Below are 70,941 nucleotides of genomic sequence, written 5' to 3' on the forward strand. Positions count from 1 at the left end.
CTAACCCGTGCTGTACCTGCCCTGGAGTGTTTGATGGGACAGTGTAGAGGGAGCTTTACTCTGTATCTAACCCCGTGCTGTATCTGCCCTGGGAGTAGTTTGATGGGACAGTGCAGAGGGAGCTTTACTCTGTATCTAACCTATGCTCTACCTGCCCTGGGAGTGTTTGATGGGACAGTGTAGAGGGAGCTTTACTCTGTATCTAACCTGTGTTGTACCTGCCCTGGGAGTGTTTGATGGGACAGTGTGGAGCAGTGGGCAAAAGACGGCCCCCGTTCGTTCTATCCGGCCTGCTAGGCAGGACAGAAATAGAATGTGAGCCGGAGCTCGAGCTGCACCTTAGTCTGAGTCGAGTCGCGGCTGCTCATCTCAATGTGTCTTTTACTGACGAACGAGACCAGCGCTGCGTCTTTCCTCTCCCCGTACCCAGAGTACAACGGCAGGTGGGGGGTTCTCATCGCCGTCTTAGACACGGGAGTGGATCCCGGAGTACAAGGACTCCAGGTAATGGCACGTGACTGTAGTTCAGGCCTTGCGATGCCTCGAGCTCCTGTACTCAGCATACTAAAAAGAGAACACCTCTCGTGTGGGAGGCCCTGCAGACTCGTGCCGCTCGCCAAACTACCACGTGAATTTTCAGTACAACATATAATCGATCAATCAGCCATTTCATTCATTTAATAACGGAAGATTTTACTATTTTACACTACATTTTGTGTCTAATTCTGGGCACCACACTTTGGGAAGGATGTGAAGGCCTTAGAGAGAGTGCAGAAAAGATTTACAAGAATGGTTCCAGGTACGAGGGACTTCAGTTACGTGGATAGCCTGAAGAAGCTGGGGTTGTTCTCCTCAGAGCAGAGAAGGTTGAGAGGAGATTTGATAGAGGTGTTCAAAATCATGAGGGGTCTGGACAGAGTAGAGAGAGAAACTGTTCCCATTGGCGGAAGGGTCGAGAACCAGAGGACACAGATTTAAGGTGATTGGCAGAAGAACCAAAGGTGACATGAGAAAAACTATTTTACGCAGCGAGTGGTTATGATCTGGAATACACTGCCTGATAGGGTGGTGGAGGCAGATTCAATCATGGCTTTCAAAAGGGAATTGGATAAGTACCTGAAGGAGAAACGTTTGCAGGGCTACGGGGAAAGGGCGGGGGAGTGGGGTAGCTGAAGTGCTCTTGCAGGGAGCTGGCACGGGCTCGACGGGCCGAATGGCCTCCTTACATACTGTAACCATTCTATGATTCTATTTTAGTATCTGCGACTAGCTGAATTTATGTTTATTAATTATTGGGAGGGTAGAAGTGGGAGTGATGATCAACACTATTTCAAATTTACCAATTTAACACTTTGCTCTCACCAATGACTGTTAATGGAGTTATTAATTCTTGCACAATTATTCACTCAGTTTAATATTATCCTACTTAATTAGCATAGTGGAGGCATAACTAAATGGACCCGGGTATACTGACACTGCATTCACGCTTTGTTGTAATTTAAGCCAGTTTTCCCCATACCATGAACAATTTAAGATTATTGTTATGACTGGAAGTGGGTGGTAGAGATTCATGTCGTTGGCCAGTCCCAGTAATAAATAGCACTCAGGGATGAAATGTGTATTATAAATGGTGCATTACTTGTGCCCATTCTCAAGTGAAAGTCGACAAACTCTATCGGAGTCTTGACTTTTCTCGGGAGAGATAGTACATTGACAATGAACAAGCCCAATTTGATGGCTGATTTGGGGCGCAGTCTGCGGTTTAAATCATTTTCCGAGTCACCTAATTATTTCTCAGCGAGGTTTCAAAAGCAATTTTTTAACGGCTGTTATCAATGATTTTATCCTTGATTGTGCCTTATATCATGTTTATAGTTGCCAGTGGAAGCAGAGTCAATCTCTCATTTTCCACTATATGAATTTAGACCATTTGCAATAGAGACCGAGCACTTTTCAATGTGATTCGTAAACCTGTATCATGTTCGTTAGCATGTTAATAAGTGTTATTTGTATTAAGTGTGGAAACGACATAAATGCCAGATTATTCTTTATACAATAAATGCCAGAACAATTTTAATGGTAGCTATTAACACATTTCATGTGTGCGGCCCTATTCCCTCTAATTTATTTTGTGCGCGGACCCTTTAAATTTGTTGCGCGGCCGCACATGCGCAGTATCTCGTCCGGGACCTCCTGATTGGAGCGCGGCCCCTCGTGATTGGTGCGCGGCCCGTGATTGGTGCGCGGCCTGTGCGGCCCCTCGTGACTGGCGCGCGGCCTGCGTGGCCCCTCGTGACTGGCGCGCGGCCTGCGCGGCCCCTCGTGACTGGCGCGCGGCCTGCGCGGCCCCTCGTGACTGGCGCGCGGCCTGCGCGGGACCTTGTGACTGGTGCGCGGGACCTCGTGACTGGTGCGCGGTCTGCGCGGCACCTCGTGATTGGTGCACGACCGCGCACCTTAGGGGAAACATTGGTTTTCCGTCCTCAGCTGCTCACCAAAACACGTTAAGTGGTCCTCCAGCTCAAATAATTGCCCACCCCTGTTGTAAAGGTCGGTGTGAGTGTACAGTACTCGGGACAGAACAGTCTTGTGACACGTTATATTATCTAACCGTGTTGTCTCCAACGTAACACGAGGTGGCACCAAGGTGTATGATGGCAGCAGCGTTCGGGCAGCAATGTGCGAACGTGTGTACATGGGCCATGACATCATGACGAAGTTTCTTCTCCTCCTCAGCAGCCATCTTGAAATCGATGTTTTCGAGATTTGACTCCAGTTCCTGGAGCTGCTCTTCTGTGATTGGGAGCCCCAGCACCTGCAGAGAGACACCAGTGAGAACCAGAGTAAGACGTGGACTGGAGCAACCACACGCCAGGCAGCGCAACATCATTACTTAGAAACATAGGAACAGGACGAGGCCATTCAGAGAAGGTTAAGGGGGGACCTAATAAAAGGTATTCAAAATTATGAATTATGCAAGAAGGGAGTACATGCTACCCAGGCTATACCCAGTACATGCTACCCAGGCTATACCCAGTACATGCTACCCAGGCTATACCCAGTACATGCTACCCACCGGCTGCCCAGTACAATTCCCACTCCAGCACACCTTACTGAATAGCAACAGGAGGAGGCCATTCAGCCACTTGAGCCTGTTCCGCCATTCAATTAGATCATGCAGAGGGAGCTTTACTCTGTATCTAACCCGTGCTGTACCTGCCCTGGGAGTGTTTGATGGGGACAGTGCAGAGGGAGCTTTACTCTGTATCTAACCCGTGCTGTACCTGCCCTGGGAGTGTTTGATGGGACAGTGCAGAGGGAGCTTTACTCTGTATCTAACCCGTGCTGTACCTGCCCTGGGAGTGTTTGATGGGGACAGTGCAGAGGGAGCTTTACTCTGTATCTAACCCGTGCTGTACCTGCCCTGGGAGTGTTTGATGGGACAGTGCAGAGGGAGCTTTACTCTGTATCTAACCCGTGCTGTACCTGCCCTGGGAGTGTTTGATGGGACAGTGTAGAGGGAGCTTTACTCTGTATCTAACCCCGTGCTGTACTTGTCCTGAGTGTATTTGATGGGGACAGTGTAGAGGGAGCTTTACTCTGTATCTAACCCGTGCTGTACCTGTCCTGGGAGTGTTTGACGGGACAGTGTAGAGGGAGCTTTACTCTGTATCTAACCCGTGCTGTACCTGCCCTGGGAGTGTTTGATGGGACAGTGTAGAGGGAGCTTTACTCTGTACCTAACCCCGTGCTGTACCTGCCCTGGGAGTGTTTGATGGGACAGTGTAGAGGGAGCTTTACTCTGCATCTAACCCCGTGCTGTACCTGCCCTGGGAGTGTTTGATGGGACAGTGTAGAGGGAGCTTTACTCTGTATCTAACCCCGTGCTGTACTTGTCCTGAGTGTATTTGATGGGGACAGTGTAGAGGGAGCTTTACTCTGTATCTAACCCGTGCTGTACCTGTCCTGGGAGTGTTTGATGGGACAGTGTAGAGGGAGCTTTACTCTGTATCTAACCCGTGCTGTACCTGTCCTGGGAGTGTTTGATGGGACAGTGTAGAGGGAGCTTTACTCTGTATCTAACCCGTGCTGTACCTGTCCTGAGTGTATTTGATGGGGACAGTGTAGAGGGAGCTTTACTCTGTATCTAACCCGTGCTGTACCTGTCCTGGGAGTGTTTGATGAGACAGTGTAGAGGGAGCTTTACTCTGTATCTAACCCGTGCTGTTCCTGCCCTGGGAGTGTTTGATGGGACAGTGTAGAGGGAGCTTTACTCTGTATCTAACCCGTGCTGTTCCTGCCCTGGGAGTGTTTGATGGGACAGTGTAGAGGGAGCTTTACTCTGTATCTAACCCGTGCTGTACCTGCCCTGGGAGTGTTTGATGGGACAGTGTAGAGGGAGCTTTACTCTGTATCTAACCCGTGCTGTACCTGCCCTGGGAGTGTTTGATGGGACAGTGTAGAGGGAGCTTTACTCTGTATCTAACCCGTGCTGTTCCTGCCCTGGGAGTGTTTGATGGGACAGTGTAGAGGGAGCTTTACTCTGTATCTAACCCCGTGCTGTACCTGCCCTGGGAGTGTTTGATGGGGCAGTGTAGAGGGAGCTTTACTCTGTATCTAACCCGTGCTGTACCTGCCCTGGGAGTGTTTGATGGGACAGTGTACAGGGAGCTTTACTCTGTATCTAACCCGTGCTGTACCTGCCCTGGGAGTGTTTGGTGGGACAGTGTAGAGGGAGCTTTACTCTGCATGTAACCCGTGCTGTACCTGCCCTGGGAGTGTTTGATGGGGACAGTGTAGAGGGAGCTATACTCTGTATCTAACCCGTGCTGTACCTGCCCTGGGAGTGTGATATGGGACAGTGTAGAGGGAGCTTTACTCTGTATCTAATCCGTGCTGTACCTGCCCTGGGAGTGTTTGATGCTCATTCGCAGCACTCCGCCCGATATTACTAACCGCACTAAGTGGGGAGGTGAATTTGAACAAGTTTGAATTTGACCATGTGACTGCGCAAACATCTCGTCACCTCCACCAGACAGCCACTGCAGTAATGCCACTCTTTCCACCATCTTATGCAGCCCGTTTGTTTCCCCAAATCTCACCCTTATGGACGACACCCCCAACCCCCAAGCAGCAGAATCGGGGTGACTGTGGTTAGATTCCATAACTGGAGTCCACCAAAGAAATTCTGCAATATGGAGGAGCGTCAGTTCAGCGCGGAACTTCTACCTGCTCCCCAGACAGCGCTCACCCACCCCCCGGCCCCGCGCTCTGACCACCCCCCCCCCCCCCACCCGCGCTCTGAACCCCCCGGCCCCGCGCTCTGACCCCCCCCCCACCCCCCCGGCCCCGCGCTCTGACCCCCCCCCAACCCCGTGCTCTGACTACCCCCCACCCCCCGCGCTCTGACTACCCCCCGGCCCCGCGCTCTGACTCCCCGCACCCCCCGGCCCCGCGCTCTGACCCCCCCCAACACACCCCGGCCCCGCGCTCTGACCCCCCCCCACACCCCGGCCCCGCGCTCTGACCCCCCCCCAACACACCCCGGCCCCGCGCTCTGACCCCCCCCCCAACACACCCCGGCCCCGCGCTCTGACCCCCCCCCACACACCCCGGCCCCGCGCTCTGACCCCCCCCCAACACACCCCGGCCCCGCGCTCTGACCCCCCCCCACACCCCGGCCCCGCGCTCTGACCCCCCCCCAACACACCCCGGCCCCGCGCTCTGACCCCCCCCCCCCCACACACACCCCGGCCCCGCGCTCTGACCCCCCCCCACACACACCCCGGCCCCGCGCTCTGACCCCCCCCACACACACCCCGGCCCCGCGCTCTGACCCCCCCCCCACACACACCCCGGCCCCGCGCTCTGACCCCCCCCCCACACACACCCCGGCCCCGCGCTCTGACCCCCCCCACCCCCCGCGCTCTGACTACCCCCCACCCCCCGGCCCCGCGCTCTGACCCCCCCCCAACCCCGTGCTCTGACTACCCCCCACCCCCCGCGCTCTGACTACCCCCCGGCCCCGCGCTCTGACTCCCCCCACACACCCCGGCCCCGCGCTCTGACCACCCCCCACACACCCCGGCCCCGCGCTCTGACCCCCCCCCCCCCACACACCCCGGCCCCGCGCTCTGACCCCCCCCCACACCCCGGCCCCGCGCTCTGACCCCCCCCCAACACACCCCGGCCCCGCGCTCTGACCCCCCCCCACACACACCCCGGCCCCGCGCTCTGACCCCCCCCCACACACACACCCCGGCCCCGCGCTCTGACCCCCCCAACCCCGTGCTCTGACTCCCCGCACCCCCCCCCCCCAACACACCCCGGCCCCGCGCTCTGACCCCCCCCCCACACACACCCCGGCCCCGCGCTCTGACCCCCCCCCACCCCCCCGGCCCCGCGCTCTGACCCCCCCCCAACCTCGTGCTCTGACTACCCCCCACCCCCCGCGCTCTGACTACCCCCCGGCCCCGCGCTCTGACTCCCCGCACCCCCCGGCCCCGCGCTCTGACCACCCCCCACACACCCCGGCCCCGCGCTCTGACCCCCCCCAACACACCCCGGCCCCGCGCTCTGACCCCCCCCCCACACCCCGGCCCCGCGCTCTGACCCCCCCCCAACACACCCCGGCCCCGCGCTCTGACCCCCCCCCCACACACACCCCGGCCCCGCGCTCTGACCCCCCCCCAACACACCCCGGCCCCGCGCTCTGACCCCCCCCCACACCCCGGCCCCGCGCTCTGACCCCCCCCCACACACACCCCGGCCCCGCGCTCTGACCCCCCCCCACACACACCCCGGCCCCGCGCTCTGACCCCCCCCCCACACCCCGGCCCCGCGCTCTGACCCCCCCCCACACACACCCCGGCCCCGCGCTCTGACCCCCCCCCACACCCCGGCCCCGCGCTCTGACCCCCCCCCAACACACCCCGGCCCCGCGCTCTGACCCCCCCCCCCCACACACACCCCGGCCCCGCGCTCTGACCCCCCGCGCTCTGACTACCCCCCACCCCCCGGCCCCGCGCTCTGACCCCCCCACCCCCCGCTCTGACCCCCCCACCCCCCGCTCTGACCCCCCCCCCCACACACACCCCGGCCCCGCGCTCTGACCCCCCCACCCCCCGGCCCCGCGCTCTGACCCCCCCCCAACACCCCCCGGCCCCGCGCTCTGACCCCCCCCCACACACACCCCGGCCCCGCGCTCTGACCCCCCCCCACACACACCCCGGCCCCGCGCTCTGACCCCCCCCCCCAACACCCCCCGGCCCCGCGCTCTGACCCCCCCCCAACACCCCCCGGCCCCGCGCTCTGACCCCCCCCCCACCCCCCCGGCCCCGCGCTCTGACCCCCCCCCAACCCCGTGCTCTGACTACCCCCCACCCCCCGCGCTCTGACTACCCCCCGGCCCCGCGCTCTGACTCCCCGCACCCCCCGGCCCCGCGCTCTGACCCCCCCCAACACACCCCGGCCCCGCGCTCTGACCCCCCCCCACACCCCGGCCCCGCGCTCTGACCCCCCCCCAACACACCCCGGCCCCGCGCTCTGACCCCCCCCCAACACACCCCGGCCCCGCGCTCTGACCCCCCCCCACACACCCCGGCCCCGCGCTCTGACCCCCCCCCAACACACCCCGGCCCCGCGCTCTGACCCCCCCCCACACCCCGGCCCCGCGCTCTGACCCCCCCCCAACACACCCCGGCCCCGCGCTCTGACCCCCCCCCCCCCACACACACCCCGGCCCCGCGCTCTGACCCCCCCCCCACACACACCCCGGCCCCGCGCTCTGACCCCCCCCACACACACCCCGGCCCCGCGCTCTGACCCCCCCCCCACACACACCCCGGCCCCGCGCTCTGACCCCCCCCCCACACACACCCCGGCCCCGCGCTCTGACCCCCCCCACCCCCCGCGCTCTGACTACCCCCCACCCCCCGGCCCCGCGCTCTGACCCCCCCCCAACCCCGTGCTCTGACTACCCCCCACCCCCCGCGCTCTGACTACCCCCCGGCCCCGCGCTCTGACTCCCCCCACACACCCCGGCCCCGCGCTCTGACCACCCCCCACACACCCCGGCCCCGCGCTCTGACCCCCCCCCCCCACACACCCCGGCCCCGCGCTCTGACCCCCCCCCACACCCCGGCCCCGCGCTCTGACCCCCCCCCAACACACCCCGGCCCCGCGCTCTGACCCCCCCCCACACACACCCCGGCCCCGCGCTCTGACCCCCCCCCCACACACACACCCCGGCCCCGCGCTCTGACCCCCCCCAACCCCGTGCTCTGACTCCCCGCACCCCCCCCCCCCAACACACCCCGGCCCCGCGCTCTGACCCCCCCCCCACACACACCCCGGCCCCGCGCTCTGACCCCCCCCCACCCCCCCGGCCCCGCGCTCTGACCCCCCCCCAACCTCGTGCTCTGACTACCCCCCACCCCCCGCGCTCTGACTACCCCCCGGCCCCGCGCTCTGACTCCCCGCACCCCCCGGCCCCGCGCTCTGACCACCCCCCACACACCCCGGCCCCGCGCTCTGACCCCCCCCAACACACCCCGGCCCCGCGCTCTGACCCCCCCCCCACACCCCGGCCCCGCGCTCTGACCCCCCCCCAACACACCCCGGCCCCGCGCTCTGACCCCCCCCCACACACACCCCGGCCCCGCGCTCTGACCCCCCCCCAACACACCCCGGCCCCGCGCTCTGACCCCCCCCCACACCCCGGCCCCGCGCTCTGACCCCCCCCCACACACACCCCGGCCCCGCGCTCTGACCCCCCCCCCACACACACCCCGGCCCCGCGCTCTGACCCCCCCCCACACCCCGGCCCCGCGCTCTGACCCCCCCCCACACACACCCCGGCCCCGCGCTCTGACCCCCCCCCACACCCCGGCCCCGCGCTCTGACCCCCCCCCAACACACCCCGGCCCCGCGCTCTGACCCCCCCCCCCCACACACACCCCGGCCCCGCGCTCTGACCCCCCGCGCTCTGACTACCCCCCACCCCCCGGCCCCGCGCTCTGACCCCCCCACCCCCCGCTCTGACCCCCCCACCCCCCGCTCTGACCCCCCCCCCCACACACACCCCGGCCCCGCGCTCTGACCCCCCCACCCCCCGGCCCCGCGCTCTGACCCCCCCCCAACACCCCCCGGCCCCGCGCTCTGACCCCCCCCCACACACACCCCGGCCCCGCGCTCTGACCCCCCCCCACACACACCCCGGCCCCGCGCTCTGACCCCCCCCCCCAACACCCCCCGGCCCCGCGCTCTGACCCCCCCCCCCCAACACCCCCCGGCCCCGCGCTCTGACCCCCCCCCACACACACCCCGGCCCCGCGCTCTGACCCCCCCCCAACACCCCCCGGCCCCGCGCTCTGACCCCCCCCCAACACACCCCGGCCCCGCGCTCTGACCCCGGGGCCGCCCTCTGACCTTCTCGGCCCTCGCCAGGTAAAGCCAGAGCCGGCGCCAGGTACTGAATTTCTTCAGCTCGCTGAAGTTAAAGGCCATCTCCGGGGACGAGTACCGGCTGACCAGCGGCGAGCGGTAGAGCCCGAAGCCGCCATCCGGGACTTCATCCCGCGCCGGGCCCAACATCGCCATGGCACCGACTGACCGCACGTGACCCTGCCGGGCCCCGCCCCCCCGCGGTGGCGCAATGCAGCCGCTGATTGGCGGAGAGGCTGCCGCCGCTGATTGGCGGAGAGGCTGCCGCCGCTGTGTGCGCTCCTCCAATGGCCGCTCGCTGGGGCTCCCGCCCGCCCAGTGCGGGTGTGGATTGAGCTCCGGTACACCGGCTCACTCCAGGGCGGGAGGAGCTCCGGTACACCGGCTCACTCCAGGGCGGGAGGAGCTCCGGTACACCGGCTCACTCCAGGGCGGGAGGAGCTCCGGTACACCGGCTCACTCCAGGGCGGGAGGAGCTCCGGTACACCGGCTCACTCCCGGGCGGGAGGCGGAGGAGCTCCGGTACACCGGCTCACTCCAGGGCGGGAGGCGGAGGAGCTCCGGTACACCGGCTCACTCCCGGGCGGGAGGCGGAGGAGCCCCGGTACACCGGCTCACTCCCGGGCGGGAGGCGGAGGAGCTCCGGGACACCGGCTCACTCCCGGGCGGGAGGCGGAGGAGCTCCGGTACACCGGCTCACTCCCGGGCGGGAGGCGGAGGAGCTCCGGTACACCGGCTCACTCCCGGGCGGGAGGCGGAGGAGCTCCGGTACACCGGCTCACTCCCGGGCGGGAGGCGGAGGAGCTCCGGTACACCGGCTCACTCCAGGGCGGGAGGCGGAGGAGCTCCGGTACACCGGCTCACTCCCGGGCGGGAGGCGGAGGAGCTCCGGTACACCGGCTCACTCCCGGGCGGGAGGCGGAGGAGCTCCGGTACACCGGCTCACTCCCGGGCGGGAGGCGGAGGAGCTCCGGTACACCGGCTCACTCCAGGGGGGGGGAGGCGGAGGAGCTCCGGTACACCGGCTCACTCCCGGGTGGGAGGCGGAGGAGCTCCGGTACACCGGCTCACTCCAGGGTGGGAGGCGGAGGAGCTCCGGTACACCGGCTCACTCCCGGGCGGGAGGCGGAGGAGCTCCGGTACACCGGCTCACTGCAGGGCGGGAGGCGGAGGAGCTCCGGTACACCGGCTCACTCCAGGGTGGGAGGCGGAGGAGCTTCGGTACACCGGCTCACTCCAGGGTGGGAGGCGGAGGAGCTTCGGTACACCGGCTCACTCCCGGGTGGGAGGCGGAGGAGCTCCGGTACACCGGCTCACTGCAGGGCGGGAGGCGGAGGAGCTCCGGTACACCGGCTCACTCCAGGGTGGGAGGCGGAGGAGCTTCGGTACACCGGCTCACTCCAGGGTGGGAGGCGGAGGAGCTCCGGTACACCGGCTCACTGCAGGGTGGGAGGCGGAGGAGCTCCGGTACACCGGCTCACTCCAGGGTGGGAGGCGGAGGAGCTCCGGTACACCGGCTCACTGCAGGGTGGGAGGCGGAGGAGCTCCGGTACACCGGCTCACTCCAGGGTGGGAGGCGGAGGAGCTCCGGTACACCGGCTCACTCCAGGGTGGGAGGCGGAGGAGCTTCGGTACACCGGCTCACTCCCGGGTGGGAGGCGGAGGAGCTCCGGTACACCGGCTCACTGCAGGGCGGGAGGCGGAGGAGCTCCGGTACACCGGCTCACTGCAGGGTGGGAGGCGGAGGAGCTCCGGTACACCGGCTCACTCCAGGGTGGGAGGCGGAGGAGCTTCGGTACACCGGCTCACTCCAGGGTGGGAGGCGGAGGAGCTCCGGTACACCGGCACACCGGCTCACTCCAGGGTGGGAGGCGGAGGAGCTCCGGTACACCGGCTCACTCCAGGGTGGGAGGCGGAGGAGCTCCGGTACACTGGCTCACTCCAGGGTGGGAGGTGTTCACTCGAGCTGGGACTGACGCTACTTGAGCACTGCCTCTTGTCAGGAGCTACTGGCCTGAACATCCAGGCAGATCCCCAAAGGCTGGCCCGGACTGGTGTGTGGGACAGGGCGGAGAAGGGAAGACAGGCGTTACACACTGCATACATTCAACTTTCTCGTCTGAATTCTAGAAAAGAGAAGGCTCAGGCGTGACCTAATACAGGTCTTTAAAATGTATGCAGAGGTTTGATCAGATAGATGTAGAGATATTTCCTCTTGTGAGGGGAGACCAAAACTAGGAGCCATCAATAAATCCAATAGGGAATTCAGGAGAAACGTCTTTACCCAGCGAGTGGTTAGAACATAAGAAATAGGAGCAGGAATAGGCCACTTGGCCCCTCGAGCCTGCTCCGCCATTCAATAAGATCGTGGCTGAGCTTGGGCTCGAAGCCACTTCCCTGCCCGCTCCCCATAACCCTTCACTCCCTTATTTTGCAAAAATCTGTCTATCTCCACCTTAAATGTATTTAATGACCCAGCCTCCACGGCTCTCTGGGGCAGAGAATTCCAGATTTACGACCCTCAGAGAAGAAATTCCTCCTCATCTCAGTTCTAAAAGAGCAACCCTTTATTCTGAAACTATGCCCCCGAGTTCTAGATTTCCCCACGAGGGGGGGAACATCCAGAATGTGGAATTTGCTACCACAGGGAGTGGTTGCGGTGAAAAGCATAGATGCATTTAAGGGCAAGCGAGATAAACACGAGAAAGAAATAGGATATACTGATGGGGTGAGAGGACGAGGGGTGGGAAGAATCTCGTGTGGGGCATAAACACTGGCATAGACTAGTTGGGCCGAATGGCCTGTTTCTGTGTAGATTCGATGACTGTCTGGTTTCGCCTCTGCCACTTTATCAATCTGCAGCAGGCCCAGGTCAGGGGTCAGCATTGAGCCCAGTTCAGTGGGTGCTCCAGGGGATGTATATGTCCCAACCAATCACTGTGCGAGGGACAGTGACTGTTCTGGGAATCACAGGGTTGGGCTCCCCTCGCAGCCAGACCATCTCCAGCAACAACTTGTATTTATACAGCGTCTTTAATGTAGTAAAACATCCCAAGGCGTGTCACAGGAACGATTATCAAACATAATTTGACACCGAGCCACATAAGGTGATTAGGGCAGATCACCAAAAGCTTGGTCAAAAAGGTAGGTTTTAAGGAGCATCTTAAAGGAGGTGTAGAGGGTTAAAGGGGGAATGCCAGAGCTTAGGGCCCAGGCCGCCAATGGTGGAGCGATGAATGTCTGGGATGTGCAGAGATCTGGGAGGGTGGTGGGGCTAGAGGTTACAGAAATAGGGAGGGGGCGAGGCCATGGAGGGATTTAAAAACAAGGATAAGAATTTTAAAATCGAGGCGTTACCGGGAGCCAGGAGGTCAGTGAGCACAGGGGAGATGGGTGAACGGGACTTGATGGGAGTTAGCACACGACATCTCTTCCTGCCATTACCAGGTCTGTCTGATTGTTAATCTGCTGTTACTGTCATGTCACCATTATGCTGCTAGTGCAGTTACTCTGTACACAGGACAATGATATGCAGGAAACTCCTATTCAACATGAAGGGGAGAGGCAGGTATTCAATGCCACGTTGGCATCGTCCAGCAACAGTGTGGCCCAGGTTTACGCCCATTGTCGGGTCCCTTACTTTGCGATGAGGCCACACTCTGGAATTTCCTCCCTGGACCCCTCTACCTCTCTCCAGCTTTAAAAGACTTGTGTTTATATGGCACCTCAGGACATCACAGTGCTTTACAACCAATAAATTACTTTTGAAGTGCAGTCGTTTGTAATGTAGTAACCACGGCAACCAATTTGCCACAGCAGGCTCCCACAAACAGCAATGACCAGGTAATCTGGGTTTTTTTTTTAAAGTGATGTTGGTTGAAGGGTATTGGTCCCCGGACACTGGGGAGAACTGCCTTGCTCGTCTACGCAATAGTCACATGGCATCATTTACATCCACCCGAGAGGGCACGGGGGCCTCGGTTTAACGCCTCATCCAAAAGACGGCACCTCAGACAGTGCAGCATTCCCTCAGCACTGCACTGCACCCCACCTCGTTGATCAAGCTTTTAGTCACCCCTCAAAGTCTCTACATTTAAAGGCACGATATAAATCTTTGTTGTTTTCTTCTGCTCATCAAGCTGGGATTGAAATTCATTCCATTTCAGACACAGTGTCAGTCTCTCAGGACAGGTACAGCATGGCTTAGATACTGAGTAAAGCTCCCTCTACACTGTCCCATCAAACACTCCCAGGGCAGGTACAGCATGGGTTAGATACAGAGTAAAGCTCCCTCTACACTGTCCCCATCAAACACTCCCAGGGCAGGTACAGCACAGGTTAGATACTGAGTAAAGCTCCCTCTACACTGTCCCATCAAACACTCCCAGGGCAGGTACAGCATGGGTTAGATACAGAGTAAAGCTCCCTCTACACTGTCCCCATCAAACACTCCCAGGGCAGGTACAGCACGGGTTAGATACAGAGTAAAGCTCCCTCTACACTGTCCCATCAAACACTCCCAGGGCAGGAACAGCATGGGTTAGATACAGAGTAAAGCTCCCTCTACACTGTCCCCATCAAACACTCCCAGGGCAGGTACAGCATGGGTTAGATACAGAGTAAAGCTCCCTCTACACTGTCCCATCAAACACTCCCAGGGCAGGTACAGCACGGGTTAGATACAGAGTAAAGCTCCCTCTACACTGTCCCATCAAACACTCCCAGGGCAGGCACAGCACGGGTTAGATACAGAGTAAAGCTCCCTCTACACTGTCCCATCAAACACTCCCAGGGCAGGTACAGCACGGGTTAGATACAGAGTAAAGCTCCCTCTACACTGTCCCATCAAACACTCCCAGGGCAGGTACAGCATGGGTTAGATACAGAGTAAAGCTCCCTCTACACTGTCCCATCAAACACTCCCAGGGCAGGTACAGCACGGGTTAGATACAGAGTAAAGCTCCCTCTACACTATCCCATCAAACACTCCCAGGGCAGGTACAGCATGGGTTAGATACAGAGTAAAGCTCCCTCTACACTGTCCCCATCAAACACTCCCAGGGCAGGTACAGCATGGGTTAGATACAGAGTAAAGCTCCCTCTACACTATCCCCATCAAACACTCCCAGGGCAGGTACAGCATGGGTTAGATACAGAGTAAAGCTCCCTCTACACTGTCCCCATCAAACACTCCCAGGGCAGGTACAGCACGGGTTAGATACAGAGTAAAGCTCCCTCTACACTGTCCCATCAAACACTCCCAGGGCAGGAACAGCATGGGTTAGATACAGAGTAAAGCTCCCTCTACACTGTCCCCATCAAACACTCCCAGGGCAGGTACAGCATGGGTTAGATACAGAGTAAAGCTCCCTCTACACTGTCCCATCAAACACTCCCAGGGCAGGTACAGCACGGGTTAGATACAGAGTAAAGCTCCCTCTACACTGTCCCATCAAACACTCCCAGGGCAGGCACAGCACGGGTTAGATACAGAGTAAAGCTCCCTCTACACTGTCCCATCAAACACTCCCAGGGCAGGTACAGCACGGGTTAGATACAGAGTAAAGCTCCCTCTACACTGTCCCATCAAACACTCCCAGGGCAGGTACAGCATGGGTTAGATACAGAGTAAAGCTCCCTCTACACTGTCCCATCAAACACTCCCAGGGCAGGTACAGCACGGGTTAGATACAGAGTAAAGCTCCCTCTACACTATCCCATCAAACACTCCCAGGGCAGGTACAGCATGGGTTAGATACAGAGTAAAGCTCCCTCTACACTGTCCCCATCAAACACTCCCAGGGCAGGTACAGCATGGGTTAGATACAGAGTAAAGCTCCCTCTACACTGTCCCATCAAACACTCCCAGGGCAGGAACAGCACGGGTTAGATACAGAGTAAAGCTCCCTCTACACTGTCCCATCAAACACTCCCAGGGCAGGTGCAGCACGGGTTAGATACAGAGTAAAGCTCCCTCTACTCTGTCCCATCAAACACTCCCAGGGCAGGTACAGCACGGGTTAGATACAGTGTAAAGCTCCCTCTACACTGTCCCATCAAACACTCCCAGGGCAGGTACAGCACGGGTTAGATACAGAGTAAAGCTCCCTCTACACTGTCCCCATCAAACACTCCCAGGGCAGGTACAGCACGGGTTAGATACAGAGTAAAGCTCCCTCTACACTGTCCCATCAAACACTCCCAGGGCAGGTGCAGCACGGGTTAGATACAGAGTAACGCTCTCTCTACACTGTCCCATCAAACACTCCCAGGGCAGGTACAGCACAGGTTAGATACAGAGTAAAGCTCCCTCTACACTGTCTCATCAAACACTCCCAGGGCAGGTACAGCACGGGTTAGATACAGAGTAAAGCACCCTCTACACTGTCCCATCAAACACTCCCAGGGCAGGTACAACACGGGTTAGATACAGAGTAAAGCTCCCTTTACACTGTCCCATCAAACACTCCCAGGACAGGTACAGCACGGGTTAGATACAGAGTAAAGCTCCCTCTACACTGTCCCATCAAACACTCCCAGGGCAGGTACAGCACAGGTTAGATACAGAGTAAAGCTCCCTCTACACTGTCCCATCAAACACTCCCAGGGCAGGTACAGCACGGGTTAGATACAGAGTAAAGCTCCCTCTACACTGTCCCATCAAACACTCCCAGGGCAGGTACAGCACAGGTTAGATACAGAGTAAAGCTCCCTCTACACTGTCCCATCAAACACTCCCAGGGCAGGTACAGCACGGGTTAGATACAGAGTAAAGCTCCCTCTACACTGTCCCATCAAACACTCCCAGGGCAGGTACAGCACGGGTTAGATACAGAGTAAAGCTCCCTCTACATTGTCCCAATGAGGTGCATGAGCACCAACATCAGACCATACCCTATTACTCCAGTGTGATAGCATTCCATTCCCCACCGAGATTGCCAATTGGTCTGAATTAGAGGCAATTTAGCACTTTGGGCTTCTAGCCACAGAACTAGAACGAAAACACCCACACTGGGCATGTGCAGCCAGCAGAGGCCGAGATTCATCCCATCACTGGGCTGCATTTGGACCCGAACTTCAGAGGCAATACCCCACTGTCCAAGATCACGTTACCGCTTATCGAATTGTTCGTTAGTGAAAGGCCCAACCGGACAAGCGAGTGCCCCTCCGTGAGCCACGCTCCATGGGCGCTGCCAGTGGGCAAGGCAGCATCTTCTGCCCATCCCTCGCGGCCCTGTGCAGGTGCTGGGCCTTATCCCAATCACTTTACTTGGCACGGTCGGCCACTTCAGAAGGCCCGAAGGACCCTGAACCCCTCCCCACCACCCCCGAGTGCAGCAGACCGCTAACCTGGGCCCGACTGCTGCTGGAGCTCGCTCCTCTGTAATTAGGAAGATTCAATCCCTCACAATCCGGCATCAAGAGTTTATTAAACCACAAGTACAAGTCAAACAGTTCAACAGTAACTTTACACCATTTCTGCAGGCAGCGTGTTCAAACTGATTCCATCTGTGTGAAGTGTAGTGGAGGATTCCCCAGTCTCAGGTGCATTCAATGAAGGGCAGTCCGCCCGGGCTGCTGCACCCTGCACTCTAGTGATCCACCCCGGCCAGGTCCCCACCTCACCCGTCACAGCGGGCGGGAGCCAAGCAGCCCAGACGGCCCACCCATCTCCCAGATTTGGAGGGAGAGGTCAGGCTGAAGGAAGAAGGCACATCTCTTACTGTGGTGAGGCACTGGCCCTCTACCCGGGCTCTGGGGGCAGCGTGTCACAGCCGTGCCCATGAATCACCGCAGGCACCAACACCGTCTTTGTGCCAGAGCCATCGCAGATTAATATCCCCGCAGTACTTGCAACTCCCTCCCGCTCTGCGTCAGTCTGGGGGGGGGGGGGCGCACAGACAGACACGGGATTTGCTCAGCTCCCGAGGTGAGATGTTCACAGTGAGCAGGTGCAGCCTAGACCTGGGACACAGCCGTCCCCCACACCCCTCCACTGGACACACCCGTCCCCCACACCCCTCCACTGGACACACCCGTCCCCCACACCCCTCCACTGGACACACCCGTCCCCCACACCCCTCCACTGGACACACCCGTCCCCCACACCCCTCCACAGGACACAGCCGTCCCCCACACCCCTCCACTGGACACAGCTGTCGCCCCACACCCCTCCACTGGACACAGCCGTCCTCCACACCCCTCCACTGGACACAGCTGTCGCCCCACACCCCTCCACTGGACACAGCCGTCCCCCACACCCCTCCACTGGACACAGCCGTCCCCCACACCCCTCCACTGGACACAGCCGTCCCCCACTGGACACAGCTGTCCCCCACACCCCTCCACTGGACACAGCCGTCCCCCACTGGACACAGCCGTCCCCCACACCCCTCCACTGGACACAGCTGTCCCCCACACCCCTCCACTGGACACAGCCGTCCCCCACTGGACACAGCCGTCCCCCGCACCCCTCCACTGGACACAGCCGTCCCCCACACCCCTCCACTGGACACAGCCGTCCCCCACACCCCTCCACTGGACACAGCTGTCCCCCACACCCCTCCACTGGACACAGCCGTTCCCCACACCCCTCCACTGGACACAGCCGTCCTCCACACCCCTCCACTGGACACAGCCGTCCCCCCACACCCCTCCACTGGGACACAGCCGTCCCCCACACCCCTCCACTGGACACAGCTGTCCCCCACACCCCTCCACTGGGACACAGCCGTCCCCCACACCCCTCCACTGGACACAGCTGTCCCCCACACCCCTCCACTGGACACAGCTGTCACCCCACACCCCTCCACTGGACACAGCCGTCCCCCACACCCCTCCACTGGACCACAGCTGTCGCCCCACACCCCTCCACTGGGACACACCCGTCCCCCACACCCCTCCACTGGACACAGCTGTCCCCCACACCCCTCCACTGGACACAGCTGTCCCCCCACACCCCTCCACTGGACACAGCTGTCGCCCCACACCCCTCCACTGGACACAGCCGTCCCCCACACCCCTCCACTGGACACAGCTGTCCCCCACACCCCTCCACTGGACACAGCTGTCCCCCCACACCCCTCCACTGGGACACAGCTGTCCCCCCACACCCCTCCACTGGACACAGCCGTCCCCCACACCCCTCCACTGGGACACAGCTGTCGCCCCACACCCCTCCACTGGACACAGCTGTCGCCCCACACCCCTCCACTGGACACAGCTGTCGCCCCACACCCCTCCACTGGGACACAGCTGTCCCCCACACCCCTCCACTGGACACAGCTGTCCCCCACACCCCTCCACTGGACACAGCTGTCCCCCACACCCCTCCACTGGACACAGCTGTCACCCCACACCCCTCCACTGGACACAGCTGTCCCCCACACCCCTCCACTGGACACAGCTGTCCCCCACACCCCTCCACTGGACACAGCCGTCCCCCACACCCCTCCACTGGACACAGCTGTCCCCCACACCCCTCCACTGGACACAGCTGTCACCCCACACCCCTCCACTGGACACAGCCGTCCCCCCACACCCCTCCACTGGACACAGCTGTCCCCCACACCCCTCCACTGGACACAGCTGTCCCCCACACCCCTCCACTGGACACAGCTGTCCCCCCACACCCCTCCACTGGGACACAGCTGTCGCCCACACCCCTCCACTGGACACAGCCGTCCCCCACACCCCTCCACTGGGACACAGCTGTCGCCCCACACCCCTCCACTGGACACAGCTGTCCCCCACACCCCTCCACTGGGACACAGCTGTCGCCCCACACCCCTCCACTGGACACAGCTGTCGCCCCACACCCCTCCACTGGGACACAGCTGTCCCCCACACCCCTCCACTGGACACAGCTGTCCCCCACACCCCTCCACTGGACACAGCTGTCCCCCACACCCCTCCACTGGACACAGCTGTCCCCCACACCCCTCCACTGGACACAGCTGTCTCCCCCACACCCCTCCACTGGACACAGCTGTCGCCCCACACCCCTCCACTGGACACAGCTGTCCCCCCACACCCCTCCACTGGACACAGCTGTCTCCCCCACACCCCTCCACTGGGACACAGCTGTCTCCCCCACACCCCTCCACTGGACACAGCTGTCCCCCACACCCCTCCACTGGGACACAGCTGTCTCCCCCACACCCCTCCACTGGACACAGCTGTCACCCCACACCCCTCCACTGGACACAGCTGTCCCCCACACCCCTCCACTGGACACAACTGTCCCCCCACACCCCTCCACTGGACACAGCTGTCGCCCCACACCCCTCCACTGGACACAGCTGAGCCCCCAACCTGCCGAAAATGACTTCATGCGCAAACAATCGGTGCCTGAAGGAATGACTGATGGTGATGGAAGATGCCTGTGACACACACGGGTTGTAGTTCATTAGTAACAGGGCTCAGAGAACCCATCGAGCTGCCCCCTGCCCCTCCCATGACTGATCCAGCAGATTTAAGTCCCGATTCCCCCCCCCCTCCCTCCCCCAGCCAGCTGACAGTGTTCACAGACGGGTTGTTCAGTGTATCCGGCCTTCAATTGGTCCAGAGGTGAACACTGAGGGCTAACTCCAGTCTCCCTGGCGACGGGCTGCAGACACAGCATCTGTTCATGGTCTCAAATCGCTTCCCCTCAAAGTACACCAACTCCCCCTAGCCGCTCCCCCTTCCACCAGCAGTTCCCGCTTGGGGCATCTGATCCATTATATTTTCCCTGGAACTGGCGATGGCAGCATTCCTGGCATTCCGCCAGACAATCCCGTGTTCGGACCCAACAGGATCTGTGAGCAAAAAACCATCAGATTAGAACAGAAATTAAACTGTACAAAAAAAAAAATCACATACACTCTGACCCTGCCCCCCCCCGCAACACCCACCTTCCGTTCCACCTCCGGCCCGTCCCGTAACCCACACATCCCGTCTCACAATCCCTGCCCCACAAACCCCTCACCCAGCACCACACCACCCACCTCGCCCCCACACCCTTGCACCCCCCACCCCAACCTTCCCACACCACGTCCCGCAACCCCCCGCCATAACACAACCCCCCCCACCCACCTGTCCCACAACTCGCCCCCCACAACCAGGTCCCACAACCAACCCCCCACCCGCTAACCCTCTCCTCCCGCCTCTCCTGTCCTCCACTCTTGCACCAAACTCCTGAGTATCACACCATGTCTCAGGGTCCCTTGCCCGCACCATACCATCTGTGCCTTCACCAACCTGCACACTCCACCTGGCTGCCATCCACCCAGCCCAGTTCACTCGCTCATTTCACGTGTAAATTCCTTTCCTCACCCACTCTAAACCCACAGTGCACACCTGCCATCTCCCCAGCTCATCAGGTGCCCATACCATCCAATCCGTGTCCACTGCCTTACACCTCCCTTTTGCCTGCCCCATGCTCACCCCTTAAGTCTCCTGTGCCCTGTGCCCCCTCCCCAGTGCCCAGCCCATCCCTTGTGCCCCCCTCCCCAGCGCCCTGCCCTGCCCAGCCCCCCCATGCCCACCCCCGTGCCCATTCCCTGCCCCAGCCCCGCCCCCCCCACTCCGTACCTGTCTCTGTTGTTGGATTTGCTGCTGTTCTAGTTGTAGTTTCTCAGTTTCAAACACCACCGGCAGGATCAGGATCATGAAGGACGTGGTTCCCACCCACAGAGCCGCCCGTGTGAGCCTAGAAAACATCACCGAGTCAAACACCGCAGAACACCAGACCTCCTCGCCTCTCACACTGAGCACAGCAGGCACCGTCTCCCCTATACACACCATGGAAATCCCAGGACTGGGTTACAGGGCGTGATGCCAGGGGTTAAATACAGAGTAAAGCTCCCGCTACACTGTCCCATCAAACACTCCCAGGGCAGGTACAGCACGGGTTAGATACAGAGTAAAGTTCCCTCTACACTGTCCCATCAAACACTCCCAGGGCAGGTACAGCACCGGTTAGATACAGAGTAAAGCTCCCTCTACACTGTCCCATCAAACACTCCCAGGGCAGGTACAGCACGGGTTAGATACAGAGTAGAGCTCCCTCTACACTGTCCCAACATTGTGCTTCAGCCCCAACCTCACAATAGCAGCAATTTTCCCACCCTAGAGATCACAGAATCACAGAAACCCCACAGTGCAGATAGAGGCCATTTTGGCCCATCTCTTGAGCTTCTTTCTCTCTCAGGTTGCTGATTAGTGCTGCCTTAGATCAGTTCGTGCTGTGGCCTCACTGCCCAAACACTTTCGATGCCAACCCTCACACCCAGCAGACAGAGCAGGCGTTCATCTCACTAGTCACACCTGGATTTAAAGCCAAGTCGTGGAGGAGATGGTTCGTGTCCAAGATGCTAGAAACAGGAGTAGGCCAGGTACAGGCTGAATACAGAAAGTTCAGAGGGGAAGTGAAAAAGAAAATAAGAGGGACAAAGAGAGAGTATGAGAATAGACTGGCAGCTAACATAAAAGGGAATTCAAAAGTCTTCTATAGGCATATAAATAGTAAATGGGTAGTAAGAGGAGGGGTGGGGCTGACTAGGGACCAAAACGGAGACCCGCACATGGAGGCAGAGGTGCTAAACAAGTACTTTGCATCTGTCTTCACCAAGGAAGAAGATACTGCCATAGACATAGTGAAGGAGGAGGTAGAAGAGATACTGGATGGAATAAAAATGGATAAAGAGGAGGTATTAGGAAGGCTGGCTGTACTTAAAGTAGATAAATCACCAGGACTGGATGAGATGCATCCTGGGATACTGAGGGAAGTAAAGGTGGAAATTGCGGCGGTACTGGCCATAATCTTCCAATCCCGTGTGGATGCGGGACTGGTGCCAGAGGACTGGAGAATTGCAAATGTTACATCCTTATTCAAAAAAAGGGTGCAATGATAAACCCAGCAACTACAGGCCAGTCAGCTTAACCTCGATGGCGGGGAAGCTTTTAGAAACGATAATTCGGGACAAAATTAACGAAAGTGTGAATTAACTGAGGAAAGCCAGCACAGATTTGTTAAAGGCAAATCGTGTTTAACTAATTTGATCGAGTTTTTTAATGAGGTAACAGAGAGGGTTGATGAGGGAAATGCGGTTGACATGTACATGGACTTCCAAAAGGTGTTTGATAAAGTGCCACATAATAGGTTTGCCAGCAAAGTTGAAGCCCATGGAATAAAAGGGTCAGTGGCTGCATGGATACGGAATTGGCTCAGTGACAGGAAACAGAGAGTAGTGGTGAACGCTTGTTTTTCAGACTGGAGGAAGGTATACAGTGGTGTTCCCAGGGGTCGGTACTAGGACCACTGCTTTTCTTGATTTAAATAATGATTTGGACTTGGGTGTACAGGGCACCATTTCAAAATTTGCAGAAGACACAATGAGAAGGATAGGGATAGACTTCAAGAAGACAGACAGGCTGGTGGAGTGGACAGACACGTGGCAGAGAAATGCAAAGTGATACATTGTGGTAGGAAGAACGAGGAGAGGCGGCAATATAAACTAAATGTACAATCCTAAAGGGGGTGCAGGAACAGAGCGACCTGGGGGTGTATGTGTGCACAAACTGTTGAAGGTGGCAGGGCAGGTTGAGAAAGCGGTTAAACAAGCTTACAGGATCCTGGGCTTCATAAATAGAGGCAGAGAGTACAAAAGCAAGGAACCTTTATAAAACACTGGTTTGGCCACAACTGGAGTATTGTGTCCAATTCTGGGCACCGCACTTTAGGAAGGATGTGAAGGCCTTAGAGAGGGTGCAGAAAAGATTTACAAGAACGGTTCCAGGGATGAGGGACTTCAGTTACGTGGATAGACTGGAGAAGCTGGGGTTTTTCTCCTTAGGGCAGAGAAGATTAAGAGGAGATTTGATAGAGGTGTTCAAAATCATGAGGGGTCTAGACAGAGTAGATAGAGAGAAACTGTTCCCATTGGCGGAAGGGTCGAGATTTAAGGTGATTGGCAGAAGAACCAAAGGCGACATGAGGAAAAACTTTTTCACACAGTGAGTGGTTATGATCTGGAACGCGCTGCCCGAGAGGGTGGTGGAGGCAGATTCAATCTCGGCTTTCAACAGGGAGTTGGATAAGTACCTGAAGGAAAACAATTTGCAGGGCTACGGGGAAAGGGCGGGAGAGTGGGATTAGCTGAAGTGCTCTTGCAGGGAGCCGGAACGGGCTCGATGGGCTGAATGGCCTCCTTTTGTGCTGTAACCATTCTATGAATCTATTCAGCCCCTCGAGCCTGTTGCACCATTCAATTAGATCCTGGCTGATCTGTATCTTAACTCCATTTTCCTGCCTTGGTTCTGTAACCCTTAATACCCTTGCCCACCAAAAATCTATCAATCTCAGTTTTAGAATTTTCAATTGACCCCCAGCCTCAACAGCTTTTGGGGGGAAGAGTTCCAGATTTCCACTAATCCTTGTGTGAAGAAGTGTTTCCTGACATCACCCCTTAATCTCCTATACCCAACTGACCTGAAACATTAACTCTGCTCCTCTCTGCACAGATGCTGCCTGACCTGCTGAGTATTTGCAGTATTTTCTGTTTATATCCACTGTTCATCGATAGTGTTATCCGTTAACATTTCTGCCCAGTCTATTGGGGTCAATTCCTGCCTGACCCCTCCAAAGTTCACCTTACCTACATTTAAAACTTTGGTTTGTGACTCACTTTCTCCCCCTCTATTATGGTCACTGTTACTTAGGTGTTCCCTTACCATTAGACTTTTGACTAAATCAGGCTCATTACTCATTACTAACTCTAGTATGGCCTGTCCTCGTGTTGGGTCAAGAACATAATGTTCCTGAAAACTGCCCCGGATACACTCCAGAAACTCACTGCCTTTGAGACTCGAGCTGTTCTGCTTCCCCCAGTCTGTGTGAAAGTTAAAGTCTCCCGTTATAACCACTCTGCTTTTGCAACAAGCTTCTCTGATCTCCGTGTTTATGTATCCCACTACTTCATCACTGCTATCTGGAGGTTTGTAGACAACTCCCACCAAAGTGGGGATCGGGCGGGGAAGTGGAGTTGAGGTCAAAGATCAGCCATGAATGGCGGAGCAGGCTCGAGGAGCCCTACGGGCTACTCCTGCTTCGAATTCTTATGTTCTTAGGTCTTACATCCTTTTCTATTCCTCCATTCACACCCCCCCCCCCCCCCCACCAAGAGAGTTTCTACTGCCCGCTCACCCTTACTGATATCCTCACTTTCTAATGCTGTAATAGTGTCCCTTCTCAATGTTGCTACACCTCCTCCTTTTCCAATGTCCCTGTGCTTTCTAAAGACCTTATAACCTGCAATATCTGTCTCGCAGTCATGCCCAGCTTGTAGACGGTTTCGGTGATGGCCACCATGTCATACCCTTGAAGCTGAATTTGTGCTTCTAATTCCCTAGTTTTCATAGAATCTTACAGCACAGAAGGAGGCCATTCGGCCCGTCACACCTGTGCCAGCTCTTTGAAAGAGCTGTCAATTTAGTCCCACACCCCAGCTTTTTCCCCGTAACCCTGCAAATTAGTCCCCTTCAAGGACATGCCCAAATCAAGTAGTACGTTCCAGATTTAAACAATCCTATCACGCTCTGCCATTCCAAGGTACCCCACGGCACCGCTGTACCCGGATACCCCACCGCACCGTCGTACCCGGATACCTCACCGCACCGCCGTACCCGGATACCTCACCGCACCGCCGTTCCCCGATACCTCACCGCACCGCCGTACCCGGATACCTCACCGCACCGCCGTACCCGGATACCTCACCGCACCGCCGTTCCCCGATACCTCACCGCACCGCCGTACCCGGATACCTCACCGCACCGCCGTTCCCGGACACCTCACCGCACCGCCGTACCCGGACACCTCACCGCACCGCCGTACCCGGACACCTCACCGCACCGCCGTACCCGGATACCTCACCGCACCGCCGTACCCGGATACCTCACCGCACCGCCGTTCCCGGATACCCCGCCGCACCGCCGTTCCCGGATACCCCGCCGCACCGCCGTACCCGGATACCTCGCCGCACCGCCGTACCCGGATACCTCACCGCACCGCCGTACCCGGATACCTCACCGCACCGCCGTACCCGGATACCTCACCGCACCGCCGTACCCGGATACCTCACCGCACCGCCGTTCCCGGATACCTCACCGCACCGCCGTACCCGGATACCTCACCGCACCGCCGTACCCGGATACCTCACCGCACCGCCGTACCCGGACACCTCACCGCACCGCCGTACCCGGACACCTCACCGCACCGCCGTACCCAGATACCCCACCGCACCGCCGTACCCGGATACCTCACCGCACCGCCGTACCCGGATACCTCACCGCACCGCCGTACCCGGATACCTCACCGCACCGCCGTACCCGGATACCTCACCGCACCGCCGTCCCCGGATACCTCACCGCACCGCCGTACCCGGATACCTCACCGCACCGCCGTACCCGGATACCTCACCGCACCGCCGTACCCGGATACCTCACCGCACCGCCGTCCCCGGATACCTCACCGCACCGCCGTCCCCGGATACCCCACCGCACCGCCGTACCCGGATACCTCACCGCACCGCCGTACCCGGATACCCCACCGCACCACCACGTACTTGTAGAATTTCTTGGCCAGTGTCACAGAGCAGTCTACGGCGATCCCAGAGGCGTTTCGCATGCCCTCAGGGAACATCTCGGTCAAACCCCATAGCCGTTCCCCGAGGGATTCATCGAGCTGCAAGCATAGGAGGTTCAGCTGAATTAACCCTTTGATAAATAGAACACTGCAGCACCAGGATTGTGACACCAGCACTGGTACACCCAGCACTTGGGGAACGTGAGGGAGCGTGAGGAGCGAAGGGCAGCGAGCAGGAGCGAGGGGTGGTGAGGGAGTGTGAAGGAGAGCGGGAGGAGCGAAGGGCAGTGAGCAGGAGCGAGGGGTGGTGAGGGAGGGTGAAGGAGAGCGGGAGGAGCGAAGGGCAGTGAGCAGGAGCGAGGGGTGGTGAGGGAGTGTGAAGGAGAGCGGGAGGAGCGAAGGGCAGGGAGCAGGAGCGAGGGGTGGTGAGGGAGTGTGAAGGAGAGCGGGAGGAGCGAAGGGCAGTGAGCAGGAGCGAGGGGTGGTGAGGGAGGGTGAAGGAGAGCGGGAGGAGCGAAGGGCAGTGAGCAGGAGCGAGGGGTGGTGAGGGAGTGTGAAGGAGAGCGGGAGGAGCGAAGGGCAGGGAGCAGGAGCGAGGGGTGGTGAGGGAGTGTGAAGGAGAGCGGGAGGAGCGAAGGGCAGGGAGCAGGAGCGAGGGGTGGTGAGGGAGTGTGAAGGAGAGCGGGAGGAGCGAGGGGTGGTGAGGGAGTGTGAAGGAGAGCGGGAGGAGCGAGGGGTGGTGAGGGAGTGTGAAGGAGAGCGGGAGGAGCGAAGGGCAGTGAGCAGGAGCGAGGGGTGGTGAGGGAGTGTGAAGGAGAGCGGGAGGAGCGAAGGGCGGTGAGCAGGAGCGAGGGGTGGTGAGGGAGTGTGAAGGAGAGCGGGAGGAGCGAAGGGCAGTGAGCAGGAGCGAGGGGTGGTGAGGGAGTGTGAAGGAGAGCGGGAGGAGCGAGGGGTGGTGAGGGAGGGTGAAGGAGAGCGGGAGGAGCGAAGGGCAGCGAGCAGGAGCGAGGGGTGGTGAGGGAGTGTGAAGGAGAGCGGGAGGAGCGAAGGGCAGTGAGCAGGAGCGAGGGGTGGTGAGGGAGGGTGAAGGAGAGCGGGAGGAGCGAAGGGCAGTGAGCAGGAGCGAGGGGTGGTGAGGGAGTGTGAAGGAGAGCGGGAGGAGCGAAGGGCAGGGAGCAGGAGCGAGGGGTGGTGAGGGAGTGTGAAGGAGAGCGGGAGGAGCGAAGGGCAGGGAGCAGGAGCGAGGGGTGGTGAGGGAGTGTGAAGGAGAGCGGGAGGAGCGAGGGGTGGTGAGGGAGTGTGAAGGAGAGCGGGAGGAGCGAGGGGTGGTGAGGGAGTGTGAAGGAGAGCGGGAGGAGCGAAGGGCAGTGAGCAGGAGCGAGGGGTGGTGAGGGAGTGTGAAGGAGAGCGGGAGGAGCGAAGGGCGGTGAGCAGGAGCGAGGGGTGGTGAGGGAGTGTGAAGGAGAGCGGGAGGAGCGAAGGGCAGTGAGCAGGAGCGAGGGGTGGTGAGGGAGTGTGAAGGAGAGCGGGAGGAGCGAGGGGTGGTGAGGGAGGGTGAAGGAGAGCGGGAGGAGCGAAGGGCAGCGAGCAGGAGCGAGGGGTGGTGAGGGAGTGTGAAGGAGAGCGGGAGGAGCGAAGGGCAGTGAGCAGGAGCGAGGGGTGGTGAGGGAGGGTGAAGGAGAGCGGGAGGAGCGAAGGGCGGTGAGCAGGAGCGAGGGGTGGTGAGGGAGGGTGAAGGAGAGCGGGAGGAGCGAAGGGCAGTGAGCAGGAGCGAGGGGTGGTGAGGGAGTGTGAAGGAGAGCGGGAGGAGCGAAGGGCAGTGAGCAGGAGCGAGGGGTGGTGAGGGAGGGTGAAGGAGAGCGGGAGGAGCGAAGGGCAGTGAGCAGGAGCGAGGGGTGGTGAGGGAGGATGAAGGAGAGCGGGAGGAGCGAAGGGCAGTGAGCAGGAGCGAGGGGTGGTGAGGGAGTGTGAAGGAGAGCGGGAGGAGCGAAGGGCAGTGAGCAGGAGCGAGGGGTGGTGAGGGAGTGTGAAGGAGAGCGGGAGGAGCGAAGGGCAGTGAGCAGGAGCGAGGGGTGGTGAGGGAGTGTGAAGGAGAGCGGGAGGAGCGAAGGGCAGTGAGCAGGAGCGAGGGGTGGTGAGGGAGCGTGAAGGAGAGCGGGAGGAGCGAGGGGTGGTGAGGGAGTGTGAAGGAGAGCGGGAGGAGCGAGGGGTGGTGAGGGAGCGCGAAGGAGAGCGGGAGGAGCGAGGGGTGGTGAGGGAGTGTGAAGGAGAGCGGGAGGAGCGAAGGGCGGTGAGCAGGAGCGAGGGGTGGTGAGGGAGGGTGAAGGAGAGCGGGAGGAGCGAAGGGCAGTGAGCAGGAGCGAGGGGTGGTGAGGGAGGGTGAAGGAGAGCGGGAGGAGCGAAGGGCGGTGAGCAGGAGCGAGGGGTGGTGAGGGAGGGTGAAGGAGAGCGGGAGGAGCGAAGGGCAGTGAGCAGGAGCGAGGGGTGGTGAGGGAGTGTGAAGGAGAGCGGGAGGAGCGAAGGGCAGTGAGCAGGAGCGAGGGGTGGTGAGGGAGTGTGAAGGAGAGCGGGAGGAGCGAAGGGCAGCGAGCAGGAGCGAGGGGTGGTGAGGGAGTGTGAAGGAGAGCGGGAGGAGCGAAGGGCAGTGAGCAGGAGCGAGGGGTGGTGAGGGAGTGTGAAGGAGAGCGGGAGGAGCGAAGGGCAGGGAGCAGGAGCGAGGGGTGGTGAGGGAGTGTGAAGGAGAGTGGGAGGAGCGAAGGTCAGCGAGCAGGAGCGAGGGGTGGTGAGGGAGTGTGAAGGAGAGCGGGAGGAGCGAAGGGCAGTGAGCAGGAGCGAGGGGTGGTGAGGGAGTGTGAAGGAGAGCGGGAGGAGCGAAGGGCAGCGAGCAGGAGCGAGGGGTGGTGAGGGAGTGTGAAGGAGAGCGGGAGGAGCGAAGGGCAGTGAGCAGGAGCGAGGGGTGGTGAGGGAGGATGAAGGAGAGCGGGAGGAGCGAAGGGCAGTGAGCAGGAGCGAGGGGTGGTGAGGGAGTGTGAAGGGGAGCGAGTGGCAATCTACGCCACGAGCCAGAAACTCATATCCACGAAGGCAAATTCTTGTTGGGAGGCCACGGAATGGGGGCCGCCTGTTCCCCAGGCCTACTGACCGTTCTCGCTGTGCCAGATAAAGCCAGCTGCTCCACAGGGTGATCCAGCACCGAACTGTTCAGTGCCAGACTGTTAACAGCACAAGCTGGGACAGGAATACGGCCACCAGGCAAGGGCCTTGTCTCAGAGATCAATCCAACTGTAATCTCGGCCCCCGGAACAAGTCACTTTTATAAACCACCTTTAATGTAGTAAAACCTCCCGAGGGGCTTCACAGGAGCAAATAACAATGTTTGACACCGAGCCACATAAGGACATATTGGGACGAGATCAGTGCATTTAAAATAAAACGAGGGGATATATTAAATAAACTAATCAAACTCAAAGAGGATAAAATCCCTGGTCCGGACGGATTACATCCACGCATTTAAAACTAATCTAGGGGAGAGATAGCAGAGGCGTTACTACACATATTTAATAATTCGTTTGAAAAAGGTGTAGTGCCAGAGGACTGGTGGAGCTAACGTAATACCGATATTTAAGAAGGAGGATTGAACATGTCCAGGGAACGATAGATCAGTCAGCTTAACATCGGTGGCAGGAAAAATCATGAAATCCCTACTAAAGGAGAAAATACAATATCTAGAAACCAAAAACAGTAATGAATAGTCAGCGTGGATTTCCAAAGGGAAAGTCTTGCTTGACCAACCTCACTGAATTTTTTGTACAGATAACAAGAGAGTAGACAATGGTAAAACAGTAGATTTAATTTATCTGGATTTTCAAAAGGCCTTCGATAAGGTACCCCATAATAGACTGATGAACAAGGTCAGAGAATGCGGAGTCAGGGGACGAGTAGCAGAATGGATTGCTAGCTGGCTTCAGGACAGAAAGCAGAGAGTGGGAGTAAAGGGCAGCTATTCACAGTGGCCGAAGGTGGGTTATGGTGTTCCACAGGATCAGTGCTGGGACCACTGCTGTTCACAATTTACATCAACAATTTAGACTTTGGAACCAAAAAGACAATTTCTAAATTTGCGGATGACACCAAATTGAGGCAGGGATAGTCAATACTGAGGACTGCAACAAATTAGAGGAGGACATTAATAAACTTCCAGAATGGGCATAGAATTGGCAAATGAAGTTCAACACAGATAAATGTGAGGTATTACATTTTGGTAGAAAGAATAGGGAGGTCACTTATCACTTGGAGGGTGCGAGTCTAGGTGGGGTAGCGGAACAAAGGGATCTCGGAGTACAAATACACAAATCACTAAAAGTTGTGACGCAGGTTAACAAGGCCATAAAACAGCAAACCAACCACTAGGGTTTATTTCTAGAGGGATAGAATTGAAAAGTAGGGAAGTTATGCTAAACCTGTATCGAACCTTGGTTAGACCACACTTGGAGCACTGTGTACAGTTCTGGTCACCATATTATAAAAAGGATATAGAGACACTGGAGGGGGTGCAGAGAAGATTTACGAGGATGATACCAGAAATGCGAGGGTATACATATCAGGAAAGGATGAACAGGCTGGGTCTCTTTTCTCTTGAAAAAAGGCTGAGGGGTGACCTAATAGAGGTCTTTAAAAATGATGAAAGGTTTTGATCGAGTGGATAGAGAGAGAATGTTTCCACTTGTGGGGAAGAGCATAAGGTCAGAAATGGGGATGTTCGCTGATGACTGCACAGTGTTCAGCGCCATTCACAACTCCTCAGATAATGAAGCAGTCCATGCCCGCATGCAACAAGACCTGGATGACGTTCAGGCTTGGGCTGATAAGTGGCAGGTAACATTCGCGCCACAGAAGTGCCAGGCAATGACTATCTCCAACAAGCGAGAGTCTAACCACCTCCCCTTGACATTCCATGGCATTACCATCGCTGAATCCCCCACCATCAACATCCTGGGAGTCACCATTGATCAGAAACTTAACCGGACCAGCCACATAAATACTGTGGCAACAAGAGCAGGTCAGAGGCTGGGTATTCTGTGGCGAGTGTCTCACCTCCTGACTCCCCAAAGCCTTTCCACCATCTACAAGGCACAAGTCAGGAGTGTGATGGAATACTCTCCACTTGCCTGGATGAGTGCAGCTCCAACAACACTCAAGAAGCTCGACACCATCCAGGATAAAGCAGCCCGCTTGATCGGCACCCCGTCCACCACCTTAAGCATTCACTCCCTCCACCACCGGCGTACCGTGTCTGCAGTGTGGACCATCTACAAGATGCACTGCAGCAACTCGCCAAGGCTTCTTCGGCAGCACCTCCCAAACCCGCGACCTCTTCCACCTAGAAGGACAAGGGCAGCAGGTGCATGGGAACACCACCACCTCCAAGTTCCCCTCCAAGTCACACACCATCCTGACTTAGAAATATATCGCCGATCCTTCATCGTCGCTGGGTCAAAATCCTGGCACTCCCTCCCTAACAGCACTGTGGGAGCACCTTCACCACACGGACTGCAGCGGTTCAAGAAGGCGGCTCACCACCACCTTCTCAAGGGCAACTCGGGATGGGCAATAAATGCCGGCCTTGTCAGCGACACCCACATCCCATAAAAACAAATTTTAAAAAAAAACTGGAGGCCATCAATATAAGATAGTCACCAAGAAATCCAATAGGGAATTCAGAAGAAACGTCTTTACCCAGAGAGTGGTGAGAATGTGGAACTCGCTCCCACAGGGAGTGGTTGAGGCGAATAGTATCGATGCATTTAAGGGGCAGTTAGATAAGCATATGAGGGGGAAGGGGATAGAGGGTTACGCTGATAGAGTTAGATGAGGAAAGACGGGAGGAGGCTCGAGTGGACCTTAAACACCGGCAGGGAGCTTCATTAAAAGGCACGACGGTGGATAGGCAATGGCTAACATTTAAGGAACGAATGCATGAATTGCAACAGTTATACATTCCTTTCTGGTGCAAAAACACAAAAGGAAAAGCGGCCCAACCATGGCTAACAAAAGAAATTAAGGATAGTATTAGATCCGAAGGAGTCATATAAAGTTTCCAGAAAAAGTAGCAAGCCTGAGGATTGGCAGCAGTTTAGAGTTCAGCAAAAAAGGACCAAGAGATTGATTAAGAGAGGAAAAATAGAGTATGAGAGTAAACTTGCAAGGAACATAAAAGCAGATTGTAAAAGCTTCTACAAATATGTAAAAAGAAAAAGATTAGTGAAGATAAATGTAAGTCCCTTACAGTCAGAAACGGGAGAATTTATAATGGGGAACAAGGAAATGGCAGGGCAATTAAACAAGTACAGGAAACTTTGGTTTATCCGGAGGTTATATGTCCAGAATACTCGATCTAACGGCAAAAATCAGGAGTCGTTTTCTATGTTTTTTTAGTTCTCGTTGCTTTTTTTTTCCCCCCAGTCAGGCACTGCAAGGTCTGTAGCTATAGCAACAGCTTCAACTAGAGACGCTTGCAGCTGCAGCCGACTGTTTTGAAGCTGTTGCTAAGCAACAGGGTTTGTTGATTCACACGGAGCTTCTCAGTTCTGTATGTTTAAACATTAACTCTGGTATGTCCGGCACTTTTGATGTTATGGCACCAGCTCGGTCCCGTCAGTGCCGGATATCAGAAAGTTTCCTGTACTTTGGTTGTGTCTTCACGGAAGAGGACACAAATAACTTCCCAGAAATGCTAGGGAACCAAGGGTCTAGTGAGAAGGAGGAATTAAAGGAACTTAGTATTAGTAAAAAAATAGTGCTGGAGAAATTAATGGGACTGAAAGCTGATAAATCCCCAGGGCCTGATAATCTGCATCCCCGAGTACTAAAAGAGGTAGCCATGGAAATAGTGGATGCATTGGTTGTCATCTTCCAAAATTCTATAGATTATGGAACAGTTCCTGTAGATTGGAGGGTGGCAAATGTAACCCCACTATTTAAAAAAGAGAGAGAAAACCAGGAACTACAGACCGGTTAGCCTAACGGCAGTAGTAGGGAAAATGCTAGAGTCTGTTATAAAGGATGTGATAACAGGACACTTAGAAAATATCAACGGGATTAGACAAAGTCAACATGGATTTATGAAAGGGAAATTGTGTTTGACAAACCTACTGGAGTTTTTTGAGGATGTAACTGGTAGAATAGATAAGGGAGAACCAGTGGATGTGGTGTATTTGGATTTTCAGAAGGCCTTTGATAAAGTCCCACATAAGAGGTTAGTGTGCAAAATTAAAGCACATGGGATTGGGGGTAATATACTGGCATGGATTGAAAATTGGTTAACAGACAGGAAACAGAGAGTAGGAATAAATGGGTCTTTTTCAGGGTGGCAGGCGGTGACTAGTGGGGTCCCGCAGGGATCAGTGCTTGGGCCCCAGCTATTCACAATATATATCAATGATTTGGATGAGGGAACCAAATATAATATTTCCAAGTTTGCCGACGATACGAAAGTAGGTGGGATTGTGAGTTGTGAGGAGGATGCAAAGAGGCTTCAAGGCGATTTAGACAAGTTGAGTGAGTGGGCAAATACATGGCAGATGTAGTATAACGTGGATAAATGTGACGTTATCCACTTCGGTAGGAAAAACAGAAAGGCAGAGTATTATTTAAATGGTGATTAGATTGAGAAATGTTGATGTACAAAGGGACCTGGGTGTCCTTGTACACCAGTCACTGAAAGCAAACATGCAGGTGCAGCAAGCAGTTAGGAAGGCAAATGGTATGTTGGCCTTCATTGCAAGAGGATTTGAGTACAGGAGCAAGGGTGTCTTACTGCAGTTATACAGGGCCTTGGTGAGACCACACCTGGAGTACTGTGTGCAGTCCTGGTCTCCTTACCTAAGAAAGGATATACTTGCCATAGAGGGAGTGCAGCGAAGGTTCACCAGACTGATTCCTGGGATGGGAGGGCTGTCGTATGAGGAGAGATTGGGTTGGCTCGGCCTGTATTCATGAGTTTACAAGATTGAGAGGGAATCTCATTGAAACGTATACAATTCTGACAGGGCTGGACAGACTGGATGCAGGGAGGATGTTTCCCCTGGCTGGGGGGGGTCGAGAACGAGGGGGTCACAATCTCAGGATACGGGGTAAGACATTTAGGACTGAGATGAGGAGAAATTTCTTCACTCAGAGGGTGGTGAACCTGTGGAATTCTCTACCACAGAAGGCTGTGGAGGCCAAGTCACTGAATATATTTAAGAAGGAGATCGATAGATTTCCAGACACAAAAGGCATCAAGGGGTATGGGGAGAGCGCGGGAATATGGTATTGAGATAGAGAATCAGCCATGATCATATTGAATGGCGGAGCAGGCTCGAAGGGCCGAATGGCCGATGCGTGCTCATATATTTTTCTATGGACTGGTTGGGCCAAATGGCCTGTTTGTGTGCCATATATCCTATGTAATCCTATAGAGGACAGGGGACCAAACAGTTCATTTTAAGGAGTGTCTTAAAGGAGGAGAGGTTGATAGGCTTAATGAGGGAATTCCAGAGCTTAGGGAGCTAAAGGCACGGCCACCAATGGCAGAGAGAAGGAAGTTGGGGATGCTCAAGAGGCCAGAATTAGAGGAGCGCAAATATCTCGGGGGGGTTTGTGGGGCTGGAGGAGATTACAGAGATAGGGAGAGGCGAGGCCATGGAGGGATTTGAAAACAAGGATGAGAATTTTGAAATCGAGGTGCTGCTTAACCTGGAGCCAATGTAGGTCAGCGAACACAGGGACTTGGTGCGAGTTAGGACACGGGCAGTCGAGTTTTGGATGACCTCAGGTTTACGTAGGGTGGAATGTGGGAGGCCGGCCAGGAGTGTGTTGGAATAGTCAAGTCTAGAGGTAACAAAGGCATGGATGAGGGTTTCAGCAGCGGATGAGCTGAGGCAGGGGCGGAGATGGGCGATGTTACGGAGGTGGAAGTAGGCGGTCTCAGTCATGCTGCGGATATGTGGTCAGAAGCTCATCTCGGGGTCAAATATGACCCCAAGGTTGTGAACAGTGCGGGTCAGCCTCAGACAGAGGGCTGGGGAACGGAGCTTGTGGCGGGGCTGAAGAACCGCCACCCCCGGGTCACCATCCCGCCGGGTGATGAGTGAGTCCCGGGAGTGGGGCCGCGGCTCACTCCCCCTGCCCGGACTGGGGTTCTGGACACACTCAGAGCCCGGGCCAGGCCTCACACAAGCCCCGAGCCGGGGTCCAGCCGCTCACCTCATCATCGTCCTCGATTTCCTCCTCCAGCTCGCTCCGCCGCTCCACGATCTGCTCCTCCGCCATTTTGCCCGCCGACCACCTCACTGCACTAGACCCGGCCGCGCCTGCGCACTCCGCCCGGAGGACCCAACCGCAGCGCCCCCGCCGGCAGGAGAAGTGAACCGCAGCGCCCCCGCCGGCAGGAGAAGTGAACCGCAGCGCCCCCGCCGGCGGGAGGAGCACCTGCCACATTATTTTCACTGAAAACACTTCGGCAAAAGTTAGAATGATAAATTCAAACAACACAGAAGGAGGCCATTCGGCCCACCATGCCTGTGCTGGCCCTTTGAGAAAGCTATCCAATCAGTCCCACTCTCCTGCTCTATCCCCATGGCCCTGTAAATTTCTCCCCTTCAAGTATTTACCCAATTCCCTTTTGAAAGTTACTCCTGAATCTGCCTCCACCGCCCTTTCACACAGCGCGTTCCAGATCACAACAACTCGCTGCATCAGAAAATGTTCTCCTCTCCCCTGAATGCTGCAACCATGGGGGTAAATCCGATTGGACTATTTGTATTTGCTGTTTCAGTTCACATTACAACAGTGACTCCACTTCAAAAAGTACTTTTCAGATCATAAGCTCGGCCCCCATTTCATTTTCTCTTGTAATTGTTCCACTCCTTTCCCCCCCCCCCCTTTCCTTTTGTTTCTCTCTCACACCTGGCAGCTATCTTTTGCCCTGCCATCACACTTTACACCTAATCCCAGCCTATTACTATCTCGTCTAGCTTCTAATCTCTTTTATTTCTTTTGTTTCTTTTATTCTTTTGTCCGATCGCAGCCCTGCCTCCGATCTAGTTTCTTTTCTTTCCAGTTTTGAAGAAGGGTCCAACCCGAAACGTCAACTCAAATTTCTCTCCACGGATGTTGCCTGACCTGCTGAGTTTTTCCAGCATTTTCTGTTGTTATTTCAAAAAGTACTTTATTGGCTGTAAAGCACTTTGAGATATCCGGTGGTTGTGAAAGGCGCTATATAAATAAAAGTCTTTCTTTATTCAGTGGGAGCCCCGGTGTGTCCGGAAATAGAAAGAGAGCAGAGGGCATCAATTATATTAATTCAGTCCTTATTTTCTCCAAGAGACCAACCTCTTGATCACTCGGCCTCCAACCACCACAACCATCTTCCTTTGTGCTCGGTATGACTCCAGCCAGTGGAGAGTTTCCCCCCACCCCGATTCCCATTGACTTCAGTTTTACTCGGGCTCCTTGATGCCACATTCGGTCAAATGCTGCCTTAATGTCAAGGGCAGTCACTCTCACCTCACCTCTGGAATTCAGCTCCATTGTCCATGTTTGGACCAAGGCTGTAATGAGGTCGGGAGCCGAGTAGTCTTGGCAGAACCCAAACTGGGCATCAGTGAGCAGGTTATTGCTGAGTAAGTGCCGCTTGATAGCACTGTCGATGACACTTTCCATCACTTTGCTGATGATTGAGAGTAGACTGATGGGGCGGTAATTGGCCGGGTTGGATTTGTCCTGCGTTTTGTGTCAGGACATACCTGGGCAATTTTCCACATTGTCGGATAGATGCCAGTGTTGTAGCTGTACTGGAACAGCTTGGCTAGAGGTGCGGCTAGTTCTGGAGCACAAGTCTTCAGCACGACAGCCGGGATGTTGTCGGGGCCTTTGCTGTATCCAGTGCGCTCAGCCGTTTCGTGATGTCACGTGGAGTGAATCGAATTGGCTGAAGACTGACTTCTGTGATGGTGGGGACTGCAGGAGGAGGCCGAGATGGATCATTCACTCGGCACTTCTGGCTGAAGATGGTTGCAAACGCTTCAGCCTTGCCTTTTGCACTCACATGCTCGGTTCCACCAGCATCGAGGATGGGGATATTCATGGAGCCTCCTCCTCTTCCTGTTAGTTGTTTAATGGTCCATCTCCATTGACGACTCGATGTGGCAGGACTGCAGAGCTTTGATCTGATCCGTTGATTGTGGGATCGGTTAGCTCTGTCTATAGCATGCTGTTTCCATTGTTTAGCATGCTTGTAGTCCTGTGTTATAGCTAAACCAGGTTGGCACCTCACTTTTAGGTACGCCTGGTGCTGCTCCTGGCATGCTCTTCTACCCTCCTCATTGAACCAGGGTGGGACCCCTGGCTTAATGGTAATGGTAGAGTGAGGGATATGCCGGGCCATGAGGTTACAGATTGTGGTGGAATACAATTCTGCTGCTGCTGATGGCCTACAGCACCTCATGGATGCCCAGTTTTGAGCTGCTAGATCAGTTCTGAATCTATCTCATTTAGCACGGTGGTAGTGCCACACAACACAATGGAGGGTGTCCTCAGTGTGAAGACGGGACTTCGTCTCCACAAGGACTGTGCGGTGGTCACTCCTACCAATACTGTCAGGGACAGATGCATCTGGAACAGGTAGATTGGGGAGGACGAGGTCAAGTAGGTTTTTCCCTCATGTTGGTTCTCTCACCACCTGCTTCAGGCCCAGTCTTACAGCTATGTCCTTCAGGACTCAGCCAGATCAGTCAGTAGTGGTGCTACCGAGCCACTCTTGGTGATGGACATTGAAGTCCCCCACCCAGAGTACATTCTGTGCCCTTGCTACTCTCAGTGCTTCTTCCAAGTGGTGTTCAACATGGAGGAGTACTGATTCATCAGCTGAGGGCAGGAGGTGGTAATGAGCAAAGGTTTCCTTGCCCATGTTTGACCTGATGCCATGAGGCTTCATGGGATCCAGAGTCAATGTTGAGGACTCCCAGGGCCACTCCTTCCCGACTGTATACCACTGTGCCGCCACCCCTGGTGGGTCTGTCCTGCCGGTGGGACAGGACATACCCAGGGATGGTGATGGAGGAGTCTGGGACATTGGCTGAAAGGTATGATTCTGTGAGTATGACTATGTCAGGCTGTTGCTGGACTAGTCTGTGGGACAGCTCTCCCAATTTTGGCACAAGTCCCCAGATGTTGGTGAGGAGGACTTTGCAGGGTCGACTGGGCTGGGTGTGCCATCGTCGTGTCTGAATCTGGTCCCTAGGTTTATGCCGGGTGTGCCGTTGTCGTGTCTGAATCTGGTCCCTAGGTTTATGCCGGGTGTGCCGTTGCCGTGTTCAAATCCAATGCCTAGGTCGATGCTGGGTGGTCCGTCCGGTTTTATTCTTATGATTTTTCGTAGTGGTTTGGTAAAACTGAGTGGCTTGCTAGGCCATTTCAGAGGGCAGTTAAGAGTCAACCACATTGCTCTGGGTCTAGAGTCACGTATAGACCTGACTGGGTAAGGATGACAGGTTTCCTACCCTAAAGGACATTGGTGAACAGTTTTACGACAATATGACAGTTTCATGGTCACCAGTACCGATGCTAGCATTTTTTTAATTCCAGATTTATTTAATTAACTGAATTTAAATTCCCCAACTCCCATGGTAGGATTTGAAATCATGTCTCTGGATTATTAGTCCAGGCCTCTGGATTACTAGTTCAGTAAGATAACCACTAGGCAACTGGTACCCATCATTGGAGAGCTCTTTCAAAGATTCAGCACAGGCACAATAGGCCGAATGGCCTCCTTCTAAGAACATAAGAAATAGGAGCAGGAGTCGGCCATACAACCCCTCGAGCCTGCTCCGCCATACAACCCCTCGAGCCTGCTCCGCCATACAACCCCTCGAGCCTGCTCCGCCATACAACCCCTCGAGCCTGCTCCGCCATACAACCCCTCGAGCCTGCTCCGCCATACAACCCCTCGAGCCTGCTCCGCCACAACCCCTCGAGCCTGCTCCGCCATACAACCCCTCGAGCCTGCTCCGCCATACAACCCCTCGAGCCTGCTCCGCCATACAACCCCTCGAGCCTGCTCCGCCATACAACCCCTCGAGCCTGCTCCGCCATACAACCCCTCGAGCCTGCTCCGCCATACAACCCCTCGAGCCTGCTCCGCCATACAACCCCTCGAGCCTGCTCCGCCATACAACCCCTCGAGCCTGCTCCGCCATACAACCCCTCGAGCCTGCTCCGCCATACAACCCCTCGAGCCTGCTCCGCCATACAACCCCTCGAGCCTGCTCCGCCATACAACCCCTCGAGCCTGCTCCGCCATACAACCCCTCGAGCCTGCTCCGCCATACAACCCCTCGAGCCTGCTCCGCCATTCACTAAGCTCAGGGTTGAACTTCTACATCAATTCCATTTATCCGCCCTATCCCCATGTCCCTTGATTCCCTTTGTGCCCAAAATTCTATTGATCTCAGTCTTGACTTCCTTACCCTACTTCCTGCTGTGTCCACCCTGGAAAACACTCTCTCCCAATTCACTTACAACTGCAATTTCAAATTCCCAACTGTCCAGCCTTTGCCCCCCATTCACCACGACATTTCTGCAGCTGCCGATCTGCTCCGCCACACCCTCACCTGCACCTTTGATACCTTAGACCCCATTAAAAACCATTCCTCTCTCTCACTCTGGCCGTTCCCCTGGTACGGCCCTCATCTTCGCTCCCTCAAGTCTAAGGGATGCAGACTTGAATGGATATGGCGGACAGCTGGTTTAGCCATTCACCGCCAGATCTGGCTGGACCACATAAAGCACTATCGGGTCCTGCTCTCGTCTGCAAAAACTGCTCACTATTCCAGAATCATTCTGGAATGCAATGAAAACCCCCGGCTTCTTTTCTCTACTGCAAACCATCTTTTTAAACCCCTCTCCCCTGTCTCCTCCACCCTCACCTCCAACAACAACTGCGAGGAGCTCATGGACTTCTTTGTCACTAAGATTGAGGCCATCCGATCAACTGTCTCTGCCACCACACTCCCTTTCACTAGACTAGCCCACCGGGCCAAACCTCCTCTAAGGATCCCCCCTGCCCTAGCCCTGAACTCGCATCTTTCTCTAGTTTCTCTTCTATCTCCTGTCATGACCTCTCCGAGCTCATCTTGTCCATGAGACCCACTTCCTGCTCACTCGATCCTATTCCCACTAAACACTAAACTGCTGACCACCCAACTTCCCTTCCTACCTCCCATGTTAGCTGATATTGTTAACGGTTCTCTCACCTCAGATACTGTGCCCCTCTCCTTCAAATCTGCCATCATCACCCCTCTCCTCAAAAAAGCACCCAAAACTACCGCCCCATCTCCAACCTCCCTTTTCTCTCCAAGGTCCTTGAATGTGTTGTCGCCTCTCAAATCCGAGCCCATCTTTCCCAGAACTACAGGTTTGAATCCCTCCAATCAGGTTTCCGCCCCGCCACAGTACCAAAACGGCTCTTATCAAAATCACAAATGACATCCTATGTGATTGAGACAAAGGTAAACTATCCCTCCTTGTCTTCTCGACCTGTCTGCATCTTTGACTCCATCCTCCTCCAACGCCTCTCCACCGTCGTCCAGCTGGGTGGGACTGCTCTCGCCTGGTTCCATCCTTATCTATCTAATGGTAGCCAGAGAATTCCCTGCAATGGCTTCTCTTCCCACTTCCACATCGTTACCTCTGGTGTCCCCCAAGGATCTATCCTTGGCCCCCTCCTATTTCTCATCTATATGCTGCCCCTTGGCGACATCATCCGAAAACACAGCGTCAGTTTCCACATGTACGCCGACGACACCCAGCTCTACCTCACCACCACTTCCCTCGACCCCTCCACGGTCTCTAAATTGTCAGACTGCTTGTCCGACATTCAGTTCTGGATGAGCAGAAATTTCCTCCAGATAAATATTGGGAAGACCGAAGCCATTGTTTTCGGTCCCCGCCACGAACTCCGTTCCCCAGCCACCGACTCCATCCCTCTCCCTAACATCTGTCTGAGGCTGAACCACACTGTTCGCAACCTTGGTGTCATATTTGACCCTGAAATGAGCTTCCGACCACATATCCGCAGCATAACAAAGACCGCCTACTTCCACCGCCCGTCTCTGCCCCTGCCTCAGCTCATCCGCTGCTGAAACCCTCATCCATGCCTTTGTTACCTCCAGACTTGACTATTCCAACACACTCCTGGCTGGCCTCCCACATTCCACCCTCTATAAAATTGAGGTCATCCAAAACTCTGCTGCCCGTGTCGCACCAAGTCCCGTTCGCCCATCACCCCTGTGCTCACTGACCTACATTGGCTCCCGGTTAAGCAACATTCTCTTCCTTGTTTTCAAATCCTTCCATGGCCTCGCTCCTCCCTATCTCTGTCATAGAGTCATAGAGTCATAGAGTTATACAGCACAGAAAGAGGCCCATCGTGTCTACGCTGGCCATCAAGCCCTGTCTAATCTAATCCCATTTTCCAGCACTTTGTCCGTAGCCTTGTATGCTATGGCGTTTCAAGTGCTCATCTAAATGCTTCTTGAATGTTGTGAGGGTTCCTGCCTCTACCACCCTTTCAGGCAGTGAGTTCCAGATTCCAACCACCCTCTGGGTGGAAAGGTTTTTCCTCAAATCCCCTCTAAACCTCCTGCCCTTACCTTGAATCTATGCCCCCTTGTTATTGACCCCTCTACTAAGGGGAAAAGTTCCTTTCTATCTACCCTATCTATGCCCCTCATAATTTTGTACACCTTAATCAGGTCCCCCCTCAGCCTTCTCTGCTCTAAGGAAAACAACCCCAGCCTGTCCAGCCTTTCTTCATAGCTGAAGCGCTCCATCCCAGGTAACATCCTGGTGAATCTCCTCTGCATCCTCTCCAATGCAATCACATCCTTCCTATAGTGTGGCGACCAGAACTGCACACAGTATTCCAGCTGTGGCCTAACTAGCATTTTGTACAGCTCCATCATAACCTCCCTGCTCTTATATTCTATGCCTCGGCTAATGAAGGCAAGTATCCCATATGCCTTTTTAACCACCTTATCTACCTGTCCTGCTGCCTTCAGGGATCTATGTACATGCACACCAAGGTCCCTCTGATCCTCTGTCCTAGTGCTTGGTTTGCTGTTTTTATGGCCTTGTTAACCTGTGTCGCTACTTTTAGAGATTTGTATATTTGTACTTCAAGATCCCTTTGCTCCTCTACCCCATTTAGATTTGTATTTTCCAAGTAATATATGAGCTCCCTATTTTTCTTATCAAAATGTAATACCTCACATTTATCTGTGTTGAACTTCATTTGCCAATTATTTGCCCATTCTGCAAGTTTATTAATGTTTTCTTGTAATTTGTTGCAGTCCTCCTCAGTATTGACTATCCCCCCCAATTTGATGTCATCCGCAAATTTAGAAATTGTGTTTTTGATTCCAAAGTCTAAATTGTTACTATAAATTGTGAACAACAGTGGTCCCAGCACTGATCCTTGTGGAACACCATGACCCACCTTCTGCCACTGTGAATAGCTGTCCTTTACTCCCACTCTCTGCTTTCTGTCCTGAAGCCAGCCAGCAATCCATTCTGCTACTTGTCCCCTGACACCGCATTCTCTGACCTTGTTCATCAGTCTATTATGGGGTGCCTTATCGAAGGCCTTTTGAAAATCTAGATAAATTACATCTACTGCATTACCCTTGTCTACTCTCTCTGTTACCTCTTCAAAAAATTCAATGAGGTTGGTCAAGCAAGACTTTCCCTTTTGAAATCCATGCTGACTATTCATTATTATATTTTTGGTTTCTAGATATTCTTCTATTTTCTCCTTTAGTAGGGATTCCATGATTTTTCCTACCACTGATGTTAAGCTGACTGGTCTATCGTTCCCTGGACATGTTCTATCCCCCTTCTTAAATATCGGTATTACATTAGCTCCGCCAGTCCTCTGGCACTACACCTTTTTCTAACGAATTATTAAATATGTGTCGTAATGCCTCTGCTATCTCTACCCTAGATTCTTTTAAAATGCGTGGATGTAATCCATCCGGACCAGGGGTTTTATCCTCTTTGAGTTTGATTAGTTTATTTAATATTTCTCCTCTTTTTATTTTCAATGCAGTTATCCCATTTCTAATCACATCTTCTTCTAATGTCATGCCCACCTTGTTAGTTTCCCTGGTAAATACCAAGGTAAAGTAATTCTTCAATTTTTCTGCCATTTCGCTGTCATTCACTTAGTGGCCCTATCCCGATCCTGGTTTTTCTCTTGTTAGTTATGTGTCTGTAGACTACTTCTCTATTTCTTTTTATATTCCTTGATAATTTAATGTTATAGTTTCTCGTTGCCTTCCTAATTGTTTTTTTTGACTTCTTTCCTAACCTCTTCGTATTCCCTTGTGCAATCCTCTCTTTTGTTGTCTACATACTTAGTGTATGCCTTTTTCTTTAGTTTCAATTTTACGCTTATCTCTTTATTCACCCATGGGTTCATTCCTTATTTTCTTTCTTCAGGAGTAAGTTCAATCCTGATGTGAAGTTTAGTTAGAATCTGTGGTCTTTCTTGACCCCATTTTAAAGTCCTCTTCTCTATTTTTATTGTCTTACTGGGGGGAGGGGATGTCTTTCTCTCTCTCTCTCTCTCTCTCTGATAACAGCAGAAAATGCTGGAAATACTCAGCTGGTCAGGCCTTATTAACTTATGGTCCATTTCTGAGTCAACTATGCAGTACCTTAGCGAAGGCTTTTTGAAAACACAATTATATTATATCCACTGCATTACCCTTGCCTACCCTTTTGGTTACTTCTTCAAAGAATTCGATAGGTAGAACATACAAGGTGATACCAAGCTGCCCAGGGATATGCTGCAGAGAGGCAGCCAGCAGTGATTCCCTACTAGGGTCAAGCTGCCATGAGATGAGCGCCACTCCAGTCAAAACGATCTTTTTGTAGACCATGTGCAGCCATCTACCTCTTTCTGTACAAGCCCTCAGGTTTCACCGAGAAGCACTAAAATAGATGAACGAAAGGGGCATGTAGCCACCCCAGGGGAAGCATGCTGTTAGGAAAGAGTATATTAGCTTGTGTTCACTCAAGTACAGAGATGAGGACCGTGACCCCTCCCCCAACTCCTGCCCATTACACAACAGACAGCAGGTCGTATGAGCAGAAATAAGTGGCCAGAGAACTGAATCTGGCTTCACAATGGGCCACAAGAGAATGAGGACATTTACAAATTATAATTTCTTGGCTTTTAGTTAAGATCCCGTATAACATTCTTAACTTCTTCTTCTTAGGCAGTCCCTCAGAACCGAGGATGACTTGCTTCCACATTAAAAATGAGTTCTCAGGTGACTGATGAGTCCAATGCGGGACTTACAGTCTCTGTCACAGGGTGGGGCAGACGGTGGTTGAAGGGGCGGGTGGGTGGGGTGCTTGGGTTGACGTGCGCTCCTTGCGGTGCCTACGCTTGGCTTCTGCTTGCTCCCGGCGAAGAGACTCGAGGTGTTCGGCACCTTCCCGGATGCTTCTCCTCCACTTTGTGCGGTCTTGGGCCAGGGATTCCCAGGTGTCGGTGGGGATGTTACACTTTTTCAAGGAGGCTTTGAGGGTGTCCTTGAAGCGTTTCCTCTGCCCACCTGGGGCTCTCTTGCCGTGCCGGAGCTCCGAGTAGAGCTTGCTTTGGGAGTCTCATATCGGGCATGCGGACAATGTGACCCATCCATCGGAGCTGATTGAGTGTGGTCAAAGCTTCGATGCTGGGGATGTTGGCCTGAGCGAGAACACTGATATTGGTGCGCCTATCCTGCCAATGGAATTGCAGGATCTTGCCGAGGCAGCGTTGGTGGTACCTCTCCAGTGCTTTGAGGTGCCTGCTGTACATGGTCCATGTCTCTGAGGCATACAGCAGGGCGGGTATCACTGCTGCTCTGTAGACCATGAGCTTGGTGCCGGGTTTGAGGTCCTGGTCTTCAAACACTCTCTTCCTCAGGTGACCGAAGGCTGCACTGGCACACTGAAGGCGGTGTTGGACTTCATCATCAACGTCTGCCCTTGTTGACAGCAGGCTCCCGAGGTATGGAAAGTGGTCCACGTTGTCCAAGGCCTTGTCGTAGATTTTGATAATCGGAGGGCAGTACTGTGTGGCGGGGGCAGGTTGGTAGAGGACCTTTGTCTTACGGATGTTTAGTATAAGGCCCATGCTCTCGTACGCTTCGGAGAAGGTGTTGACAATGGTTTGGAGTGCGACCTCCGAGTGAGTGCAAACGCAAGCGTCGTCTGCATACTGTAATTCGACGACAAAGGATGGGATGACCTTGTTACGTCCCCTACCTAGGGACAAATTATAAAGGCCTAGATTTTGTGGTGGTAATGATAGCAAAACTGTTAGCATTCGCCGCCATTACCCCTCTGAAACTGACAGCAATCAGGATTTGGTGCATCCAAAGATAAATACAGAAATCCAGAAGTTGGGGGCAGTCATTCTACGCTTCTCCATAGCTGTTGAAGTCTCCAACGTTGAACCTAACATAGAAAACAAGGTACTGGTGAGAACGCGGGCTAATTGCCCACTTCTAATGAACTAATAGCACTAGAAAATTTTAGGGAAAGTGTGAGTAGGCGCAAGGAGCCTGTTTGGCATTCGCGAACAACGTTCCCGCTAAGTAGTGCCGACACACGGCCGCACAGCAGTCTGGAGGTCCCACGCAGGCCGCTCACCGGCTTCTACAGGGAAGAAACTGCACATGCACCAAAACTTGAATGGAACACACACCCTGTTAAAGGAACCACGCGCTGAAGAAAAATTAAGGGGAGCATTGTTCGCGAATACTTAATGAAGGAACGATTATACTGGAAGGAGATTCTTACATGGAATAAGCCTACCCGAAACGGCTGTGAGACACAGGTATCAGATATTTTCAATTTTATTTCACATTTATGACTTTTTAAAATCTTGTTCACATCCATATGACTTTTACACATTTTTTTCACATGTATTGCAACTGCTTAAAGAGGAAGCCTTTTCCATTCTTTGGCCCCAATGTTTATGCTTTGTGCGTAATGATAGTCCGACGTAGGAGGGAACAATGAAGAGGAGTTAGGTACCATGCCCTTAGGCTGATCAGGAGGAACTTTTACCCAGCCCAGTGAGTGTATAGGGAGAGGCTGTCTTTTGAGATGATGTCGGAGGAGTTGTGTGTGAGGAGACTACGCTTCAGTAAAGAGGCAATCGGCCACCTCTGATGTTAAAGGAGGCCCTGCAGCCATGTTCTAAGTCCCGCACTGCCTTGTCAGTGGCCGTGAAGGTAACCACAGCACTCAAATTTTACACATGCGGATCATTTCAGTCAGGCACCAGTGACATTTCCAATATCACCCAGAGCGCTGTGAGGGCCTGCATTCACCAGGCCACAGGTGCCATATTCCATAGGGCTTCTGATTTCGACTTTGACTTGTCCCCTCGGGAGCAAAGGGAGAGGTCCCTTTCACTCGACAGGATTGCTGGCTTCCCCAAAGCGATTGGGGCCATCGATGGAACCCATATTACATTGAAGGCACCAATTGATGCACCTGATACATTTATCAACAGGAAGGGGTTTCATTCCTTAAATGTAATGATCGTCTGTGATGCCCAACTGCGGATCCTTAATGTGAAAGCAGATCATTGGGGAAGTGCTCATGATGCCTTCATCCTCCCGTACTCAGACTTACATGATGCCCTCAGTACATCGTGTCCAGAATCTGCATGGATATTGGGCGACAAGGGCTACCCGTGAAAACCATGGCTGATGAGACCATACCGCAGGACCAATAATGAAGCACAAGAGAGATATAACTGTGCACACGTGTCCATACGCCAAGTGGCGGAGAGGACAATTGGGGTTCTAAAATCACGCTTCCGGTGCCTGGACAGTTCGGGGGGGACTTTGCAGTACTCTCCCCTGAAAGTGTCAAGGATTGTGGTGGCCTGTTGCGCTTTGCACAACTTTGCCCTGCCTGAAGGACTGACCCGTAACCCTGTAGACGAGATCCCTGTGAAATGGCGACATGGAGGATCCCAACATGGATGTCACTGTGTCCATGCTTCATGGGCCACCCGAGGAAGCCACGGCTGCATCGGGCAGTGTGGCTCGGGAGCAGCTGGTGCCTGATATATTTTGACACTGATGAGAGTGGCAAGACGCCTCCTCCCTTCCCCAGGAAGGCAAAGAACAGGCAAGATTGAAAGTCAAACAGTGAACTTTTATTGTAGCAGCAAATACTCATTGCAAGACTTTTGAGGTAGTTATTGCTAAACATTGTATAAACATGAGGTGCTTAGTTTAAGACTTTCAATACAAATTGAGTTCACTGGTATATTTGCTACTGTGTAAACCAGGGGTGGACAGTTATTTCAGCTGGGAGGCCACTTAATAAGTTTTGGTGAATTGTTGAGGGCCGCACACATAAAATTAATTGTTTTAACAACAGCTACCATTAAAATTGTTCTGGCATTTATTGTATAAAGCCTTTCATGTCGTTTCCACACTTAATAAAAAAACACTTATTGACATGCTAACGAAGGTGATACTTGTTGTCTTCTCTCTTAGGCAGTCCCTCGGAACCGAGGATGACTTGCTTCCACATTAAAAATGAGTTCTCAGGTGACTGATGAGTCCAATGCGGGACCTACAGTCTCTGTCACAGGTGGGGCAGATGGTGGTTGAAGGGGCGGGTGGGTGGGGTGCTTGGGTTGATGTGCGCTCCTTCTGCTGCCTGCACTTGGCTTCCGCTTGCTCCCGGCGAAGAGACTCAAGGTGTTCGGCGCCTTCCCGGATGCTTTTCCTCCACTTTGTGTCGTCTTGGGCCAGTGGTTCATTCCCAGGTGTCGGTGGGGATGTTACACTTTTTCAAGGAGGCTTTGAGGGTGTCCTTGAAGCATTTCCTCTGCCCACCTGGGGCTCTCTTGCCGTGCCGGAGCTCCGAGTAGAGCGCTTGTTTTGGGAATCTCGTATCGGGCATGCGGACAATGTGACCTATCCATCGGAGCTGATCGAGTGTGGTCAAAGGTTCGATGCTGGGGATGTTGGCTTGAGCAAGAACACTGACATTGGTGCGCCTATCCTGCCAATGGATTTGCAGGATCTTGCCGAGGCAGCGTTGGTGGTACCTCTCCCGTGCTTTGAGGTGCCTGCTGTACATGGTCCATGTCTCTGAGGCATACAGCAGGGCGGGGTATCACTGCTGCTCTGTAGACCATGAGCTTAGTGCAGGGTTTGAGGTCCTGGTCTTCAAACACTCTCTTCCTCAGGCGACCGAAGGCTGCACTGGCACACTGAAGGTGGTGTTGGACTTCGTCGTCGACGTCTGCCCTTGTTGACAGTAGGCTCCCGAGGTATAGAAAGTGGTCCACATTGTCCAAGGCCTTGTAGTGGATTTTGATAATTGGGGGGCAGTAATGTGTGGTGGGGGCAGGTTGGTAGTGGACCTTTGTCTTACGGATGTTTAGAGTAAGGCCCATGCTCTCATACGCTTCAGTGAAGGTGTTGACGATGGTTTGGAGTTCGACCTCCGAGTGAGCGCAGAAGCAAGCGTCGTCTGCATACTGTAATTCGACGACAGAGGATGGGACGACCTTGGATCTGGACTGGAGGTGACGGAGTTTGAACAGTTTCCCGTTTGTTCTGTAAATTAGCTCCACTCCAGTGGGGAGCTTACTGAGGGTGAGATGGAGCATTGCAGCAAGGAAGATTGAGAAGAGCGTTGGTGCGATGACACAGCCTTGCTTGACCCCGGTTCATACGTGAATTGTGTCTGTGGCGGAACTGTTGGTCAGGATCACGGCTTGCATGTCGTTGTGAAGCAGGCGGAGGATAGTGACAAACTTTTGAGGGCAGCCGAATTTGAGGAGGACACTCCATAATCCCTCATGGTTGATAGTGTCGAAGGCCTTTGTGAGATCAATGAAGGCCATGGACAGCAGTTGGTGCTGTTCCCTGCATTGCTCTTGTAATTGACGCGCGGTGAAGATCATGTCCATTGTGCCCTAGTGGGCGTAATCCGCATTGCGACTCTGGGAGGAGCTCTTCGGCCACTGGGAGAAGGCGATTGAGGAGGATTCTTGTGATGAATTTCCCTGTGGCAGACAGCAGGGAAACTCCTCTGTAATTACCGCAATCGGACTTGTCACCTTTCTTGAAGATGGTCACAATTACGGTGTCTCTGAGATCCCCTGGCATGCTCTCCTCCTTCCGGATAAGAGAAATCAGTTCATGAATTTGCGCCAGTAGTGCTTCTCCACCATGCTTTAGTGCCTCGGTGGGGATTCCATCTGCTCCTGAGGTCTTGTCGTTCTTCAGTTGTCGGATGGCCTTTTCAACCTCATGCCGGGCTGGGGTTGTGCTGAGATGGTGGCGGGTAGCATGCTGTGGGATGGAGTTGAGGACACTCGTGTCGAAGACAGAGTCTTGGTTAAGGAGATCTTCGAAGTGCTCCTTCCAGCGGGCACTGACTGCCTCTCTGTCCTTGATGAGTACCTCTCCATTCTTGGCCCACAGTGGGGAAGGGCCGTAGAGGGCAGCACAGTGGCATAGTGGTTAGCACCGTTGCCTCACAGCGCCAGGGACCCGGGTTCAAATCCAGCCTCGGGTGACTGTCTGTGTGGAGTTTGCACATTCTCCCCATGTTTGCGTGGGTTTTCTCCGGGTGCTCCGGTTTCCTCCCACAGTCCAAAGATGTGCGGGTTAGGTTGATTGGCCATGATAAAAATTGGCCCTTAGTGTTAGGGGGGGATTAAATATGTGGGGTTACGGGGTTATGGGGATAGGGCTTGGGTGGGACGGCAGTCGGTGTAGGGACCGGGTGCTAGGGTTTGGATGATCAGCCATGATCTCGTTGAATGGCGGAGCAGGCTCGAAGGGCCGAATGGCCTACTCCTGCTCCTAGTTTCTATGTTTCTATGGTCTTGACTGCGCTAAAGAATCCACGCACATCGTGGTTGTCGGCTAGCTGCTGGATCTCCTGCGCTTTCTCCACCCATACTTGTTGTATCATGTTATTTACTACATTTCAGCATTTCCTGTCATCTGCAAACTTTGAAACTATGGGGGAAAAATTCGTCCCCTTAGTGCCTCTCATTAGCACCAGTAGCTGGCGCTAATGGGGTGCTAGACCAGTATCGCCAAGTTGAGGCAAATCCAGCGCCGCACACCAAATCCGGGACCCCCCCCCCGCCCTGTAGAGCCGCCGGTAAGAGGTATCGCCGGGAACATCAACGGCAGGTAGATCATAACGTCGGTGAGTGTGGAACGCTCACTGACCACCTGATTTGCAAAATTGATTCTCACCACTTACCTCACCACCTGGAGTAAACACCAACAGGGAGAGCTGGCATGCAGCACCAGGAAGCCGGCTCCAGGGACGTTATTTAAAGGGATCATCAGTAATCACTCGCAGCTGTCAGGTTAGTGCAGTTTCAGTGTTTCTTTGTTAGTTTCAGCCACTGCAACAGTTTCAGTAAATTCAAGGTTCTTTTGTATCAGGAGTCTTCTGGCAATTAAAAAGTAGTTACATTTATTCTTCAAAGATTCAAACTGCTACATTTGGTAACATTAATGGGTACTGTACTGGCGCCACCTCGCCCTCCAGGATCTATGGCAGAGGGAGCGTAGGCAGCGAGAAATACAGGAGCATGTGCACAGAGGGAGGAGGAGGGCCATTCGGGCTCTCACCAGGAGGCCTTACGCTCCAAGGGTATTCGAGAGCACTTCTCCTACCTTCGATTAAGCAATGAGCAGTATATTGGAAGGCTTCACTTCACCAAGGAGGTGGTCACAGAACTTTGCCACCTCCTGCAACCAGACCTCGCGCCTCAGACCAGAGTGACCATGGCTCTCTCAGTGGCTGTGAAGGTCACCGTGGCCCTCAATTTCTTCGCTAGTGGATCCTTCTAGTCTGCAACAGGAGACATGGTTAACATCTCACAGTTTGCCATCGATCGCTGTATCCGGGAGGTCACTGAGGCTCTCTACAGCAGAGAAGGGACTATATTGGTGTTCCGATCACCAGAGAGAAGCCGGATGAGCTTTGCCAGGTTAGCTGGCTTCCCCGTGGTGCAGGGCGCCATTGACTGCACCCACATGGCTTTGCGGGCACCACAGAACAATCCTGAAATCTTCCATAACTGCAAAGGCTACCACTCACTTAATGTGCAATTGGTGTCCGACCACAGACAGCGAAACCTTAAGGTTGTGCCAGACCGGTGTGCCAGCACTCTTCCAGCCACCACATCAAGCTCAAGGGTGGCTGCTCGGAGTCATGGGCTATCCACTCTCAACCTGGCTCATGACTCCCCTCTGCAACCCCAACACTCGTGCCCAGTACTCGTATAATCAGAGCCATGCTGCCACCAGGAACATCATCGAGCAGACCATCGGCTTATTGAAGCAATGGTTCCACTGCCTTGATCGCTCAGGAGGAGCCCTCCAGTACTCGCCAGAGTGGGTGTCCCATTTCGTGGTGTCTGCTGCATGCTCCACAACTTGGCCATCATGAGGGTGCAGCCCTCGCCAGCAGGGATTGCGAGACCAACTTAGGAGGAGGACAAAGCAGAGGAGGATGAGGACGAGGACGAGGAGGACGAGGAACAGAAGGGTGGAAGGAGGCAGCAAGGCAATCGGCCTTCTGGATGGGCTGTCCGTGACTGGCTCATCAGACTCCGATTCACATGAATGAAACCCCAGATCCCTGTAGTTCACCACATCCCCATCATACAATCCCTGCCTCATGGCATATCACAGCATCTGCCAGGGCACAAAGGTGAAATGAGAGAGACCACAAAATATTCCAAAGACCGTTAATAAATGTATCTATAAACATATCACACATAATCACATGAATTCTAATAACTAATGATCCTTGTGCCTGCCATTGTTGAATAGCTGTCATTGTGTAACAAGGTGTGAGATGTGGGTGTGAGTGTTGCTAGGTAGAGATTGTTGGTGGGTGAGTGCTGGGGATGTGGTGCTTTGGGCTGTGTGTGAAGCTTGTGGTACAGATGGTGGTATGTAGCATTTGCTGAAGCATTCACTCACCCTGACCACCCGAGTGAGGTTGTTAAATTTCTTCCTGCACTGTGTGTGGATCCTGGGGACCACAGTGCTGCCCGAGACGTGCTGCGCTACCTCCCTCCACATAGTGTGGAAGACTTGTGGTGAGGCTCTCCTGCCACTTGCCGGGTAGAGCACCGCCCTCCGTCTCTCCACAGCGAAAACCAATGCCTCCAATGTTTTATCAGAGAATCTGTGGGCTCTCTCCCTGGGGCAGTGACCTGCCATAAGCACACCTGGCTCAGTCCTCTGGCTCCTTCTCCTTGGTCTGCTTCTGCTTGCTGAGGCAGCTGCACAGCCAGTAATGTTGAGAAAGAGTTGCTGCAGCATCAATGAACCTCCCCTTTAAGTAATGAAAAAAGCCTGTGGCAATGATGAGTTGTGATTAGACTGCACCCGCTATTGGTCCACCCTTTAAGTCTAACACCAATGAGCTTGGGTTTTAAGACTTGAGTTTGGACTACAATCATTTCATTGAGCAGTGAGGACGAATTTTGCGTGCAGTCTAGAGCATTTGTGCCTGGCGCTAATTCTCCAACTTTTCTACTGACACCGCCCATTCCTTTGCTATAACGAATTTCTAGCCCTGTGCCTCTAAAAGTTTCCCCACCACTGACATTAGGCTGACTGACTTGTATCCTCCTCACTTTTTTAAACAAGGTTGTAACGTTTGCAATCTTCCAGTTCTCTGGGACCACCCCCATATCTAAGGAGGATTGGAAGATTGTGGCCAGAGACTCCACAATTTCCACCTTCCCTCAGTAACCTAGGATGCATCCCATCCGGATCGGATGACTTTTCTACTTGGAGAACTGCACATTCTCTTTTATCCTATCCAATATCGCTACCGTCTCCTCCTTTACTGCTACACTGGCAGAATCCTCTTCTCCAGTGAGGACAGATGCAAAGTTTTCATTTAGTACCTCGGCCCTGCCCTCTTCCTCCACTAGAATATCTCCTTTTTGGTCCCTCATCGGCCCCACCCTTCCTTTGACTACCCTTTTACTATTTATGTGTTTATAAAAGACTTTTGGGTTCCCTTTTATGTTAGCTGCTAATCTATCCTCACACTCTCGCCGAGGGTCCAAAATGTTACGTCCTGACTTTTGAGTTTGACAATCGAAATTTTTTTAAAAATTTGTTCTTGGGATGTGAGCAACACCAATAAAACCTAATAACAACAGAAAATGCTGGAAAAACTCAGCAAGTCAGGCAACATCCGTGGAGAGAAATTTGAGTTGACGTTTCGGGTCGAAACCCTTCTTCAAAACTGGAAAGAAAAGAAACTAGATCGAAGGCAGGGCTGCGATCGGACAAAAGAATAAAAGAAACAAAAGAAGTAAAAGAGACAATAAAAGGTATTAGAAGCTAGACGAGATGGTAATAGGCTGAGATTGGGTGTAAAGTGTACTGGCAGGGCAGCCCCGTATTTACACTTACCCCGCACTACTGACGATCAGCTCCAGGGACGCCTGGACTTGGTGAATGAAAAAGAAGAATCCCGGGCAGCGTATGACGTCACGCCGCCCAGGAGTGCAGCCAGCGCGAAGCCAGGAGCGTGCAGTGTAAGTGAGACACGCCCCTTGAGGTCTCAGTTTCACTGGACACGCCCCCAATGTTTCTGTCAAGCTGCTAAGGATTTTTACATGCAAAGCAGCAGTTTAAATAGGTTTTTGGAAGTTTTTTGAAGATTTTGGTAACTTTTATAAACTTTTTAAAATGTTTACATTATTTTGAGTAATCTGAAGTAGTTTTAAAGAGAATTAAAGCAATTTAAAGACTTTTAAAAGCCCTAAAAGAATTTTTTTAATTCCATTTATTTATTTAGCAATGTCGTCGTCATACGTGTCTTCACACTGTTCCCTTTGGGGAACTGTATGAAGTGGTGGAAGGATTTATGGCCGTGATTAACGCTCATTCCGTGACCGTAACCATCTTTGAACCAGCCATTAGGGCGGTTAGTCCTATGGCGGGAGGGTTTTACGGGCTCCCACAAGCTATACAAGGAGGGGGGGCCACCCACACCCACGGACGCAAATATCCCACTGGATGTCAACCCAGAATTTAGAGCCGGAGCTCCGACTCCACTTGCCGGGACTGTCTGGAGCGGGGTTCGAAACCCTACCCTGATCTGGCCCAGCGGCGGGGATCCTACCGCTATGACAAACGCCCAATCCGATTAGCAACGTGAAATGGCAGCATAGGGCTCCAGTCACGGGGAGGGAAAAGGCGCAGGAAACGTATGGGTGTCACCTTTTGTGCGGAGTGGGCCTTTTGCGTAGCAGTAAGCATCCCCGCCGCTGGGCCAGAAGGAGTAGGGTTTTGAACCCCACTCCAGACAGTCCCGGCAAGTGGAGTCGGAGTTCCAACTTTAAATTCTGGGTGGACATCCAGCGGGATACTTGCGTCCGTGGGTGTTGGTGGCCCCCCCCCCCTCAGATGGGTTGTGGGAGCCCGTAAAACCCTCCCGCCATAGGACTAACCACCCTAATGGCTGGTTCAAAGATGGTTACAGTCACGGAATGAGCGTTAATCACGGCCATAAATCCTTCCACCACTTCATACAGTTCCCCAAAGGGAACAGTGTGAGGATACGTACGATGATGACCTCTTGCGCAATGCACCTCCTTGGACCCTCAGTCGCAGATGCGAGGGGGCAAGTCGTGCAATTGTTAAATTTTTCATTTTATTGACATGTAAAATGTTGGCCCAGTAATTCCCTTCCAACTGCGCGAGTACGGTCGGGGTACTTACGCATCTGGCCGGATGAAATGCCGGTCTTCAGCATGCACAGTGCTTTTGGGGAAAACCGGCATTTCCTGTCCTCTGAACGAAGGGGTTCAGAGGCAGAACGCGTGCGACTGCACAGGCAGCGCGTGCGCAGTATAATTCGCCGCTTTCATTACTGCTTTCAGTGAGGTCAAGTCCTTACAACTTACACATGAAAAAAGCATGGGTACAGTTGCTCCACAGGCTGCGGAGGAAGATATTTCTTATCGTGGAGCTTCTGAAAGTATGTATGTCTGTATATATTCCTTTGCGTGTTATGTATATATTCCTTTACTTATGTGTATGAATGTATTATTTAGTTATGACTTTCAGAGAAAGTAACTTATTTGAAAATCATAATTAAAAACATACATTCATACACATTAGTAAAGGAATATAAAACATACATACATATACGTAAAGGAATATATGTGGACATACATACATAACTCATTCTCACATTCCATTCACACAGCCACAATTGCTCCTTCTACCTACTGTTCTGAAAACCCTTTTAAAAAAAAAAAATTTTTAACTTTAAAACTTACTTAAAATTTCTTAAAATAACTTCCCTCCCTTTCCCAAACAAAAATATTGCATTTCAGAAGCTCCACGATAAAATGTTTCTTCCTCCGCAGCCAATGAACCACTTTACACTTGCTTTTTTCAAGTGTAACTTCTGAGGACTTACCCTCACGGATTTCATGAATGAAATCTACGAAGTTCACTGCGCAAGCGCTGCCTGTGCAGTCGCACGCGCTCGAGGTCTGGAAATGCCGGCGTTCCCCGCATGCGCTGTTCATGCTGAACGCCGGCATTTCCAACGGCCAGATGCGTGAGTACCCCGAGCGCACTCACGCCTTTGGCCGCGAATTTCTGGCCCATTGCATCTCCTCATTCTTCCTACCAAAATGTTACCAAAATGTATCACTTCACACTTCTCTGTGTTAACTTTCATCTGCCACGTGCCTGCCCATTTCACCAGTCTGTCTATGTCCTCCTGATGTCTGTCACTATCCTCCTCATTATTTACTATATTTCGAGTTTCGTGTCATCTGCAAACTTTGAAATTATGCCCTGTATATCCAAGTCCTAAATATATCAAAAAGAGCAGTGATCCTAGTACCGACCCCTGGGGAACACCACTGTACACTTCTTTCCACTCTGAAAACAACTGTTTACCACTACTCTCTGCTTTCTGTTCCTTAGCCAATTTTGTATCCATGCTGTCACTGTCCCTTTAATCCCATGGGCTTTAATTTTGCTAACAAGTCTATTATGTGGCACCGTGTCAACTGATTTTTGAAAGTCCATATACACAACATCAACTGCACTACCCTCATCAACCCTCTCTGTTACTTCATCAAAGAACTCAATGAAGCTCGTCAAACACGATCTGCTCTTGACCAATCTGCGCTGACTTTCATTTATTCGCCCATACTTTTCCAAATGCCTCATGCTTGGGAGTTTTCACATTTCTTGGCTGGTGAAATGAGAGGACACGTGACAGATGAAATTTAACGCAGAAAAGTGTGAAGTGATACATTTTGGTAGAAAGAATGTGGAGAGGACATATAAACTAAATGGTACAATCCTAAAAGGGGGTGCACAAGCAGAGAGACTTGAAGGTATATGTGCACAAATCGTTGAAGGTGGCAGGGCAGGTTAAGAAAACAGTTAAAAAGGTTTACGGGATCCTGGGCTTCATAAATAGAGGTATCGAATACAAAAGTGTGGAAATTATACTGAACCTGTTTAAAACACTGGTTTGATCCCAACTGGAGTATTGTGTCCAATTCTGGGCACCGCACTTTAGGAAGGATGTGAAGGCCTTAGAGAGGGTGCAGAAAAGATTTACGAGAATGATTCCAGGAATGAGGGACTTCAGTTACGTGGATAGACTGGAGAAGCTGGGGTTGTTCTCCTTAGAGCAGAGAAGGTTGAGAGGAGATTTGATAGAGGTGTTCAAAATCATGAGGGGTCTAGACAGAGTAGATAGAGAGAAACTGTTCCCATTGGTGGAAGGGTCGAGAACCAGAGGACACAGATTTAAGGTGATTGGCAGAAGAACCAAAGGCGACATGAGGAAAAACATTTTTTTATGCAGCGAGTGGTTAAGATCTGGAATACACTGCCTGAAAGGGTGGTGGAGGCAGATTCAATCAGAGCTTTCAAAAGGAGTTGGATAAGTACCTGAAGGAAATAACTTTGCAGGGCTAGGGGGAAAGGGCGGGGGAGTGGGACGAGCTGAAGTGCTCTTGCAGAGAGTTGGCACGGGCTCGATGGACTGAATGGCCTCCTTCTGTGCTGTAAACATTCTATGATTCTATTATCTTTCCTACCACTGGTGTTAAGCTAACTGGGAGAACATCCAGTTCCACTTTTTAACCAGCAGATGTTATAATACCTCAATGGTATCCCAAAGAAATCATTGTGGACTTCAGGAAGTCTAAAGGCGGAAGTCACACCCCCATCCACATCAATGGGGCTGTGGTGGAAAGGGTGGACAGCTTTAAGTTCCTCGGAGTCCACATCACGGAAGACCTCTCCTGGTCCCTCAATACCTCCTCTCTGGTGAAGAAGGCCCAGCAGCGCCTATATTTCCTAAGGAGGCTGAAGGGATGTAACCTGTCACCGCTGATCCTCTCTAACTTTTACCGCTGCACAATAGAGAGCATCCTGACGAACTGTATCACAGTATGGTATGGCAGCTGTAGCTACTATGACCGGAAAGCCCTGCAGCGGGTAGTCAAAACTGCCCAACGCATTACCGGCACCCAGCTACCGACCATAGAGCACATATACCAGAAACGCTGTTTACGGAGGTCATGGTCCATCATCAAAGACCCTACCCACCCCAGCCACAGTCTGTTCGCCCTCCTGCCATCTGGGAGACGCTACAGATGCATTCGCACCCGTACGACCAGATTCAGGAACAGCTTCTTTCCCAGGGCTGTCATCCTACTGAACTCCACAAATAAACTCTAAAGCCTGCACATCTGCCAATGCACTTTATTATGGTTATGTTTATGTTAATGTATTACAAGCCAAATGTATGTTGAATGTTTAAATGTCTTAATCTAAATGTACACTCTCGGGAGCCGCAAGCCTACATTTCGTTGTACTGCACTTGTGCACTAACAATGACAATAAAAGTTGATTTGATTTGATGGTGCATTGATTCTGTCCTCTTCACCTCATTAGTCAGTGCATCTTGCAGTTCCACTTCTGACAAAAGTTCATTGCCCTGAAACATTAACTCTGTTTCATTGTCCACAGATGCTGCCTGACCTACTGAGCATTTCTAGCAATTTTTGTTTTTGTTTCAGACTTCCAGCATCCGCAGTATTTTGGTTCTGTTTTAGTGTATGCTGCAGTTCCGCATTGTCCCAACAGATGTCCCCATCAGCTCATCAGTAAGTGCCCCTTGCAATTCCACTTAGAGCCAACAGATGTCCCCATCACTCCACTCCCACTCTGACCTCTCCGTCCTTGGCCTCTTACACTGTTCTAATGAAGCTCAATGTAAGCTCGAGGAACAGCACCTCATCTTTCGATTAGGGATTTTACAGCCTTCCGGACTCAACATCGAGTTCAACAATTTCAGACCATAAACTCTGCCCCTATCATTTTTTCTCTCTCTCTCACATGGCAGCTGTAGATCATTCTGCCATTGCCATTTGCACTTTATCTAGAGTCATTTGTTTCTTAACTTGTCCCATTACCATCTCCTTTTGCCTCGCACCATCATCCCTTTTGTCTCTTAATCTCTCCCGCCTTCCATCCTATCACAGACCTTCCCTTTTGTTCTTCCCTCCCCTCCCCCCTCTCCCTGACCCTACACTTGCTTAAAAACCTGTTCCATCGCCAAATTTTTCCAGTTCGGATGAAGGGTCATCGACCTGAAACATTGGCCCAGAAATTCGGGTCTCCACGGGTGAGTCCGCACGGGGTACTCACCCGTGGGCCCAATGGAAGTGCTGGATTCCTGCATGCACTGCGCATGCGCGGGAAACCGGCACTTCCGTTCCCCTGAACGAAGGGGTTCAGAGGTCGACCGCGTGCGCGGGAGAGGCAGCGCGTGCGCATCGAACTTCGGTTTTTTTATACAGGTTTTCCCGGGAGGGTAAGTCTCCAGAATTTACACATATAAAAAGCAGGCGTAAGGCCCGTTTTTTACAAGGTAAGTGGTGAATTAATTAAAATGAAAATATTTTTTCCACAGGTTTATTATTTTTAAATACTTTAAAGCAAGGTAAGTAAGGAAATAAAATTATTTTTTTCAAAAATTTAAATTATTGTTTAAAATAGTTATTCCATGTAATTTATAGTTTATTTAAAAAATGTGATGTTTTGTTAAAATTTATTTGAAGATTTAGTGATGTTTTGGGCCCGTAGTATTTATAAGTTTTGACAGCACTTCCTGTCAATCTTATGAATGGAGCATTCCCTGCTCCAATTGGCTCTCCAAGGCTCACGTGATCCCAGGGGACGCTTCGAACTAACTGCGCCCCTGGGATACGCAAACACTGCGTGTCGGCAGCTGGACCAGGCCCCGGATCGGAATTCCAAGGGGGGCCCACAGCTCAACTGCCGGCGCGCAAGGTAAGTGCAGGTCGGGGGCTTACACCCACGGGAAGCCCCCGACCCGAATTTCTGAGCCAATAACTCTGTTTCTCTCTCTACAGATGCTGCCTGACCTGCTGAGTATTTCCAGCATTTTCTGTTTTTATTCCAGATGTTCCCGTCACCTCACCAGAAAGTGAATGTTGCAATTCCACTTTGAACCAACAGATGTCCTCATCAGACTCATCAGTAAGCAGGATAGCAAAACACTGCGGATGCTGGAAATCTGAAATAACAACAGAAAAAGCTGGAAACACTCAGCAGGCCAGGCAACATCCGTGGAGAGAGAAACAGAGTTAACGTTTCAGGTCGAAACCCTTCTACAGAAGTACACCTTGCAATTCCACTTTGAACCAACAGATGTCCCCATCACACTCCTGAGTAAGTGCATCTTGCAGTTCCACTTTGTCTTCATCGTCTTAGTGCTGAATTTGAAAATCATGACCTCCAAGTCCAAACTAAAATTCTTGCATACAAAGCCATCATCCTTCCCACCCTTTTATATGGAGCTGAAACCTGGACTATGTACAGTAGACATCTCAAAGCCTTAGAGCAATACCACCAACGCTCTCTATGCAAAATCTTGAGGGTCAGCTGGGAGGACAAGCGTACCAACTGGAGTATACTCGAAGAGGCCAATATCTACAGCATCACTACGCTCATCATGCAGCATCAACTCCGATGGATTGGACATGTCATTCACATGTCAGACTCACGTCTCCCAAAACAGGTTCTGTACTCCCAGTTGAAGGAAGGGCAGAGGTCTCCTGGTGGTCAAAAGAAGCGTTACAAAGATAACATCAAAGTAATCCTTAAAAAATTCCATATCGATATTAATAACTGGGAGGAAATCACACTGGACAGAGACAATTGGAGAAAATGCATCCACAACGGTGCCGCACTACATGAAAAGAATCTCCAGCGTGCCACTGAGGATAAACGCCAGCGCCGTAAGGAGAGACAACAACCTAAGAAGACCCATACTCCAGTCACTACCAATAGTCTTACATGCCCACACTGTAGTAGAGTCTGTGGACCTCGGATTGGCCTCCACAGCCACCTGAAGACCCACAAGTAGATGACTGACGAAGGACACACCATACTCGAATTCGAGTGGTCGCCGATGATGAGTGCTGAATTTGCATTGTGGTAAGATTCACTACAAATGCTTCTCCAATTATTCGCTTAACAACTGCCAAACAACCTAATTTGTGGACTCACTTTGGTGAAATTAAAAAATGGCTGGTGACGTAAAACATAACATTATAAGAAATTATTTCAACAGTGAACAGCCAATCAGAGAAGACGATGCACAGAATGAGCACAGGATAGTAAATATTCTAAATGATTACCTTGTTGGAGTCATAGAGTTATAACAGCACAGAAGGAGGCCATTCGGCCCATCGAGTCCGTGCCGGCTCTCTGTAGAGCAATCCAGTCAGTCCCATTCCCCGCTCTATCCCCGTAACCCTGCAAGTTTATTTCCCTCAAGTGCCTATCCAGTCTCCCCTTGAAAACATTGAGTGTCTCCGCTTCCACCACTTCCGTCAGCAGCGAGCTCCAGGTCCTCACCACTCGCTGTGTAAAAAAGTTTTTCCTCACATCTCCCCCTGTATCTCTCACCCAAAACCTTAAATCTGTGTCCCCGAGTCCTTGTACCATCAACTAGTGGGAACAGCCTTTCCCCGTCTAGCCTATCCAAACCCGTCATAATCTTGTACACCTCGATCAAATCACCCCTCAACCTCCTTTGCTGTAATGAAAACAAATCCAGCTTCTCCAACCTGTCCTTGTAGCTAAGATCCTCCACCCCCAGAACCATTCTGGTAAATCTCCTCTGCACCCTCTCAAGGGCCTTCACATCCTTCCTAAAGTGTGGTGACCAGAACTGGACACAATACTCCAGCCTAACCAGCGCTTTATAAAAGTTCAGCATAACTTCTCTACTTTTGTACTCAATACCTCTATTTATGAAACTCAAGATCCCATGGGGGAGAAATTATCGGCCGGGCACAAAGATTAGCGCCTGGCGCTAATTATCACCTCCAATCGCAAACTTGGCTTTTATCGCCGCTGGAGGTGATTGGAGCGCTAAATCAGGCGCTACACACCTCTCTTAAGGCGCAAAGGCCGAGGAGCGAGGCGCTACCTCAGAGCGCTGGCAAAGCTCATGTGATGTCAGTCAGCAATGGAACACAGACACAATGGCGCTGGCCAGTTCTTAAAGGCGAGGGTTGATCTTGCTCTCCATCCACATCCTGCTCATTGCAGCCTTGAATCTCAGCCTGGAGAGGCCTGTACATCAAATCTGCTGGAAAGAACAATGGAGAGGCCCAGGGAAAGAGCTCAGAGTGCAGCCCCCACAGTCTCTTCTAAATCGATACAAGGAAGGGCAAATCAAAATGAACCTGCAAAGTGCTGCTCAGTACCCAAAACTCCTTCACACAGCGTTGAATCTCTCCAGAAGTCTCTCTCTCGCTCTCTCAGAATGCGTGGTGCAAAAATGTCACCAACAAGAAAAGGCAGGAAGCGGTCACCTTTAAATAGCGCTCCCCCGGTCCCTTCCTGACTGCAAAACACTCCCCTCAACCTGTCGTTGCTAGCGGCAGGCGGTAAGGCAGGGGGCGACACTCAATATCCGGTCCGGGGCGCTACCGGGGCGTTGCACACTCGACTGACGTCACGATCTGCCGGCGCAGGAGATCATGGCGGTAGTGTTTAACGCCGCCGCAAAATATCTAGTTAATTTCCTGAGCGGCGCAAACATCGCCGCGCACGGGCACTAGTTGCTTTGCGCCCCATTAGCGCCCTCTTAAGGCGCTAACGGGAGGCGCAATCCAACTGAATTTTTCCCCCCATATGCTTTGCTAACCACTCTCTCAATATGTCCCGCCACCTTCAGGGGCCTATGCACATTAACTCCCAGGTCCCTCTGTCCCTGCACACTCTTTAAAACTGTGCCATTAAGTGTATATTGCCTCTCCCTGTTCCTTCTGCCAAAATGCGTCACCTCACACTTCTCTGTATTAAATTCCATCTGCCATGCAGTAACCAAATTAATATTACGGGGAAAATCCGCTCATTAGCATTGACTGACGTGAAGGTTGACCAATCCTACGGGGGGAGCGCGCTACGTCACGGGGGGCGTTTCATGGTGTGTGTGGGTGGGGCCTAATCCTTCAAACTGCCATTAGTGCCTCACAAAATGGCGGCCGCCCTTCTGCAGCGGCGGCGGAGTGTTTGTGATGGAGCAACTCTGCCTCTGTCCGACCATGGGCCCCAGTCCCACCCTCACCCTCCTCCTCCTCCTTCTCTCCGCTTTCTCCCCTCTCTCCTGTCACCCCGGCCTCCGCTCTGCAGGATGTCACTGCCGAGCTCTTCGGGTCGGAGGCCCGGGACACCGTGGCCGCTTTCGGAGACTTCAACTCCGTGACAGGTGAGGAGGGTGTTTGTTGTTCACGTTGGGTGGCGGGCGGGTTCCCCGGGTGCTGATCCCTGGCGGTGCGGGTGTGGGGCCGGAGCCCGGCTCTTACCTTGGGCCGGAGAGCGGGCGGACGGCGGGGCTTGGAGTAGCAGATCGGGCACTGGCGCCAAGATGATTTCGATACAGTGCCTCAGTGGCCGGCGAGCCCGGCACCGGCTAAATAACCAGAGAAAATAAATAAAGCGCAGTCGACAGCCGGGGAGCGGCGGCAGCAGGAAGGGAGAGAGAAAACGGCAGAAAAACTGAGAGCGGCAGAGGGGAAGAGTCAACAGACAGACGTCAGAGAGAGAGAGAAATACAAAGAGAGAGAGAGAGATAGATACAGAGATAGAGAGTGTTAAATCCGTGAATCTTGATGTATGGTGTCCTTCAATAAATCGACAGAGACTGCAGAGGAACAATCAACAGGTGTTTACTGGATGAGAGTCACCCAAAAACTAACAGTACAGATCCCTACTCAGGGTTTATATACAGGTGTGGTCACTGCCGGTACTACAGTATACAGGAGCTGTAAAAAGTAGTTCTCCCCTTAAAGGTACATACACTACAATTCCTCCCCTTTTAGATTAACAGTACCATAACATTCATTTAACAATGAACACTTTTAACATGCAACATTAACTGAAAATAGTCCATTTATAAATTCAGTCTTTGGGGCGGCTTCCTGATCCTTTCTGGATAGTGCCTTTCCTGAGTGTCTTGCTCTTGGTGCGGAGGCGATTCTGCCCCCCTGTCGTCGGTTGGTTCATCAGCTTCCGATGCTACTGTTTCTGGGGTAGATGCTACCTGTATGTCGGGTTCATCACCAGGTACGCGAGACATGGGGTTGACTCATTCCTGTGACGCTAGGATCTGGTCGACATGGCGTCTCACAATGTTCTCCCCAACATCCACTGTGTACATTAGTGGCCCCTGCCGTGTGCATATCGTTCCTGGTTGCCATTTCTCTGTTCGGTAGTCGCGGGCCAAGACTGGTTGCCCTACATTGAAGCTCCTTGTCAGCTTCTCATTGATGTGCTGGAATTGCTTATTCTCAACATTTCTTCGTACATTTGGCCTGAGCAAATCCAGACGAGATCTCAACCTTCGGTTAAAGAACATCATGGCCGGGGTCTGGTTGGTAACTGCATGTGTCGCATTTCTGTAGGCTAACAGGAAATTGTCCACCTTATGCTGCAGTGGAATGTCGTCATCGCACATGGCCCTTACTGCCTTTTTAAAGGTTTGTACGAACCTCTCAGCCAATCCATTTGTGGCTGGATGATACGGGGCGGATGTGTGATGCCTTACCCCATTCCTTCTCATAAATTTCCGAAACTCTTCGGACACAAACTGTGGTCCGTTATCAGAGCAAATCTGCTCTGGCAAGCCGTTCCTGGCAAATATGGTCCGTAGGACTGCAATCATTTTCTCCGTGGTGGTGGAGGGCATTTTGATCACCTTATGTAACTTTTTGTACTTCTCCTGTGGAGATTTCTTGCTGCTGGTTTTCTTTCCCGACCTGCAGACTCTTGCTATGTGTCCTACTTTTCCACACTGTCTGCACACTTGGTCCTTGAACCAACAATCCTTATGGTCGTGTGTTGTTCTGCCGCAGCGATAACACTTCACTGCTCCATATGACATTTCATTTGTGCCATATTCTTGCGGTCTCCGTTGTATCTCTGCAGCGCCCCGTGCGGCTGCTTCGTGTGATACTGCCATGCTGAAAGCCTTGTCCAGCGTAAGATCCTTTTCTGATAGAAGCCGTTTCTGGGTTCCTTCACTTTGAAGCCCACACACAAACTTGTCCCTTAAAGTATCTGCTAGTCCCGTTCCAAACTGGCAGTGTTTCGATAGCTTGCGCAGTTCCGTTAAATACTCAGCACTACTTTCGTCTTTGTGCTGGTTCCTTTTGTGAAACTTAAATCTTTCTGCTATCAGCAGCGGGGTGGGGTTTAAGTGGTCCTGTAGGATTGCCACTATGCTTTCAAAATCCTTTTCCACTGGCTTCTCTGGGGTTACTAGGTTTCGCAGTAAGCCATACATTTTTGCACCCATGGAATTCAACAATACCAGTGCTTTCCTGGCATCTGGCACTTCATTCGCCTTGCAGTACAGTTCTATGCATTCTACATATGTCGCCCAATCTTCGACTTCATTGTCGAACGCTGTGATACTGCCACTCTTCGGCATTTTTGGGTGTGGTTAGACTGGCTAAAAATGGCGTCTCCCGCGCTCTCCCTTCTTATCCGCTGGCTCAAAATGGCGTCTCCCGCGCTTTCCTTTCTTCTCCCGCGGACGCTGCTCAGCCCTTGAACACCGGCAGCGCTCTGCGCGTTTTCCTGCGCACCTCTCTCATTGACGCCGCTCGGTCCTGAACCCCGGCTGCGCCCTGTGCGCTTTACCCTCTCTCTCTTTTTTTTTTCCCGTCGACGCCGCTCGGTCTTCAACCCCGGCTGCGCCCTGTGCGCTTTACCCTCTCTCGTTGACGCCGCTCGGTCGTCAACCCCGGCTGCGCCGTGCGCTTTGCCCTCTCTCTTACCCCGTCGACGCTGCTCGGCCTTTTTCTGTGCCGTTGGTCGGCTCCAGCCGCTGCTGTCCGGGAAGGGTCTGCGCCGTACCTGCTGCCAGCCCGCTGCGGTGGATCGTCGCGACTGGAGAACCAAGTCCAGCTCTCCACAGCCTCCTCTGCGATGCTCAAGTCCTCTCTGGATGGTCGACGCCCGCACTTCTGGACTCAGCCTTCCCCTTTCACTGCTCTCCAGGAGCGAATCCCTGGGAGGTGATGCAGAGTTGCAGGTAGGTTTGAATCCACTCGTCACCAATGTTAAATCCGTGAATCTTGATGTATGGTGTCCTTCAATAAATCGACAGAGACTGCAGAGGAACAATCAACAGGTGTTTACTGGATGAGAGTCACCCAAAAACTAACAGTACAGATCTCTACTCAGGGTTTATATACCGGTGTGGTCACTGCCGGTACTACAGTATACAGGAGCTGTAAAAAGTAGTTCTCCCCTTAAAGGTACATACACTACAGAGAGGAACTCCGGGCTCGCTTCGGAGCAATGGGCACCCAGCCTCCCGGTGTCGGACTGACTCCGTTCTGGTACCCAGGTGAGTCAGGCCGGGCCTGCCCCCCCCAGTCTCTCTCTCTCTCTCCCCCCCCCAAGTCTCTCTCTCTCTCTCCCCCCCGTCTCTCTCTTCTCCCCCCAGTCTCTCGCTCTCTCTCTCTTCCCCCCGTCTCTCTCTTCTCCCCCCGTCTCTCGCTCTCTCTCTCTTCCCCCCGTCTCTCTCTTCTCCCCCCAGTCTCTCGCTCTCTCTGCCCCCCAGTCTCTCTCTCTCTCTCCCCCCCAGTCTCTCTCTTCTCCCCCCAGTCTCTCTCTCTCTCTCTTCCTCCCAGTCTCTCTCTGCCCCCCAGTCTCTCTCTCTCTCTCTCTCCCCCCCAGTCGCTCTCTCCCCCCCAGTCTCTCTCTCCCCCCCGTCTCTCTCTTCTCCCCCCAGTCTCTCTCTCGATCCCCGGGCCTCTCTCCCCCCCCCCCCAGTCTCTCTCTCTCTCTTTCCCTCTCTCTCTCTCTTTCCCACACAGACAGACAGACAGACAAACTCATTTATATGTATATAAAAATTATTTCTACTTTTTTCATAACAACATGCCCTCAAAAAACCCTCGGCACCGCCGGGCACTCCAGCTAGTGTTAGAATATGTATAATGTAGCACCAGTGTACAGGGTGGGGGTAGTGAATTAATTCACACCCTGAGTTAAACGGTATATAGGTCTGTATTTATTGCATTTATCCAGCTAAGCTTGAGGTGATGGGAAATTAAACTGCGAAGCCAGCTGCAGCTCGTGGGTAGATTGGGGAGGATGCCTATTCAACCAGGCAGGGCAGCACACATACAAGATAACATACATAAGAATTGAGTAACAAGGCGACCTTAGTTTGTTTGTGAAGCTACAACATGGTTGTCTAAAAGACAAAATGGTTTACATCAAAGTCTGGTGCAACTAATTACAAATATGCTTGCCTTGCAGAAGTGACATGAGCAGGTCACAAGGACAGAATCTGTGCTTTGCAGAGATGGTTCGGACCAGTAGGCCGATTGAACAAGAACTGTTATCTTATGAAAACCTGATACTGAGCCGGACCATCTGGCAGAGACAATGGATGACTGTGGCTCCAGGCTACAAGAGTAGATAAGAAAAAGCCACGGTGATAAAAGAGGTGGAATAAGTCAAACAAGCAAACAACATGATTAACTGCGGGATATGGGGAGAAGCGTAAAAATGTCACGCGGTAGAAGCAATGGATATAATGGAATACTAGAGACTATGATTGATTGATTTGTACCCGCCCCTAGGGCAGGATGTGATTGATAAGATTATGTATAAGAATGTAACTCACGAAACTTTCGGTGGAGTCGGATCCGAGAGCGGTCTCAGAAGGTTCTCCCCAGGCCTGTGAATAAAGACCGTTTTGAACCTCCGATCGAAGTCTGTCATCTGTACTATAACTAAGTGTCGAACTTGTTTATCACTTGGTCCGCCGGTAGCTTACATCATGCCACTTGTTTGCCCATTCTGCTAGCCTTTCTATGTCCTGTTGCAGTCGATTGGTATCATCCTCACTGTTTGCCACACCCCCAAGTTTGGTGTCATCGGCAAATTTAGAAATTCTACTCTGTATTCCAACATCCAGGTCATTTATATATATCAAAAAAAGCAGTGGCCCCAGCACTAACCCTTGGGGAACACCACTGTCGACCATCCTCCAGTCTGAAAAACAGCCATTTACCACAACTCGCTGTTTTCTGTCCTTAAGCCAATTCCTTATCCAAGCTGCCACTGACCCACCTATTCCATGAGCCTCAATTTTGTTAACCAGCCTTCTATGTGGTACTTTGTCAAACGCCTTCCTAAAATCCATGTAGACAACATCCATTGCATTCCCTTCATCAATCCTCCCTGTGGCTTCATCAAAAAATTCAATTGGATTAGTCAAACACGATCTGCCTTTTACAAATCTGTGTTGGTTCTCCTTAATTAGTTTAAATGTCTCCAAGTGCCCATTAATTTTTTCCTTGATTATTGTTTCTAAAACTTTACCCACCACTGATGTTAAACTGACCGGCCTGTAGTTACTAGGATTGTCCTTACACCCTTTCTTGAACAATGGTGTCACATTTGCCACTTTCCAATCTTCAGGCACCTCCCCAGCATCTAGGGAAGATTGGAAAATTATGGCAAACCCTTCCGCTATCTCCTCCCCCAATTCCTGATTAACAACCTGGGATGCAAGCCACCTGGACCAGGCGACTTATCCACTCTAAGCATACCCAGCCTTTCTAGTACATCCTGTCTATCAATTTTCACCCCTTCCATTGCTTCTACCTTTTCCACTTCTACTGATATTTTGTCAGCATCCACCTCCTTAGTAAACACCGATACAAAGTACTCATTGAGTATTCTAGCCTTGCCCTGCGCCTCTAAGCATATATCACCTTCTTTGTCCCTAATAGGCCCCATCCCGCCTCTTACCACTCGCTTATTGTTTACATGCTGATAGATTTTTGGGTTCCCTTTTATGTTAACCGCTATTCTACTCTCATATTCTCTCTTTGCCAATCTTATTTTCATCTTCACATCCCCTCTCAACTTATTGTATTTGGTCTGGTTCTCCCTTGAAGAATTCACTTAACATGCATCGTACACCCTCTTTTTTTGTTTCATCATCTTCTCTATCTCCCTCGTCATCCAAGGAGCCCTTGCTTTGGTTCCCTTACCCTTCCCTCTTATTGGAATGTACCTAGCCTGTACTTGGAACACCTCCTCCTTAAAGATCACCCATTGTTCCATTACAGTTTTTCCTGTCAGTCTTTGGTTCCATTTTACCATGGCTAGATTCTTTGGCATCCCATTGAAGTTAGCCCTATTCCAGTTTAGAAGTTCCACTCTAGATTGTTCCTTGCTTCTCTCCATTGCTAATCTAAATCTTATGATACGATGATCACTCGTACCCAAGTGTTCTCCCACAGACACTTGGTCGACCTGGCCCACCTCATTCCCCAGCACCAGATCCAGCAATGCCTCCTTCCTAGTTGGGCCAAGAACATATTGGTCAAGGAAATTCTCCTGAACACATTTCAGAAATTCCTCCCCCTCCTTTCCCTTTACCCTAGCATTATCCCAATCGATATTTGGGTAATTAAAGTCCCCCAATATCACCACTCTATAGCTCTTGCATATCTCTGCGATTTCCCTGCAGATTTGCTCCTCTACCTCCCTCTCACTATTTGGAGGCCTATAGAATACCCCCAATAGCGTGATCAAACCCTTTTTGCTCCTCAACTCTAACCAAATGGATTCTGTCCTTGTCCCCTCAAGAACATCCTCCCTCTCCAACACTACAATGTCTTCCTTAATCAGCACTGCCACCCCACCTCCCTTTTTTCCTTCCCTGTCTTTTCTGAACACCTTGTACCCTTGAATATTAAGTGCCCAGTCCTCACGTCTTTTAAGCCACGTTTCCGTTATTGCCACATCATATTGCCACACGTTATTCACCACACTTTGTGTGTTTAAGTACATGCATTCTAAACCCATTTTTTAATTTTTCGTAGTCTTTCTTAGTCTGCTCCTATCTAATATGGTACTAGTACCACCGCCTCTAGTACTATCTTCTCTAGTACTAGCCAACACACTCACTCTTTTATGCACCTTATTCCTCTTTTCTACTCCTATATGCTGGTGCCCATCTGCCAAGCTAGTTTAAACCCTCCCCAACAGCATTAGCAAACCTCCCCGCGAGGATATTGGTCCCGGCTTTGTTAGTTACATTAGTTACTGCAATCTTTTTATAACAATTGTCATTTTATATTCCCCTCAAACAGCCATTTTGGAACTTGATTCTCATCAAATAAAATTACTTCAAGCATCCTTATTATGTTCTCCTTAATAGATACTGGTCAAAATACTGTGCTACCCGAAGACAAAAAAGCTAAAGTACAGTAGGTACAGAATATAATAATTGCCAAATACATTGGCTTGGGTTTCCAATCGTAACATCAGCAGTAACCTAGTAAAACAAATGGGCTAGTGTTTGTGTTACAATCAGAGAACCTAGCGCAGTATTTTTTGAGTCATAGAGTCATAGAGTCATAGGCCTAGAAATTCGGTGGGGTTAGCGCCCAATTAGAGGCGTTAGAGGGTCTTGCGCCGGAATTATAGCTGGTAACGAAATTGCGTTGGGCCCTACCATCGGCGTTAGCCGGTAGCGCTGCGCCGGCACCGATGACGTCATCGGTGTGCGCAGCGTCCCGGTTGCCGTGGTAACCCGGCCCCAAGCCCAAATTCAGTTGCGGCCGCCTCGCCCGTGGCAGCCGCAACCAACGATTGTTGAAAGGGATGTTACACACCTTTGCGCCGGCGCATAAAGGTGGAGCGGCGGCCGGCCGCCTGCCCGCACCTCCCTCCCCGGACTCCTCCACCACCCCCCCGCGGCACTGATGTGTGTGGCCCGCGAGCCCGGCTCTTCCCCGAGGTGCCGGGCTCATTTGTCGGGCGAATCGACCGGCCAGCGGTCAGCTGCAGGCAGCTCCTCCTTAACAGAAGGAGGAGGCCTGCAGTACCCCAGCCTGCCGCACCGCCTCGGGTGCCGCAGTGGGGGATTAGCGCCTCAAAACTGCACTGAACGCCCATAGTGAGGTGCAAAAACCCTCCATTAGCGCCCGCCGCCGTCTGGGCCCGGGGCAACCGAATTTTCGTCGGGCGCAGCGGCATTAACGCCGGCGCAAAATTTCGGGCGCTAAAGCCCTGGCGGACCCACAACCGAATTTCTAGGCCATAGAGTTTTACAGCACAGAAAGAGGCCCTTCGGCCCATCGTGTCTGCGCCGCCCAT

General features: G+C 53.2%; 3 protein-coding genes across 3 annotated transcripts; all 3 read right to left on the minus strand.

Moving 5' to 3' along the window:
• Window positions 1-1,054: 1,054 nt before the first annotated feature.
• Window positions 1,055-9,783, minus strand: adsl (adenylosuccinate lyase). Its single transcript, XM_085969426.1, has 2 exons — window positions 9,430-9,783; window positions 1,055-2,815 (listed from the first exon to the last, which is right to left on the minus strand). Exons 1-2 carry the CDS (start codon window positions 9,598-9,600, stop codon window positions 2,603-2,605), a joined length of 384 nt encoding a protein of 127 aa, XP_085825552.1. The 5' UTR covers window positions 9,601-9,783; the 3' UTR covers window positions 1,055-2,602.
• Window positions 9,784-19,689: 9,906 nt separating this feature from the next.
• On the minus strand, window positions 19,690-35,461 carry tomm22 (translocase of outer mitochondrial membrane 22 homolog (yeast)). Its single transcript, XM_085969427.1, has 4 exons — window positions 35,315-35,461; window positions 26,049-26,167; window positions 21,019-21,136; window positions 19,690-20,243 (listed from the first exon to the last, which is right to left on the minus strand). The coding sequence occupies exons 1-4, from the start codon at window positions 35,378-35,380 to the stop codon at window positions 20,166-20,168; spliced, it is 381 nt and encodes a 126-aa protein (XP_085825553.1). The 5' UTR covers window positions 35,381-35,461; the 3' UTR covers window positions 19,690-20,165.
• Window positions 35,462-63,454: 27,993 nt separating this feature from the next.
• On the minus strand, window positions 63,455-70,442 carry LOC147098734 (uncharacterized). Its single transcript, XM_085969428.1, has 2 exons — window positions 67,448-70,442; window positions 63,455-65,917 (listed from the first exon to the last, which is right to left on the minus strand). The coding sequence occupies exon 2, from the start codon at window positions 65,231-65,233 to the stop codon at window positions 63,890-63,892; it is 1,344 nt and encodes a 447-aa protein (XP_085825554.1). The 5' UTR covers window positions 65,234-65,917; window positions 67,448-70,442; the 3' UTR covers window positions 63,455-63,889.
• Window positions 70,443-70,941: the final 499 nt, after the last annotated feature.

Source organism: Somniosus microcephalus, chromosome 28 (assembly GCF_052327205.1).
Source record: "Somniosus microcephalus isolate GS21.2 chromosome 28, FLI_Smic_1.0, whole genome shotgun sequence".
Taxonomy (NCBI): Eukaryota; Metazoa; Chordata; class Chondrichthyes; order Squaliformes; family Somniosidae; genus Somniosus; species Somniosus microcephalus.

What these genes read in the sequence shown, in the direction of transcription:
- adsl (XM_085969426.1), bottom strand. Translation starts at nt 9,600, where the DNA reads ATGGCGATGTTGGGCCCGGCGCGGGATGAAGTCCCGGATGGCGGCTTC. An exon ending in ACCTGGCGAGGGCCGAGAAG is followed by an intron (nt 2,816 to 9,429) that starts GTCAGAGGGCGG and finishes GTCTCTCTGCAG; the next exon opens with GTGCTGGGGCTCCCAATCAC.
- tomm22 (XM_085969427.1), bottom strand. Translation starts at nt 35,380, where the DNA reads ATGGCGGAGGAGCAGATCGTGGAGCGGCGGAGCGAGCTGGAGGAGGAA. An exon ending in AAATCGAGGACGATGATGAG is followed by an intron (nt 26,168 to 35,314) that starts GTGAGCGGCTGG and finishes CTATGCTTGCAG; the next exon opens with CTCGATGAATCCCTCGGGGA. An exon ending in CTGGCCAAGAAATTCTACAA is followed by an intron (nt 21,137 to 26,048) that starts GTACGTGGTGGT and finishes GATGTTTTCTAG; the next exon opens with GCTCACACGGGCGGCTCTGT.
- LOC147098734 (XM_085969428.1), bottom strand. Translation starts at nt 65,233, where the DNA reads ATGCCGAAGAGTGGCAGTATCACAGCGTTCGACAATGAAGTCGAAGAT.